The sequence below is a fragment of the Quercus lobata genome, chromosome 5, assembly GCF_001633185.2.
Source record: "Quercus lobata isolate SW786 chromosome 5, ValleyOak3.0 Primary Assembly, whole genome shotgun sequence".
Classification (NCBI taxonomy): domain Eukaryota; kingdom Viridiplantae; phylum Streptophyta; class Magnoliopsida; order Fagales; family Fagaceae; genus Quercus; species Quercus lobata.
In genome coordinates, this window is record NC_044908.1 from 42,252,377 (window position 1) to 42,324,465 (window position 72,089).

General features: G+C 35.5%; 3 protein-coding genes across 4 annotated transcripts; 1 reads left to right on the forward strand and 2 right to left on the reverse strand.

Annotated features, from left to right (window-relative positions):
• Window positions 1-5,129: 5,129 nt before the first annotated feature.
• On the forward strand, window positions 5,130-10,015 carry LOC115989790 (dnaJ homolog subfamily B member 13-like). Its single transcript, XM_031113660.1, has 3 exons — window positions 5,130-5,606; window positions 6,042-6,463; window positions 9,284-10,015. Exons 1-3 carry the CDS (start codon window positions 5,442-5,444, stop codon window positions 9,720-9,722), a joined length of 1,026 nt encoding a protein of 341 aa, XP_030969520.1. The 5' UTR covers window positions 5,130-5,441; the 3' UTR covers window positions 9,723-10,015.
• A 6,087-nt stretch (window positions 10,016-16,102) lies between these two features.
• Window positions 16,103-31,104, reverse strand: LOC115989789 (homeobox-DDT domain protein RLT1). 2 transcript variants are annotated; one of them, XM_031113659.1, is made up of 18 exons: window positions 30,603-31,104; window positions 30,013-30,483; window positions 28,834-28,913; window positions 27,595-28,005; window positions 27,418-27,507; window positions 27,144-27,308; window positions 26,795-27,017; window positions 25,670-25,770; window positions 24,988-25,074; window positions 24,742-24,894; window positions 24,485-24,640; window positions 22,174-22,383; window positions 21,246-22,004; window positions 20,587-21,144; window positions 19,282-19,914; window positions 18,962-19,066; window positions 17,778-18,041; window positions 16,103-17,427 (listed from the first exon to the last, which is right to left on the reverse strand). In XM_031113659.1, the coding sequence occupies exons 1-18, from the start codon at window positions 30,790-30,792 to the stop codon at window positions 16,693-16,695; spliced, it is 5,391 nt and encodes a 1,796-aa protein (XP_030969519.1). In that variant the 5' UTR covers window positions 30,793-31,104; the 3' UTR covers window positions 16,103-16,692. The 2 variants fall into 2 exon arrangements, with proteins under 2 accessions (XP_030969519.1, XP_030969518.1); XM_031113658.1 differs by having other exon boundaries at window positions 16,103-17,430.
• A 4,048-nt stretch (window positions 31,105-35,152) lies between these two features.
• Window positions 35,153-43,983, reverse strand: LOC115991567 (triose phosphate/phosphate translocator TPT, chloroplastic-like). The gene is made up of 12 exons (XM_031115365.1): window positions 43,358-43,983; window positions 43,150-43,218; window positions 42,503-42,568; window positions 42,246-42,324; window positions 37,937-38,057; window positions 37,719-37,814; window positions 37,321-37,433; window positions 37,112-37,189; window positions 36,878-36,994; window positions 36,518-36,617; window positions 36,312-36,412; window positions 35,153-35,495 (listed from the first exon to the last, which is right to left on the reverse strand). The coding sequence occupies exons 1-12, from the start codon at window positions 43,621-43,623 to the stop codon at window positions 35,478-35,480; spliced, it is 1,224 nt and encodes a 407-aa protein (XP_030971225.1). The 5' UTR covers window positions 43,624-43,983; the 3' UTR covers window positions 35,153-35,477.
• Window positions 43,984-72,089: the final 28,106 nt, after the last annotated feature.

Below are 72,089 nucleotides of genomic sequence, written 5' to 3' on the forward strand. Positions count from 1 at the left end.
AATCAATTTCTAAGGAAGATAGTTAATTTGTGATAGTGTTAAATTCATTCAGATATTGTGCTACTGATCCATTCTCTGCCATCTTCAAATTGAATAGTTTTTTCATCAGATGCACCTTGTTATTTGCTAATGGCTTTTCATACATACTAGACAAAGCCTTCATCAGATCTGATGTGATCTTCTGCTTCACAACATTGTGTGCAATAGACCTTGACATTGTGTGGTCTTCTGCTTCAAGAAGAGTCCATTCATCATGTTTCATCGTTGCAAGTTTCTCCCCCAAGAGCGGTAGATGCAACTTCTTCCCAGAGAGGTAGTCCATGATCTGCATCTTCCAGAATCCAAAGTCTGTGCCATCGAATTTTTCTATTCCAGACGCCTTTCCTATTTCTTCTACCATTGCTTCCACTCAAACCTAACCCTAGGCTCTGATACCAGTTGAAGTGAATATACACGAAATTCCCAAATCTGTGAGATGTAAAAATAAAGAAAAAAATATATATGCCAAAGAAAACAATCACACAAGACAATATTTACGTGTTTCGACAATTTGCTTATGTCCACGAAGTTACAGAGATTTCACTATTCTTAAAGAAAAACACAAGATGCAGCAGTACAATTTTCTCTCTAGAAAACAGCATCAAACCCTAATCTCCAAACAACGGTTTTTTCTATCTTGCGCATAGGATTCATAATGGGCTACCAAATGGGCCAATGGTATGCAAGATTGTGGAAATGTTTGAGGCTGTGGATAGAAGTTCTTATTTTACAACTCAATGGTATTACAGAGCTAAGTATACGGTAAGTATCATTTTAACACTATCTCTTAATTGATTTTTTTCCTCAATATTTAGCTTGCTAATGCCTTGTTCTAATTAAAAGTTTTTTCCACATGTCATACAGAAATGTCATAATCTTATCGAGAGCAAGCGCGTATTCTATTTAGAAATCTGACTTGATAACCCATTCAATTGTTTGATTGAAAAATTAACAATTATTAGGATTCCTTTGAATGTTTGATTTCTAGTTCTTATATACGTTCTTTGATTTTTATATAATGTAATAGTAATTAAAGTTTGTTTTTCAGGTTGATCCAGCAAAGAGAAAGTCAATTCCCAATTGTGATTATTACTGTAACATGCTCTATTTATTGCCATATTCTACATTTGTTAAGTTACCAGCATGTTGGAATTTTGTGTTATTCACATCAAATTGTATTTGTGTTTACAAATTCCAACCCACTGGTAACTTAACAAATGTATAATCTGGCAATAAATTGATCATGTCACAGTAATAATCACAATTGGGAATCGACTTCTCTTTGCTGTATCAACCTAAAAAACAAACTTTAATTACTATCACATTATATAAAAATCAAAGAATGTATATAAGAACTTGAAATTATACATTCAAAAGAATCCTAGCAATTGTTAATTTTTCAACTAAACAATCCAATGGGTTATCATCTCGGATTTCTGAATAGAATACACGTTTGCTCTTGATAAGATTATTACATTTCTATATGACATGTGGAAAATTTTTTTAATTAGAACTAGGCATTAGCATGCTAAATATTGAGGACCAAAATAAATTAAGAGATGGAGTTAAGATGATACTTACCGTATCCTCAACTCTATAATACCATTGAGCTGTAAAATAAGAACTTCCATCCACAACCTCAAACATCTCCACAATCTTGCAAATATAACTAGGCTTTCCTTTAGCAACCTAAACACAACAAACAAACAAACAAAAATACAAGTTAGACTATCAAAATAAAATATACAATAAATAGCATAACACTTCAAATTAAAACTTACCATAACGTGAGCATCATCATAATGATTATAAAGAATTCGACTATCAACCTCTTCTTGAGTTTAATGGCGTCGAGCTTGAATAATTTGATCAAAATCATCATTACTTTTTATGACCTAACATCATCATCACATCACTTATGAAGAAAATTTATAATATTTCATTACATAATAGTAGGTCTAACCATATAAGAAATATCTCATTACCTTACAAGCCTACATCTATAATTAAAATATATTACATTGCTCATCAATGAAACAAAAATGAACAAATTAAAACAACATAATTTTAGTTTAACTTACAAAATTACTCTTCATTAACTTTAATTTGAAATAGAGCTTGATGGCAATCTTCCATCTTTGTTCATAAAAAGTCAATATCCATAAGTACTTTTTTAGGTTTTAGGGGTATTTCTACCATTTTTTAAGTTTTGGGGTCTTTTGGTCATTTTGTTCTAGGTTTCAAGGGTATTTCAATCAATTTTTAGCTTTATGGTGTATTTTTATCATCTTATATGTTTTCGGGGCATTTTTGCCATTTTATAGGTTTTGAGGGTATTTTAGTCATTTTCATAAGTTTCAGGGGGTATTTTAGTCATTTTCATAAGTTTCAGGGGGTATTTTAGTCATTTTTAGGGTTAGGGGGTATTTTTTATTTTTAGGTTTCGGGGGTATTTCAGTCATTTTTTAGGTTTTAGGGGTATTTTAGTTTGGTAATTCTTAGGTTTTGAAGGTATCTTAGTCATTTTTAGGTTTATGGGGTATTTTGGTAATTTTTTGTTTTCGAGAGGTATTTTAGTTTTTTTTTGGGTTTAGGAGGTATTTTGGTAATTTTTAGGTTTCAGGGGGTAGTTTGGTCATTTTTTAGGTATAAGAGATATTTTGGTAATTTTTAGATTTCGAGGGTATTTTAATCATGTTTTAGGTTACGGGAGTATTTCAGTCATTTTAAGGTTTAGGGTATTTTGGTAATTTTAATGTTTCAGGGGTATTTCGGTAATTTTTAGGTTTCGGGGATATTTTGATAATTTTAGAGGATTTTAGGAGTACTTTGGTCATTTTGAAGTTTTAGGGGAAATTTGGTAATTTTGATTATTGGATAATTGGGTGGGTTAGGGTTTAACCATAATAATTAGGTTGAGTTGGGTTTGATTTAGAAGTAATTAGTTAAATGGGTAAATGGGTAATATTCAAACCTTACCCAATTACCTTCTATCCATTAAGAATCGAGTATTACCCAAAACATTTAGATCGGATAGGGTTGGATATCCATTACCATAAGGGTATGGTCATCCTAGTATAAGTAACAGTAACGCTCTTTTAAACTCTAATTATTAAATATCATATCATGTATCGTAATATATACAAATACTTAATAAAATTTATAAAAAATTATAGATACACATGTATAAAAAGTATATTCATTATAAATTTTGAATATATTTAACTAATGACTAATTTATTCATCATTTATGTAACAATATTTAAAAAGCTAACTAAAAAAAATTAGATTAGCATGTATTTATAGCATACACATTCAAATTGATTAAACTCAAGAGTGATAATACATAACAAATGATCCAAAATAATAATTCATTTTTATCATATTCATAATCAACTTCATCTAAGTTAATGTTATCATCATGTTCATCATTTTGCATTCGTATTTCTTCATCATCATTAATATTTACTATCTCTTATTGTTCTTTTATTTTAATAATTTTAAAAAAATAAAAATAAATCTTCTTAGCATTTTAGTTTTTTAAACTTATAACAATAATGACAAAAATAAAAAATAATTATGTTGTTAATTAATACCTTATTCACAGTATAGAAAAAAAAAATTGTAAATATGAAAGTGAAGTGTAAGTGTGTATTCCAAATTTTGTAAGATAAAGAAAAAAAAAAATTCTGGACATGTTATTTTATTAGGCTAAATTAACTAACCTAATAATTTTGTGTTAAAGTACAAATTTTAGCCAAAAATACTCATCTTAAAGCATAGGTCTATGTATTATACGATACCTACAATTCAACGATACGATACGCACATTGTATGATATAATTTACACTGGTGACTCTACTTGTATGTGAGGGTGGTGTCAAAAAAAAAAAAATTATACATGCAAAAAAAATTTATATAAATAATTATTTTAAATTAATATGTTTCGTGACTACCCTGACTTGAAAAAAAAAATGTATGTATATACTTTAAAAAAAATATTATATACTATGTTAATCTATTCTAACCACTCTAATAAAAATGCTAAACACCTTTATTTGATAATCATAAGAATTTGAGTTCAATAAATATAAAAGTAATGTTACATCCACAATATTTTCACAATAAATTTTATGTAGTAAGCTATTACTAATTCTAATTCGAGTTCAATATTGACATGTTTTACTACCAATAATAAGCCAACAACATGTTGCATAAGAGTTGTTATGAAATTGTTGTGGTTACTTTCCCTCACAATACATTCTCAATGTACTCGAGTTGGTTTCTTTTTTAATAATATTTTTCGTTACCTATTAAAAAAAAAAAAATGTTGTGGTCTCTTTATTACTCTCATTCAACATTTTCAATTTGCACTTTATCTTTTATTAGTATATTTTTTTCCTTATTCCCTTTTTTAGTATAAAAAAACTGTAATATTTCATGTATTTGCGTGTTTTTTTTTTGTGATGTTGATATGTTCAAATTTTTTTATTTATTAAATTTTAAATAATTTAAGTTTCTTAGTGACCACTATAAAAAAAATTCCTAAAGCCATCATTGACGATTTATGAATACTTCTAATATACTTTTATGATATTGAACTCTTTATACTCAATACAATACATATCATACAATATATATCGCATATCGTACTATATTGATAACTATTACTCTCAAATTCCACATTTGTAAAAATAAATAAATAAACAACAACAACTATAAAGAACATCCCAAACCACCTATTCAGATGGACTCTAAAACGAGTCTGTGCTTATCGTTTGGTTTTTTTTTAAAAAGAGCCGAGCCTGAGCAAGCAAAAAGGAACTTAAATAATTGACACACAGCCCAACCTACGGCCACGACCAGTCTTCCAAATTGCTTACTCCAACCTACCTAACACTGCTTGACACTTGGATTACACGTGTCTTTTTGCATGTGCCAGTGCTGCTATATACCTACTCGCAGTGTAGTACATGACTCTTTTGATAATTGACGACATGTCGTATAAGCTTCATTTCCAATCCTCTCCAAACTCCAGACCCCGTAGCCGTAGATATTATCTTAAGTACAGTAGTACTGTTACTGTACTTAGTACTTACAAAATTACCAAACCAGAGACTGTTTCCACCTAATTTGACACAGTCTCTCTAGAAGGTTCCAGTTCCACACACTTCTCCTTCCTTTTTTTTTGTAGACTGCAACATTCCAGACAATTCTTTTTCTCTTCTTTTCTCCTCATCTCCCTCAAAATTCCACAATCTGAGCCAACAACAACACCAAGTTTTAACAGCCGAAGCTCCACCAAACCCAATACCAAAATAGCAAGTTTTTTATTATTTATATATATATAGTTTCTCATCTAAGACTTGCAAGTTTAGTCAACTAGCTGAAAGAAAAAAGAGATGGGTGTGGATTACTATAAGATATTGCAGGTAAACAAGAACGCCAATGATGAGGATTTAAAGAAAGCTTACAGAAAGCTTGCCATGAAATGGCACCCTGATAAGAACCCCAATAACAAGAAAGAAGCTGAGGCCAAGTTCAAAGAGATCTCTGAGGCGTATGAGGTATGCGTTATCTTCTTAATTGTTCACTTTCTCTCTCTCTTTTTGAATTATGCATTCCCTCTTTGCTCTTTGACCTTCTCTATATAATGTTATTCATCATTAGACTATGGTGTATAGTTTTGTTAATTATATTGTGATGAATTATGCACTTGTACTAAATGCATAGGCTGACAGGAAGTGGAAAATTAATCATTTTGATCCTGCATGACACTGTTTCTATATGTAATTTCTTGACAACTAATAAAAATGAGTGTTTTAATTAACTTGCTCTTTTTTTGGTGACCCTGAAATGAAAATCACATTTTGTCATCTGGGTATTCAAGATTTTAAACATTTTCCTAGGCTTTATAAGATTGCCCTGTTGTGTTATGTCCCTTTTCTAAGGAACCCCAATTTTTAATCTCATCTTATTAATTATGTGTTGGTTTAAGATAGGTTCTAAGTGATCCCCAGAAGAGAGCAATCTATGATCAGTATGGTGAAGAAGGGCTTAAAGGCCAAGTGCCACCCCCTGATGCAGGGGGACATGGTGGGGCCTCCTTCTTCCAAACTGGGGATGGCCCAACAATGTTCAGGTTCAACCCCAGAAATGCTAATGACATTTTCGCTGAGTTTTTCGGCTATTCAAGCCCATTTGGAGGAATGGGAAGCAGTGGCAGTGGCATGAGGAGTTCAAGGCCTTTTGGTGGAATGTTTGGGGATGATATATTTAGCTCATTTGGAGAGGGCCGACCAATGAGTCAAGGTCCGCGTAAGCCTCCTCCGATTGAGAAGACACTGCCGTGTACCCTCGAGGAGCTATATAAGGGAACTACCAAAAAGATGAGGATCTCAAGGGAAATTATGGATGCGAGTGGGTAAGTGTTTCTTGGTATTTCTATCTGTAGAATTGCCACATATGTTTGTTGTGTGTGTGAATTGTTCATTTTCTGATAGCTAATAGTTGCCTTCCATGCATCTGCTTTACTACTACTTTATTGAGAAGTTGTTTCTTCTTCTATGTGGATTGTTAGTTGTTGAAAGGAATGAATTTGTTTCTTTTACTCCCACCATCACATACTATTCGTTTGTCTCTATATCAAGATGTCCAAAAATGGATGCCAACTTTATAAATGAGTTTATGCAGCTTTTTTTATTCTTTCAAAATACCCTGACATGTTTTTCTCCCTATTGAGTTTGCATAGATGGATCAAGTGTGTAATTGGTTTGAATATGAATGGTATGTGTTATAAATGTGTTGTTGTATTCATTTGAAAGTGTATTGATGTGATTGTAATGCAATGTGTTTGTGGCAGTGGAAGATTTTTATTTTGTTAGGAGTTAGATCTCTATAATATGCTGCTTTTTTTTTTTTTTTTTTTAAATATATTTCTCTCCTGAAAACCCTTGCATATTCACAAGTTTCTAGGCCCACACAAGCACACAAGCACTTGAACATACAAACAAACATCGGTTCAACATATTGAGTTGAAGCAATGTTTCTACAATTGGCGGAGCTTATCTAAGTTCCTGAGTAGAATCAATCGATCATCATCCTTGGTGGTGGCAGCATCTGTTAGTGTTATGACTTATGTGGTAGGAGCAGGATGGAGATACTATTAGGAAAGGTGCCATGATAGTGGCAGAAGTGGCGGTGGTCATGGTAGATTGCCATTATAGTTTCCAAAATGTTGTCACCATCATTGCCAGCACTTGGATTGTTATTGATGCTGGTGCTGTAACTGTTCACTTCACAGTCGGCTCAGGCATCGCTAGTTGGATTAAAGAGATGGACCATTTGCTCATTATCCTTAAGCAATAGGCAGTGAGATGACCACCTTAAAATCCATTCCACTTTAAGTTGTAAGCAGCATCATTACTGTGAGATGAATTGGGTTCTACTACTAGATTGTCTTGTATGTTTCACATTATAACTACTGGAAGAGATTGCAATACTCATATTCTTTATCTGTTGATTGCTTCATTGGTAAGTTGGTATGAACATTGGGAATATTAATTCGTATGGCATGGCTTGCTTCTTCAGATTCACACTCTTATATTTGTTTTTCCAGGAAATTATAATAATTAATTTTGAGCATCTAGAGTGCCATTTACACTAATTATCCACACTGCTGAGAAGACAAGGGTTAGTAAACTAGTTGCCTATCTTGTAAAAATTACACTCAGCAGTGGAGTTTAGATTTAGCAGTCTCTTTGAGCTGGTTGAATACTATTAGGATTTAAGCTGGTCTTTCTCAGTTTTTTGTTCTTGAAGTTCTGAGTTTGTTTTCTCTTCATGAAGTTTCATCCTCATACTGCAGTTGTGTTATTTGCACGGCTAATTAGGCTTAACTCATGTCATATTCTCTTTCCAGAAAATGAAACCATCCTGATGTGTTTATGGTTTACTAACAGGGGCGGCACTACGTTGAAGGCAGGGGGTTCAATGAACCCCCTGACCTGTAAAAAAGAAAAAATTTATATATAATTTTTTTTTTTTAATTTTTTACCCCTACAATAAAAATTTTCCTGACCTTAAAAGCCTGGCTGAATTTAGCTTCTAAACAATTCCAACAGAAAATTTGTTGGTCTTAAATCTTCAGGAAAAAAAGAAAGAAAGCCCATAATCAATCAAATTAAAAACAAAAAGCCAAACCAAACCTAAGAGAGCAAAACGTACTCTTCCCCCACTTCACTCTCCAAACCCAAAGATCTCAAAGACTTAAAAATCCAACCTTGTCACTGCATCACCCATATTCTGCTGCCGCGTTTCCTGATCTAACCTAGTAAGGTTGCATCGCCTATCACTGGTGTGTCCCTGATCTACCACTCCGTTGCTTGATCTCTCACGCGATCTCAATTCTCAGCTGATTTATTATTTTAATTTCATCTCTCTTTCTCTCACTCTTTCACCGTGTGTGTTTATTAGTTTATAGTGTTTTGATAAACTATCTTTTACCGTGTGTACTTGTGTAATTATTTGGTTATAGTGTTTTGATAAAAAGCTTTGAAGTTTTGAGTTTTTATCTTTTTCACTTTTGAGTTTGTGACCATCAGTTTCTATGCTTGTGTTTACTGTTTGATTGTCTGAGTGTTTTGATATAAAGTTTTTGAGTGGATCAGTCAGGGGGAGCATTAACACTAAAAAGAAAATGAAAGTATGAAACGATTAAACAATTTAGTCACTTACTCAGTGGAGACATAAATTAATAAATTAAATTAAAGAATTGTATAAATATACAAAAGAACTGCTCAAAAATGTCTTGTGAATTCAATAAAAGAATTGCAAAGAGTAAAAGATATAAATTAATAAATTAAGGTATTCTAAGCAATAATAATTAATACAGTTTATTTAGAAACACTAGATGACTTTTAAGATTTAATTTTAGTAACAATAATTAGTGTGTTCATTGTATTAGGAAAAAATATGTCAAATGAACTTTATAGTTTATCTTTTATTCTTTTGCTAGTACTATTGATAAACTTGTGATAACAAATGGGAGATCAATGGGATGAATGATTATTTGGCTGTGTATATTGAAAAATATGTAACTAATGATTACTTGGTGATGTTGTTAAATTCAAGTTCTCTTTTGTTTTAGATTTTATATAGTTTATATTTCTTATTGATCTAATAACCCCCTTAGAAAAAATCCTAAAGCCGACACTGTTTACTAACTTCATATTATGTTATACAGGAAGACCTTACCTGTGGAGGAAATCTTAACCATAGAAATTAAGCCTGGCTGGAAAAAGGGAACAAAAATTACTTTTCCAGAGAAAGGGAATGAGCAGCTAAATGTTCTTCCTGCAGATCTTGTATTCATAATTGACGAGAAGCCCCACAGCACATTTACAAGGGATGGCAATGACCTTGTTTTCACACAGACGATTCCGCTTGTAGAAGCTTTAACAGGCTACACAGTCCGTCTTACAACACTCGACGGAAGGAGCTTGACCATCCCCATCAACAATGTGATTCATCCAGACTATGAGGAGGTTGTTCCAAAGGAAGGCATGCCAATACCAAAAGACCCCTCCAAGAGAGGTAACTTGAGAATCAAGTTTAAAATCAAATTCCCGACAAGGTTGACTGATGAACAGAAGTCTGGAATCAAGAAACCTCTGGCACCATAAATAGGATCCTGGCCAGTAGCTCTGTGAATATTTTTTGAGATGGATTTGATTTGTGTCACTAGTTGTGTTGTAAGGTTTCACACATTTGGGCCGGCAAAGAAAAGAAAGCACCAAATAAAGTCTGTTTTTGTTAGCTATTCTGTTCAGCGGTTGTAGTGTCATAGCCATGTAACAAAATCAGTGAACAAGCCAAGTCTTAATGTGATCCTATTTTGTATTTATTGGTTACATTTTACTTGAAAATATCATGTCAAAATATGACGACGTGCGATAGCATTGATACATTACGAACTTATCAACTTCTTAATGCGTGATGCTTTTGAATTTGTTGTCTAAAAAAGGTTGTTGACAAGGCGTGTCAGCAGGGACGGAGAAAAAAAAATCATGAAAACATTGCACTATATCAAAGGGAATCTTTAAAATATATATATACTATTTATTTCATGTTAAGGGATGTTTGGTATCAATGTGTGTAATGTTGTCTGCAATGTATAAAATTCAAACTAGCGTCGGACTGATTAAAGGTTTTGTTATTGGCGTTGTTTTATCTGTGTTTGTCTAAATTTTTATCTTTCATTAAAAGATCAACTAGAAGACAAAACCACAGTTTCACACCACAGACCACTACTGTCAACTTTTTTTTTTATTTAGGAAAAGCCATTCTATATTTCTATTACCATGTTTATCAAACACATGCCCTCGTCAATTAATTTTCTGACAGGCATAATTGTCTTCACCACACTAATTAGCAAAAGGTTTCTGATATGCTAGGCATAATTGGCTTCAAAACATAACCTAATGCGTAATAGACAAGCGTGTACACCTTAAGCGACTTCAAGATCCTATATCTAGAGCATGCTCATTAATAACTCAACCATAGTCGCCTTCAACACCGTCTACAATGCTAGAACCAAGAGCCAAAATCATCATCCCAAAAGCAAAAATCATCTTCAGTTGCCATTCGGTTTTTATAGTAACATCTGCCTTCATCGTCCCATACATCATCATCATCATCAATATCGACTTCTTCATCGAAAAAGGCTATACTTAAAACCATACGCCAGTAACGCTTTTCAACACCATCTAGAAGTACCTGATACCCATAATGGTCAACACTTGGATCATGCATAGGTATGCTACGCTTAACTTTTCTCTTTCGACGAAGAAAAGCTGGACCAAGACTCTCTTGACAGATTCGCTTTTGAGGCCAATTCTTCCCACGGTTAGCTTTCATCACATCGGTGATTTTTTCAATAAAAGCAAAGTCATAACTTTTATCATTATAGTGGATAAACCTTAAAACGATGTTTGAAGAAAACTCAGGTGGAGTTAGCTTAGCAAAATCCTGAGAAACCTTTTCTAGATCAAGCGAAAAACCCTTTATCTGATCCATAAGAGCTTCCTCGGACGTCCACAAAGGATAAGGGATAAAAACCTTTTCAATCCCTCTCTGAAAATGTTTTGAGGTTGTAGATGAATCTGATGATGGTTTATGTGATGATTGTTGTATGCTCAAATCACATTTTGACTTCAAAATGGCCTCTGATGATTCTGTGACGGGCTCCATTGTAGATAGCTTGTGAAGCGGACCTAGTTGATCCTCCAATTCCAATGATTTCGCCAATCTCTAGCTTCATCCCAAACCCTAGATTTGCCATGGTCTCTCTCTCTCTCTCTCACCGCCTCTGTCTCTCTCTTTCAGCAAAACAAAACTGCGGTTTGTAGAGGTTGAGAGGGCTAGTATTAATGGCGTGTCACTACTGTCAACTTACATTACATAATACTCGACCATTAAATTAACCAATCAAATGCCCACACTTTACTATTTCTACTGCTAAAATAAAAGGCAATAGCTTTACCTGTTGTAAAGTCAAAAGACTCAAAACATGTGGAGAGATTTCAGACGGAAATAGAAAAGAGACGAGGAAGATGAAATACCAAAAGAATGAGAGCAGATTGGGCTAGGCACGGCGAGATGATGCTCGTGGTGGCGCCGGCGTGGCACCACTTTCCACAGCAAAAGAGGCGCAACTTGTGGGACACTCGGTCACAGTCTCACTTGCTATTTGACTGGTATTTTAGGGGTTTTTTTTTTTTTTTTTTGGGTAAATTTGAAGAGATTTTACGGACTGGAATCTGGTTTTTATTTTTATATTTATAATTGTTTCTGAAAGGCTTAAACCATGGGTTTATTGATAAATTTTTTGTTGTTGTTTAGGCTATTTGAATTAATTTTTGTAGTTATTATTTGGGCTCTTTTTTGGTTTTAGAAACTGTAGGGGGGCAAGTTTTATTTTTGTTGGCTTCAAATTCTAAATACACCTTAATTATACCTACTATTTTGGAAAAAAAATGAAAAAGAAATTACTTTTTAAGAAATTACTCTTTTTCATTTTTGGAAAAAATGAAAAACTGGCTCCGTCCATGCATGTCAGTACTTACTTTTAAAGAATTACATCCTTAAAATGTGCTTAAAATCAGTACTTACTTGAAATAAGGCACTACCGGAGCACTATCTAAGTTTTTATTTACCGTATTTGAGGGAAAGTATTCTTGGGCAGAAGAAAATATGTACGACTCCAAAAATTGCCTTAGAGCACCCACAGCAGATGTGGGATATGTGTCAAATGCTAAATATTTGATACATATCCCACACCAAACACCATTTAATCGATTTATCAGATGTGCCATATCTCATATTTTTTGCAACATGCTACAGTAAAGTCACAAATTTGCCATAGTACGGAACGCGTGGCATATGAAATATTCTTTGTTTATTCCTCTTTCTCTCTCATCTCTCCATCAGTCTCACCTCTCTCACCCGAATCCTCACTGCTCTTCCACACCCACGCCAACGCCAACGCCGACGATCACTTCCACGCCAACACCGACGCCGATCTCTCTCTAGCAATGGGTTTTTTTTTTTTTTTGCTGTGGTTTGATGGGTTCGGTTCCGACGGAGGTGGGTGGGTTCGGATGGGCTAGGCTATGGGTTGGCGATGTCGATGTGGGTCTGTTGTGTGGGTTGACGATGACGATGACGACGATGAAGATGGTGGGTTTGGAGTCTGGGTTATGAAGGTTTTGGGTTTGGAAGTGGGTGTGGGTGAGGGTGTGGAGGCGGTAGGTTTGTCGGGGTTTGTGGTTGAGGTGGTGGTGGTGGTGGGGCTTCCGATTTGGTGTTGGTGGGCTATGGGTTGTGGGTTAAGGTTTTGGGTCGGCGGCATTGTGGGTCAAGGTTGGTTGCGGTAGCGTTGTGGGTTTTGGTCTGGTGGTTACTTGAGTTTGTTTGTTGATGGGTTGGTTAGGTTGGGGTTTTGGGTCGGTGATTGGTTGAGACAGTTGATGGGTGGTGGAGGATTTGGCTGGGGTTTGGCTGGATTTGTTTGGGTTAGGGTTTGGTTGGAATTTGTTTGGGTCGTGAAGGATTTGGTTAGGATTTGATGGGTTGTTTGGGTTGGGGTTATGGTTGTTTGTTGTGGAATTTGGCTGGATTTGCTTGGGTTTGCTTTGAGTTGTGTTTTTGGTTGTGGAGGATGTGGTGGTTGTGTGGTGGTGGTTGTTGGTTGTTGGCATATGGCTGTTGATTGTGTTGATGAGTAGTAAATATTATTTTAATATGTAGTAAATATTATTTTAATGTATAGAATTGAATTATAAAATATCTAATAAATAGGATGTTGTAAAATAATATGGTAAAATAATAAAGTAGGCCTTTGGTGTGGTAAAATTGCATAATTTTTGCAACATCTGCTACGGATGCTCTTATATAAAATATAGTTTTTTTTTTTTTTTTATAGGATATAAAATATGGATTTTGCTAATATGTACCAAAGGCACATAATAATTAATCATTTTTGAAAATATTTTTTTGAAAATTAAAAAAAGTATTGACAGTTTTTTTAATTCTCAAGAAAATGTTTTCAAAAATGGACTGTCCCCATAAAATATAGGTCAAAAGTACAAATTATCCAAAATTCAATATTTTCCTCTTGTTCACTTTTCTCATAATTGATTCCTAAAACTTGACATTTTTGAATTTCCAAAACAGCGTCGTTTCTAAGACAATGTGGCACGATGTGCCAAAATTTGATAAAAAGAAAGTAAAGGTTATTGATGGGAATGACGAGATCACATTACCCTGACGAGATCAACACTAGTGACGAGGTAAACCTTGACGACAAATGAGTCATCACCGACGAGGAAAAGAAAATCATTCAATGGCGCCAGCAGATAACCTAGGCAATTACGAAACCAGTAAAGCAGACCGTTGGAGCCTAATAAAAGCCCCATAATTGGGCTGAAGGCATTACAAGAGAGAGGCATTAACACCCCAACGGCTAGTAGTCAAGCTCACATATATAAAGTCCTCACATTGACAGCATAAGGTACACATATACTAAGATTCTCTAAAAAATACTTATTACTTTCTAGTTCTGTGAATTGCTGTATTGTTCTAACTTTGGCATCGGAGGCGCTGTGACAGGCACCACACCGGTGACCCCTTTCTTGAAGATAATCAGGTGCTGACAGGGAGTTCCATCTGCCTACTGTGACTGACGAGTTTGCACCTTATCAGTTATAAGTCACAGGCGAAAACCATGTTCCCATAAGCTAGCTAGGGAAGGTTCTAGAGGCCTCAAAGCTTGCCAGTAATAATACCGAGGTATTTATATATTCTCAACATCAACTGTATCCTCCACGGTTAACACCATCAGGCCTGACACACCTCCTGACAACCCATGAGGTGAGGCTAGCCCAATACCATCCTCTCCAATTGCTAACATCCGAGATAGCCCATGCACCAACATGTAGATGGCTTCGTTCATGCCACATTGACACGATCTAATATTACACTGACAAGGCCCAACAGTACACCCTGTGCCTCAGCAGTCAGCACCATGCTACTAGCCATGTCCAACATGCTCGGCGCCCTTAAGTAATCTCGTAGCCACATTTGCACCATGACACCTAGGCACATGCGTATCCTGTATGACATTAGAAAACACTGATTTGGAGAAAGCATGAAGCCATCTGACTCGCCCCATGTGGCCTCACATGCCATTATAACCTCCTCTCAAGCAGCATGAGGCCCCAACCAAGCCCACCAATCTGAGTCATCATAACCTCCTAACACACTGTTAGCAGTAGCCAAAGCACAGGAATTGGGAATCAAGTATGTCATTTGCTCTTAAGTTGATTATCCCACTACGTACAGAAATCCACGTCCTCACCTCATTGGGCGACAAAACATATCGTTGAGGAAACCAATTTGTTTTTGTAACTCTCACTCTAAAATGTTTTGTTAATCACATTTGTGGGAAGGCTAATGTTGTTGCCCATAACCTAGCTAAATGGATTTTATTGTGTAACCTTAAGTATTCCCATTTCAAATGGAGAGGATCTGATTCCTTATCTTTGTAATTGCGTTTTATTTTAAATTTGATGAAATCTTCACTCACTTAAAAAATAAAATCTAAAAAATAAGGCATTATGTGAGCACTTCCCAATCAGATTAGTCAACACAAGTAACACAACAGAAATAACATTTTGAGCACTGGAAGGAGGATCATCAAGTTCATCTGATCTGGGCAAGTTTACTGAGTAGCACATTGGCCAACAGCAAACCATCTCAGTTTATTGATCAGCATTATGTACCACACCACCACTTGACAGTGCACCATCTCATTGAGCGGGGGTAGTAATGGGCCTGAACCTTCACTTTTTCATTTTTATGAATAAACAATGAAGTTTATTACTCATTTACTTGGATCTTATTGGGTTTGGACAAATATAGAGGTTTACTTCATTAAGAGGTCCATGAATGTACCTTGTTTACTACCAAAGAGTGCTAAGCATCTGAAATACAGTATCACCATTCTAGAAGAACAAGATTTCTCTCCAAACTCATTTCAAGAGAGATTCTTCAAACTTCTCGTATATCGTTTTATTGAATGTAAATTTTAAAAAACTAACAATTAGATTACATGTTCTTTATGTTCTTTCTCTCCAAACTCATTTCAAGAGAGATTCTTCAAACTTCTCGTATATCGTTTTATTGAATGTAAATTTTAAAAAACTAACAATTAGATTACATGTTTTTTATGTTCTTAATATACATGCAAATTTCATTCAAATTGGATTTTATTTACTATTTGATCAATAAACTTATTTTTAATGCATAATTTTGAACCACGAAAACTTAAAGTTTAAACCTTTATTGATGACATAACAATTAATCTTTGATATTTTTGAAATTTTGCAAACATGAAAAATATAATAAGAACATATGATCAAATGGTTAAATTTTCAAAACATACACCCAATAAAATATATATATATATATAGGAGTTCCGAACTGTTGAGATTATTGAGAATAATTTTTGAGGTAAAAACGATAGAATTTTATTGATGAAGACCAGTAACAAAATTTACAACAATTCCCTAAGGACTGGAGGGATTTTCATTCTCCCATAGTTGCTCATTATCAATACAAAAAGCCTAACTTGCTAATAGACGCCTTCAACTCTCTTCTAAGCAAAGCTCCATTCCAGCACAGAAGACATCCTGCAGTACCTTCTACTCTCTTCTAACAAATGCACATATCGCTGAAAACATGGAGACTATTGATAATTTTTAATGTAGATCATATCTATAAAAAGTATTGTCAACAAGCTTACATTAGACAGCCTAATTTCCATCAATGAATTACATATAATCAACACATCTTTTAACTCTTCCAAATCATTATCCCCCCCATCACTGAAACCAATTAATAAATTCAAAAATAAAGAGAAAGGAGGGGGCGGAAGGGGGGGGGGACAATGCTGTCTTTTTCTTTCCCCTGTACACAGGTCCCGCCGCAAAATGAAGCTGCAACACCAAAAATTTTATGCAGCTCATGTATGTCTGCTGCTAATGCATCAGCAATCTGTTGAACATCAGAATTTAATCACTTGAACATGGAAACTTAATCACTATAATCGTCAGACTCTGCTGATTCCGTGCCTTCATCATTGCCGACCCTGTTTGCTATTCCATCCGAGCCATCACTCATATCTACATCTGCCTCCGAATCTTCATCTCCAGCCTCTTCAATGACATTATCATCTTCAGAAGCATCCGCATCTTCATCACTCGCTTCATTTAGATCCTCTCTCCACCCATTGGAGGCACTAGCGAACCCAATCTCCCAATTTCCATGCTCATATTCCACTGCCTGGGCATTATCATCAGAATCCACTGCTTCTGCATCGTTAAAATTAGGATCCTCCATAGGGTGCATGCTGATTCTTTCATCATCCCACTCCTCACCCAAGTTTCTTGGTGATTCATCAATGCTCTTGGACCTATATGTATCAGCCCTATGGCTCGGCAACCTCTCATCAACAGCCCTCTTCTCCACTCTCCTCCTCCTAACTGTTCGACGACCCCGTCCACTCCCTTGTCCATATGTTCTTTGTCCTTGTTGTCTTAGTCCTTGAATTAAATTTTCATTGCTCTTTACATTTCGCCTGCCAACATCAGAATAGGAAACACGGGCTTTCTTCTGCCACTTTTTACCTCGCCCTTGCTCACGACCCCCTCGCCCACGTTTATAGCTGTTTCGGTTGCTTTTCAGCTCAGTAAAGTTCTTTTCATCATGGTTAAGTTCTGTTAGTTCAACCTCCTTAACATTATCAAAAGGGGCGTATCTTGAAGGTAGCTTCTGTGGATAAGGAAAAGAGGAATCAGGTGGTAATATCTTTTACAACATAGTGAAAGATTTAGCCAAAGATGACATCAATTTAAAAAGCATCTAAGAATTCACAAATTTGAAATTTCAGAAACAGCAGGCAGCAGATATGATCAATTATTTATCTTTCATGATAGGCCAACATTGAACTCTACATCTATGAAGAAGCAGGCTGCTAGGACATTCAACTCTTTAGCTTTCTGCAATAGAGTTGCATGCATTTGTGATGGGAACTTCTTCACCAACTTTCTTAAAAAGACATAACCAAAAAGAAGGAAAGCAATGATAGGAATTCATTAAAAAAAAAAAAAAAAACTCACTATATATTCTTTGACTTCCTTGTCCTCAAAAGGCTCAGGTTTTTCCTGCTTCAAATAAATTATAGATGCATCGAGCTCAAAAAGTCTCAAAGCAACAGCTGTCAGGGTTTGCGGTATCCATGGAAGTACAGGTATTGATCTAGGATCAGAAAAATCATGCAATGAACTTCCTGACTGAGTACAGGAGCCCAACAGTTCCTCAGTCGTTGCAAAATTTGATGATAGAAAGTCTCGCTTCAACACTCTCTCAAACAGAGTCAATATCTGCAACAAAGTTTGTTCAATTGAGCAAATGATCACACGAAAAAAAAATAAAAATAACTAAAATAAGCACACACACACACACTCATATATATAAATCAAGACTATGCAATATGGAAGTAGTGAACTGACAATACCACTTGTCATATGAGCAGAGTAATACACAATAGTCCATAAAAAATATCAAAAGGAAAATAAAAAGAAAAAAGCAAAATAAGATAAAGTAAAATTGATTTCATGTTTTCCCTATATAATTTGCTAGCAATTCATGCTTGAACATGGCCATTTCTAAGCATGTCTACTGCTTTTTCATCCAAGTCTTAGCTGTGTATTTATACCATGTGTGTATAATTAGTAACAGACTAGCACACAAATGTCTCTGTAAATTGAATTTTGGCACTCTTAAGTCCATGCCACTTGAATATTGATATTGATATTGAATTATATTCTGCATGAGATGCAACAACAAATATACCTCTATGCTAACTTATTTTTATTTTGGTGGGTGGAGCAGGGGGAGACAAAAGATCAGACTTGCATCTGCCCAACTCTAAATCTATAATCAAATACCAATTCAACAAAAAAGTGTGGGACGCCGGGGGGGGGGGGGGGGGGGTGCAAAGTGTTAGAGAAAAGAAAAGAATAAAATTTCATCTGACAAGAATAACCTTCTATCCTCAGCACAATAAGTTCAGAAGACAATTAAACATGCTTCCACTACCATAAATTAAGCACAGTATTACAATCCCTTGATGGTAGTTAGAATATAAATCAAACTGTGACTCCGGGTTAAATACCAAATGATACTAATCATCATGAGTAGATTAGATAGTGAAAGTGGACAGGAGAAATTTGGATAAACAGTATATTTAGCAGATGAAGCTATACAGAATTCCATCAAAAGTATTAAGTAAAATGAAGACCTGTAGAAGGTCCTCAACTGATGATGATGCATTCAACTTCACTCCCCAAGTCTTTCGATGGTCTCCCATCCAATATGATTGAAGAGCTTCTGGTGGGACAGATACCTATAAAATAATGTAAATGGCTAATTACTGATACATAAATAAACAATTCACACTAAAACAGGTTTGAACCCATGGCACAACTCCCCTAACGAAAGGGAAGCTGAACATTATCTATCAGTACATAAGATGCCAGGTGCAATAAATATTTAACAATGTTGGGAATTAACTCCTAATTATCTCAGCACAAAAGTTCTTCAAGGCAATCATGATCTTACCTCAATGAAAGCTAATAGAGACTTAAGCAATCTGGTTCCCAGCGGAAGAGAAGAATCTAATATTTGGAAACTTCCCATATGTATTTTCCTTTTCTCTTCACATTGAATTGCATGTTCCGAAAAATTAAAATCATTATTACTGGTACCAAAATTACGGTGGCAAGAAAGGCAGTGAGAGTCTTCAGAGAGATAAGAATTGAGACAGAAATCACAAACACCCAATAGCTGTGCACACCTCTTTTTCCCATACTTCATTGCACATAATGTCACTGAATTAAAACACTCTTTCCACGTCCACTTTTGAAAATCTTGATACCTATTAAGGGCAGCCTTCTTCTCAGTTTCATTTCTCCCAAGCTCAATTCGGAAAGAAGATGAGGTCTCCAACATATCTGAATTTAAACCACAAACAGTACTGCTAGGACTGTCAAAACCAGCCAGGCAGTCTGGACTAGAATTCATTTCATCAGCCTCATTTTTAACCATGGTTCCACTTCGACCCACAACATTAGCACTTGGCATATTCCTTTGAACATTTTCTTTGAAGGATGACTCAATCTTTTGCAACATTAAACGCAAATGGGACTCCCTTATCCCACGTGCATCCAAAGATATCAAAAGAGCATCAAAGGCCTACACAGAAAGAGAATTAAAAGAACTATAACAGTTAAGAGAAATATTACCATAAATGGTAACAAAGGCATCAATCATAAGCAGCAACAAAGAATTTGACTAAAAATATCTTTTTTATATATATAATACCAGCAACACAAAAATAGGACACATACAAGAACCTCATATCTTATGGGAAGTTTCTTGGATCGCCTGCCAAGATCAGGCTTCAAGAGAAGACTATGACACTATAAGTTCTCCTAGAGAAAATCAAGATTAATCTTAGTAAAAAACTTCTAATATTTATTCAAATAAGATGACATCTTCAGTAAAAGCAAACAAAACCCTAGATAATATATCATATAATTTAACATATGGTAAGATGCAATGCATAAATTCTCAAGAACCTCGGACAGTCTCATTAGCACGACAACCAACTGGCCATCATAAGTACAAACATTGTTTTCAGAAGCAGAGACGAGACCATTTTGGTTTGGATCCCCATTATCTTAGAATGGCTGAGGGGTCAATGACAATCATGTCAAAAGTATGAATAAAAATTATGAACTAGATATACCATCAATAATATAACATTTCCATGACATTATAGAAGTCACATAGTCAAACATGGCCCAATTTTCCAGGGGGGGGGGGGGGGGGGCATCAAACAGAAAAAATAAAGAGTCTATTTACCTCTTCAGAATCAATGAGCCTCCAATTGCCATCATGCAATTCAATAAAGATCCTGCCAGAACCAGGGTCATTGCTAGAAGCAGATGCAACAAACTGCCAGTATCGATTTCTCCTACGATCTTGTCCAAGAGGCAAGGACCTGTATACATACATCTCTTCGGCTCTGTGCGCAATATAAGATTTCAATTGTGACCGTGACCTTTTTGAAGCATATCCAAGTTGCTGAATAAGGTAATTATCAGGACCTGTGGGAAAATCTTGACCAGGGGTCCTTTCGGTAGGCACATTGTTGAGGTGATCCTGGATGCCTTGTGAAACAAGTGGGTTTTGGTTTTCAGCGGTGCTAGGGGATGCCTCAATAAGTTGATTATCAACATTAGGAAAGGGGCTTTGGCTGCCCTCCACTGCAGAACTCAAAAATTGCATATCAGCTCTGCTCCCCGTAATAGATGACGGAAAATCTGCTTTACTTATAATCTCTTCTTTCAAGCGACTTTTATCTAGCTGTGCTTCTGCCCACATTTGTTTCTTGAGAGCATTTGCTGATTCCATGCGATCCTGTAAAGCTCTTACCGTCAAATTCAAGACAGAAACAACAAGCATATAGTTTTTAGAATATAAAATAGATCAGTACGCTACAATTGGCAAGAGATGTTTACCTCAAGAACACCACGAATAGAGTTTCCCTCATTTGCAACACCAATTAAGGTAACAAGGGCATTAATACGCTCTTCTACACTGAGATCAGAATAATCTCCTTCTGTAAGTCCTTGAATCCATGATTCACCTGACTTACTTTCATCAATCTCCATATTTTCTTGATTGACAGCACTGATGCCTCCACCAACAACACATAGCTCAGTGGCAGTGCTTGGACAATTTTCATCTTTGGGTCCACCCAAAGGGATGGATGAAAAATCCTTCTCCAACTCAGTCTGCAGATTCAGTGCAACATCGTTGCAAAGATCGTCTTTTCCACTTCCTGAGCAAGTTTTCACTTCACCATAGGGACTGGAGATTTTGTTCCCAGTTGACAGAGTTGCAAAATCATCCACTTCAGGATCCTCGTCGACATCATCAGATTCAGAGTCTTCATCTCTTTCAACATCCTCAGCATCATCTCTTAAAACATCCTCAGCATCATCTCTTAAAACATCCTCATCTCTTAAAACATCCTCAGCATCATCTCTTTCAACATACTCAGCATCTTCAGCTAAAAACCCATTTTCAAATATCTGAATTTTCTTTCTGGCTGCTGAAAGTATTGCCTCAGCATCGGCAGGATCTTTCCGGAAAGCAGCACGCACACGATAGGTTGAAGGGGCTATCCTTTCAAAAAGCTTGGCATCCCTTGTCAAAGCAACAGAAATCGAAGCTTCTGGTGTCTTGCTCGTTGTCAGGTCCCGAAGTCCAGATTTCTAACAGCATACAATTATATCAGGAAAAATCAGAAAATTGAAAAAATTAACTCTCTCCACCATTCCCTGAACCATGGACCTGGGGATTAATCAATCACGCACAAGGCCAACAGACCATGGGGAAGGCCAGTAACCAAAAGGTCTTTAGTTAAGAACAATATAAACTCACCTGAATCTTGTCTGCAAGTTCTAATACAGTTAATCCCTTGCCTCCCTCAAGTGAAAGAACATGAAAAGCAGCAAATTTGACGGTTCCAGGAGTCAGCCGATGCCTAGATCTTCGGGGAAGTAATAACCCTTTTTCTTGCATTATTGCAAATGCATTTTCAGCTGCTGAACCATTACGAAGAGTAGAAACTATATCTTCACAACCTTTACCCTGCAATTACATATAACCTGTCTTATTTAATAAAAGCAATATAATAATATTAAAATGAGGTCCTGAACTTCAACATCAGAACACACCAAATTGCTCTAGCAAATACTAAACAGTAACAGAAAGTTTTACACTAGTTCAACATTATATAAATAAAAAACCACTATATTTAGCAAGTGTCCACAATAATAAGCCACAAACTTTAATCAGAGTATTACTATGGTAGGCAATATCTTAATTCATATTTTTCCCTACAACAATATTGATGTTAGTTAATATAATAATATGTTCCAAATAACTATTAATTATTGAATGAAGATCACTGCTTGACCATTCTCCACCCCACCCCACCCCACCTGTACACCCCAAAAAAAAATCAAAAGAAGAATATCTTTTCCACTCTGAATTACCTAAAAGTAAACTCAGATCACTAACTCTTTTCCACCATATCTATCAAACTTATAGTATAAGTAGCCATCTTCTGAAACACAGCCAATCAGATTACAAATCTTTTTTCTGAAAAGTAAAGTTCTAGAACCCAGGTATCAAGGTAGTCAAAGGCTAAAGGCAACCCTAGGAGCCAGGGCCTTATATTGCCCAAGGAATGAGGCTACAAAAGGCACTTGCCCAATTAAATCAAGGCGCCAAATTCTAAATACAGTTATTATACATGTACCTAATGTATTGACATATTATAATCAAGTGTTTTTGAAATGTGTTGCATGAAGAAATTACGTTTATTAATTGATTTGAAAATAGACTTAACATGGTTTAGGCTCCATCAATTATTCTAATAATAGGTTTTACAACAAGCTTCTATGACTATAAGTTTACAATACGTTTCTGTAAATTAATTAATTAATCTAACAATAGGTTTTGTAACAAGCTTCTGTAAATTAATACCTCCTGTGTACGTGATGTTCTTTAATATCTAATAAAACTTATTACTTATCATAAAATAATAATAATATTAATCTATTAATTGGTTTTACAAGCTTCTATAAAAAAAATAAATAAAAATAAATAAATACGTTAAAAAAATATATATATTGAGGCTCTTGCCTTAGCCACTTTTTCATGGCTTAAGCTAGTCACCTGGGCTCTAAAGGCAAGCGCCTCACCCTAGAGCCTAAGACAAAGCATAAAATAAAAATAAATAAAAAATAGCAATAAGACCTTTTTTTTTTTTTTTTTTTTGCTTACAAGTGGGGGAGTGGAATTCAAACCCAGGTTCTTCACATGGGAAAAAACTAGGCAATGCCACTAAGCCACAGGAATGCAATACAACAAAGCTAAGAAATCAATTTTTTAGAGGGGGTTGGAAAAATCAATTGATTTTGGCATGATCAAGCGAAGGGGGGTTCCACTAAAAAGGGTTGGAAAACTTAATTGATTTTGGCATGATCAAGCGAAGGGAGGTTCCACTAAAACATTAACTCCATGAGCTTTTTATATTGCAGTGGATAGATTAACTCCAGTTAATCTTCATCGTTTTTGAAATATCTACACCTTTAGAACTTTAGATTACTTTTAAAAATATCCCTTGTATAAACCCTGTAAAATAAGGTGTGCCCTTTTCTTTCAATAATTATTTAATTTATCATTTAAAAATAATAATATCAGGAATGAATTGGAAAAGGAAAAAAAAATACCCTGGTAGAGAAAAATTATGACAAATCTGATATATCCTTCTGAAAAATAAATTTAGCCATCCAAAAAGTAGACATATTCCACAAATTGCTAAATGGGTCAAAACACAGGTGAGTTCCTTGAACAAGAATCTATTTTTAGGACACCTCTTAGCTTTATTTCATTTTTCTGTATTTACAGAGCATAATAAAAATATACCAAGGTTTATGACTAAAACATAATGGGAAATAGAAAGCACTTATAGCACTTATTTTGATAAGGAAAGCACTTATAGCACTTATTCTTTTCTTTTCCTTCATTTTTTTTATTTTATAAATTCACACAAACACATGAAGGTATACTATGTCCTAAAGCAAGGTGTAATTCATCAAAATATACTGCTAATACAGAACAACAGTTTTATGCAATGCATAAGGGTATAAATGCCAAAAGCAGAGTATAGAAAAGCAGTAACCTCATCATTCTCATGTGAGTATGACCATCTGATACTCCTTTTCTTCAACTGTGGCCCGAATCCTGCAGATAGGGCCAATTGCCGAAATATTTCAGGCCACGTCAATGGATTTAAGTGCCGCTGCCAGTTGCGTATGTCAAAGCCCCATGCATAAGCCTAATACAGAAATGAAATCAAAAATGATTCTGCAACAAACAGAGAGAAGTAGTATGGCAAGCAAATAAACTAAATTCAAGTGTGCATAGAGCAGAGGTTACCCCTTCAACAATCTGTGGATGTCCACCTCCAGGATTAGCAGCACCATTTTGATTAACTACTAATCCTGTAGATGGTGTCCTAGCAACATCTTCTATATCTTTTATTATCAACTTAAGAAGAGCAACATGTATCTCGCCCAACAACCTTGAATCCTGGGATAAAAATGGTATGAATACCAAGCAAAAAGCAGTGCACAACATTTAATGAGTGGGAAATTTGAAAGCAAACACCTATCAATGACTCACATAGTCATGAAAAGCTTGAACAAACTCATCAAGAGTAAATGGCCATAACTTGAGAACATCAGCAAAAGTAATCAAAAATCTCCACACCTGAAAAGAAAAAAAATTCAGATAAAAAATCAGAGGCATTACTAGATTCCGTTAGCTAACATTATCACTCAAGAAAAGCAAAACACATTTAATAAATGCAGTTAAAAGCAGCACATTCATATCTGTTATTCAGTTCCTTTTATCAAAAGAAATATCTATCATTCAGTATGAAATAACCATATAAGAAAAATGCTATCCAAAAATCACTATCTTCACAAAATGACATAAACATAAATTAAAAAAATTTTTTTTTTTGATAAGTAACGAAAATTTTATTAAACAAAAGAAAACAGCCAACCCGAGTACATTGGGGATGTACTATGGGGGCATAAATCAATAACCAAGGTTACAACATAAATTAAAAAAAATTATCATTCAGTATTCATTTATTCTTAAAGAAGCAAAATTGCAATATTCAATGTAGAACAGAGGTGTATGTATAACCTTTAGTCTCAATTAGTTACAAACTGTATAGTGCGAACATGGAAAATAGCATTAACCTCTTGCACAAAGGTAAAATGTGTGCTTTATGTGATTATAATTATTCATTTTCCACTACGCATATAAAATGGATTGAAAAGCACCACTGACATACCATCAGAAGGTTGCCAATATTCTCCTCCGAATTGATCCAGGGTTGAACCGCAAATGGTTTTTTCAATTTCACCGACTTAGGTGGGAATGCACTCAGAAGATCTACAACAAAAATGGAATCAGATCTGATCAGAAAAATTAAAACAGACTAACCACAGCAGATAAAAACACAATGCAAACCAAATTGTGGGAAAAAGACCATCTCTTCAGCAAAAGACTTTGTATCTGTTTAAATAGAATCAACACCAAAGATGGGTTTCAAATTCATAGACTCCAGATTCTTTGCTCAAACACATAATTAAAAGTAATATGGTACAAACGCAGTATACATGTGGAATTGAGTTAAAGTAAAACATGAGCCCCAACCTTTACTTTCCAGCCAACTAAAAAGAGTTGAGAAGACAATAAAATTATGCTACTACCAACACAAATTTTTTAGTTAAGTACCACTGCCACCACCAAATCCAACACCAGCACTTTATCTCTTAGATGACAATTATTGTCCGTTCCTCCTCAGGCACCATCATCACAACGAACAAAGTCAATCCCATATAATATAACACACCCAACAAAAAGCAGACCTTGATTTAGGATTCAATTTAGTTGAAACAAGTATAAGCATTCTCTCTTCATTCCTAATAGAATGCAATATCACATTCAAAACCATCAGAGAAGGGACACTGATTAAATCTAAAACCTTATTGAAACAACATGAAAAAACAGGACATAACACTATGAGTGGTTTGAATTTTTGGGTGTTCCCCAGCTAAGAAGGGTATTTGCAGAAACTGGGGCATTAAAAGGAAATGTTTGAATCTTCCTTTTGCCATGGTTTAGGAGGATTAGAGGGTGGTAATTATCAATTTCATGAGGAAAGAGTTATATTTTTATTCTGGTAGCCAGAATCCAGTACTGCTGTTCAATTGAGAGAGAGAGAGAGAGAGAGAGAGAGTTATTTTTAACATGAGATTTTCATATTCTGGGAACCAAAACAATGTGAATAAGAAGTTAATATTTAAATCATTTTTATTTCCTCAAAACTATAGAAGACCAGATTAGGGCTTAATGAGAAGCAGTCATGTAAATGCATGAAGACTGAACCAAAAGTTCTCAACGGAATGCCCACCTCTGAATGATTCAATATTTTGCAGTGTGTCATGGTCAAGATGGATCATTGAGGACAAGCCCTTGCTTGCAACAGCTAATTCCATCAGTTCCAGCTGCTCATCCTCAATAAGCTCCATAGATTCTCTAGCTATTCTACGTGCAGTAGCCTTCTCAATGGCAGCTTTGCGTCTTACTGCCTCTCTCTCTTTCCGGAGCTCTTCTTTTTGCCTCCTTTTCTCAGCCTTTAGTATAACCAGAGAAGGGGGGAAAGGAAAGATAGAAGGTGGAGACAGGTGGAATTTGGTCATTTACTCCAGAAAAAAAGGTTACCTCTAAATAACTTACAGTAAGTCATTAACAAAACTTACTCTTAAATTTTCTTTCTGTAAAAATTTTTCCCTTCGTTCCATTTCCCGTTTTTGCTCACGCTTAGATCTCTCCTCCTCTCGCTGCCTTTCACGCATCAGCCTCTCTTCTTCCTTCTTTCTTTCACGGTCCTGTTTTTCCATTTCTTTCTTCATTCGTTCTTCATTCTACAAGAAAAAGGTTCATAATATCAGTATACAAAGACGCTTACACCTTCTAGGAAGGGCAAAAAGGTTAACTTCAGAGAACAAAGACTCATGACTGAGAAGTTAGAACCTTTCGTCTCAATATATCTTGTTTCTCAAGCTCTTTCCTAATCCGAATCTCATGGGCTTCAACTTCTTTTGCAATTCTAGCTTCTTCACTCTACAGAAGGCAAAAAACTATATATAAAATAATCCTTTGTAAAGAGAAAAAATACTCTCTCAATTAGTTTGGACTGGTTGAGGATACCTTGCGTTTCTTTTCCATCCGCAAAATAGCATCACTATGAGATATTTGCCCATCAGACAATACATACGAATCTTCTGGTCCAATAATAGGATGATCACCAAACTGAGAACTCACTCTAACATTTGTCAAGGACTCCCTTTGTGGGACACGTTCATCATCCCTAGGAGGTGATGATAAGGCAAGTGCCTGCTTTTCTTGCTGGGGAAAAATACGAACACGAGGTCCATGACCTTGGACACCATGCCCCCTGGGCAATTGTTCATTTCCAAGCATAACTGATGAAGTTCTGGCAGTGGGGGCATCAACCATTGAGTCATGAAAATGAGATTGGGAAACTTGTCCAAACGCATCAGGTCTTGCACCAGGTTGGTCATGAAGAAATGGATATTCATGGAGAGCCCTCTGGGAAGCCTGGAATGAATTTCATTCAACTCCAAGATGTTAACCCAGAAGAATAGGTAGTAAAGAAATATTTCCTTCTAGCAAAGACAATGTTCAGTCAAAATCACAAACATTTGATAAAGACAAGGTCCAACATTGTAAAATTTTTATATATACATTTTTTATATAAGTATAAAATTTAAAATTATGTATGCATTAAGAGCAAGAATTCCTATTTCATGAAGGGAAAAAGAAATGACAAGGAGAAAAATTTATAATGAAGACCAAGTTGGTCATAAGAGCCAGATACTCAGCACTTGGTCTTCTTTAATTGGTATGTAACACACACCTGGTAGGTCTTGACCCACAACCTCAACCTCAACCTCCACCTTGCACTTACAAGGAGAGAAAGTGCTATTTGAGCTAGAGATGATTGGCCATGCTCTTGGTGCTAGTACTAGGAAGTAAATATACGTGCATTTTTTAGTAAATATACGTGCATTTTTTATTTCAAGCTGCCACATTCTTTAAATGGATACTTCGCTAGTTTTGAATTTCTAAGCAGAAGCAAACTGGACAAAGAACCAGACACCATAAGAATAGATTCTTCATATAAAGAAACTTGAAAACAAAATTAAAATGGAGGTACAATACTAAGATGAAGACCAAAACCCTTACATAAAGGAATCATCAAGCATCTGAACCATAAGCAGATTTATAACAGAGAAGGAAACATCAAACATTCCAACCATCACTGTGCATGCCAAACTAATGATGATTGCTGCATTAATCACCAACAAAAAAAAAAAAAAAAAAAAAAAAAAAAAAAAAATCGCAATGAAGAATTAAGAGACCAACTTTATAAGATTTGACATCGCGCTGCTCATATAATTTTCCTTCATAAGGATGCCCCAACCGCTTCGGCTGCTCTGAAACAGCTGTTTCACATGCAATACCAAAGGTTTACATTAGTTTTCACCATCAAAATGGTTACAGGACTTAACTCATTATAAAAATAAAAAAATAAAATTTCAAGCTTCACAAACCATTTAATGAACCACTATCAAAACTATAAGGTCATTATCATGTGAAAATACAACTCAGCTAAACTCAACCCAACTAAGCCCTAAATCCAATTAAATTGGGGTGGGTATCATGGGAGCATAAGTTAACACTTCCAATAAACTATAGATCATATTTAAATAAATAAAAGTACTCCATTTACTGACTAAACAAGATGGGTAAAAGCAAACAGATTCAGAATAACTCTTTTTTTTTTAATAAGCTGACTCAAAATAACTCTTTTTTAGATAGTTAAAAAGGAAAAGTAATAAATTGCAGGTCCTATCACATTCTTTTCATTTTAAAGAAATTATATTGGGTAGAATTTAATCTTTTCAAAATATTTCCATCACTAATGAGAAAAAACATTCTAGAGAACTCATATTTCTCACACAATCAGCATCTATATAAAATCTTAAAAGGAACTAAACAAGTGTATGGACCAACTCAACACTCAACTCCATGAAAAAGGCCAACGCATGTTTTAATTTTGTACATTTAGGTCTTATATATATTCTTGCACTTTATCAAAGCTTAGAGAAAATAACAACAACAAACCTTAGTTCCAAATTTTTGGGTCACCAATGGACGCTCGAGAAATTAGTCAGGGTTGATCACATGTATTCTTTTCCTTCATTCTTCTATTCTATCCAAAGTCTCTATTACTTCCATATTGACATATCCTTTTTAACTACTTCTACTAAAGAATACGAAAAACAAACATAGTTGAAATTCCCTACCACATAGATATATAGATTAACTAAACATCTTTGAGTACCAAGTTACTTGCTTAAACATGATTGAAATTCAACATATTATCAATAACATGAATAAAAGTTTCCACGTTAAGCATATAAAATAATAGGAGTATCTAATACTAATACTCCATATTAATTCAGGCATTCACCAGTTGAGTAGTATACAACGATATCCAATAAACACATCAAATCCAATAACAAAACCCATTAGCCATACCTATAGGTGCCCCAAATGCATCAGGCGGCAATGAATCAAACTCAACTCCGAGAATTGGCCCGTCTTCCCTCAATGGCTCTCCTAACTGTGCCTCCACACAGGCAATAGCTCTAAGCTCCAATATCGATTGAGGCGACTCGTAATACCTCCTCATAATTGGTACATCATCAAGCACACTCCTTGACACTGCATTTCTAAACTCCGAGCGACCTAACGGGCTCGAACCCGACCCAGACCCCGAACCAGACCCGTAATCACTCCCAGGCTCACCTCCACCCCTCAATTCATCCACAGGAGACTCCGGCATCGCCGCCACCACCGCCGTTGACGCGGATTTACGCGGCTTTTTCGTCGAACCTTCCTTCTTGTCCTTCAACCTCCTGTGACAGAACCACATCTGCAATTGCCGATCGGAAAGCCCCAATTTTTCCGACAGGTCGGCCCTCGTCGCCTCCGATGGATAAGTCTCCACTGAATCAAACAAAAATCCCCAAAAAAAAAAAAAATTCAACAAATTTATCAAAATTTCACAAATCGAAAACCACAAAAAAAAAAAAAAAAAAAAACGTAAATTCACAATTTGTACGCACTGGAATAAGCTTTCTCGAGAGTTTCGAGCTGAAACGGAGTCTTCATCTGACGCTTCGGCTTGCTCAGTCCTTCACTGGAATTGTTGTTGTTGTTGATTTTCCCGTTACTATTGCTGTTGTTATTGTTGTTGTTGTTGTTGTTTTCTTCATTGTTCTGGTTCTGGTTCTCTTCTTCTGAAGCGGCCTCCATTGATGATGAACACAACAACGATCGAGAAAATCGAGATCGATCACAACCAACCAGCCCACAGCGCTTTTCAAAACCCTAGAAATCCCTAAGGATCCAAAACCAACAACAACAACAAAAAAGAGAGCCTCGAAAAACAACAATAGAATACGATTTGTGGATTTGTGTAATTTATTCTTTTACCTTTTTAACAAAACTTAAATACGTAAAAGTCAAGGAAGGAAGAGAAAACTGAGAAAGAGGGAGGAGGCGAATTATCATCATCGAATAACAAAATAAAAATAAATATCTCTCTCTCAAATGAATTAATGAGAAAGAATAATAATAATAATAATAGGAATATAAGAAGATGAAGAAGAATAAAAATATTAAAACAAATGAGATAATAGGTAAAGGCAAAATCAGTGGCATGATAAAACCAACAGTATTTCCTGACTCTAATTCCACCTTCCATAATTCCTTTTTTTTAAATTTTAAAAAAAAAAATTTTTCTCTTTCTTTTTAATGAACGGTGTGTTTGTGTTTGTGTGTCAAACAAGGACTTGATGTGGGCTAGACAGCCAAAAAAACATGGGATTGTTTTTGTTTTTTTTGTTTTTGGTTTTTTTGTTTATTTAATGCGTAAAAAGTTTTAAAGAGCTCACGAGCGATTTTTAAGTTTGATGAACTTTTTTTTTTTTAATTTTTTTTTTTATATTAAATTTGAGTGCTTTTGTTAGTGAGTTAGAAACTGTGTATTCGGTTCTAATAAAAGTTTATGAATTGAAAGGCCTTTTTTTGGTTTTTTTTTTTTTTTTTTTTGGTTTTGGTTTGTGGTTTGGGTTCGTTGGTAATCTTTGGGGTGTGACGATCGATTTGGTGTTTGCGGTTTGTGTTTTTGTGGGCCCCGATGTGTGTTTTTCGTCTTGCCCAAATTAAGGAGTGGGCTTGTGGAGTGGGCTATTTGGGTCAACAAGGTTAACCTTGAGAAACAACCCCAACAACGTGTTTTACGTATTATTATCCTTTTATAGTTTTATATTTTATGACAAATACTTTTTGACTAAAAAACCAAATACTTTTTGACTAAAAAACCAGAAATAAAAAGAAAGAAGGAAAGAAAAATGAAAGATTTTGACTGGGTATTGGGCAAATCGTGTGGAAAAGGTCGGTTGATTATAGATCACTTGCCCTTAGAGCAAGCTTTTGACTGCTTATATGTGGCAAATTATGTTGAAAAAGTTGGGTGTTCATATGGTTACCTTTGCACTTTGCTTATTATGAGCCAGGTTAAAAAGGAATTAGATGCTACAGGAATGAGGAATCAACCTCCGTTACTAGAAACGTGTAAAGCTAATTTACCAAAAGAAACGTGTCAGCCTAAACAAGAATATACTTTACTTAAGGAATGGCTCTCCTAGCTCAAGCAAAAGGAGGAGAAAATATCAACTTTGAGTCATATTGAGGTAGAATTTGCAAACTTCGCCCATGATCTGTTTAAAAAAGAAACGGTAAGTTCTAGTTAGCTTAATTGATATTGTTTATTATCATAGAATAAGAGATTTGAAATTCGATCCCTACCTACACCATAAATCAATTGGTGTCTTAGTCTGATGACACTGGCGGCTCTACATGCAAGCCAGGGTGGTCACACAAGACCACCCTGACTTGCAAAAAATGGTATATATACACTTGCTAATATATATATATATATGTGTGTGTGTGTGTGTGTGTGTGTGTGTGTGTGTGTGTGTGTTAAACTAACCTATTGTGACCACCTAATAAAAATGTTGAACACCCTAACTTGAGAATTACAAAAAGTTGGGTTTAACAAAAATAAGAATAATGTTACATTCACAACATTTTTACAATAATTTTACAACAAATCCAATGTGGTAAGCTGTTACTAATTCTAATTTGGGCTCAATACTGATATTATTTTTTTACCCACTAATAATAGTTTTTCCATAAGATTTATTGTAAAAATAATGTGGATGTAGTATTACCCTAAAATTAATTCTCCCCCCCTCCCCCCCACCCAAACATAATCCTTAATCCCTTTTATAAAATTAAAAAAAAAAAAACAATTAAATAACAACAATAAATATTAGCCCAAATAACAACAAACATAAACCAAACAAAAATAAAATAAGACCAAACAATAACAAGTGATCTAATTATTCAACAAAAAGCCTACTATAAAACAAAAAGATAAAAATCGCTAAATATTCAAATTTGTAGTTCGTTCAACCTATTTAATAAAAATAGTCTCTAATTTCATTTTTTCCTAAAAAATTGTACCAAGAAAAATATTGTGGTTGTTAGTTCTCCTTAATAATGATGACAATTATATTCTTTTTATTTTTGAAGTCACAACAATTTTACTCTCCGTAGTGAGTCAACTCACAATTGTAGCAAATATTCAAATTATCGCTTTATTAGATTTTGTATAATTTAAATTTCTTAGTAGCCACTTAAAAAAAAATCCTTGAGCCGCCACTGTCTGATGATAAAGAGTAATCATCAAGAACAAACGCTATGAAGCTCTCTAAAAGAAAATAATTTAAATTACAACCCAATTAGAGACCAAACTCCTGATTCTATTTGTAAAATGTTTTGTTTTATTTAATTGTTTACGTATTTTGTTTTTCAATTTTACCTTTTAATGTTAACTTTAACATTCAGGAAATCATATTGTGCTTCTCCTAGAATCAAAGGCAAGGTCCTTTGACTCCTTCCCCTCTTGAAAATTTGGGTAAACCTTAAATTTGATGAGAAAATTATACTTTACCACTTTAAACTATATTCTAAATTACACTTTGCACTCTAAACAATAAGAATGCACAGCTCGCATCCTAAACTATAATTTATGTTACATTTTGCATCCCACCATCAATTTTGTCGTTATTTTGGATAGCATCATATGAAAAGACTCAATTTCCCCTCTTCTAAATCCTTTAAAAATAGGAGAGAAATTACATTTTATCACCTTAAGCTATACTACCAATGATACTTTGTACCCTAAACTTTGGTTTTTCATCTAATATAACGATAGAATTAACGATGAAGTACAAAGTATAACACAGGTAATAATTTAGGGTGTTAACCATGCATTCTAAAAAGTTTGTGGTACAAAATGTAATTTGAAATATACTTAAGATGGTAAAATGTAATTATTCCCAAATTTTATATTGCAATAATGAAGTGAAACACCACTAAACTACAATACATTGAGTTTAATTGAAGAGGGAAGGTTGAAGTCCATAGACATGCCTAAAAACATAGATAGCAGAATAACCATACTACCATAGTGATTAACTGGAGCATTGATCAAGGTTTTCTTTTTCTTATTTTTAATTAAAATTTGATAGTTGAGAGAGAGGAAACCTCGAAACATCTCAATTGAAAACACCAAGTTATGTTAGTTAAATTACAAGACATTTGACCCTCCATTCTATTTTTGATGTTATTACTAACTTCATATCAAATATCTATCATCCACATGTAGTTGTAGTCTTGTACTATCAAATCAAACTTTGCCACAATCAAGACAATTAAGATAAGTACCATCAAAGCTAGACTGACCAACCCAACAATGGGCATTGGAATAGTGTTTGCTTTGGAAAGTCCTTCACCTTTCTAGTTACAATCTTAGTTATTCTTTATTTTTATTTTTATATTTTTTTTGAGAAGAAATCTTAGTTATTCTTTGATGAAGTGAAATTTATAACTCATGGTTCCATAATGAATCAAATTTATTGTATAGTTTCCAAGTAGGTGTCTAACCGGTTGTCAAAATCAGGATCCTACATAGGATCGTAGGAGGTAGTGAGATCGTAGATCATAGGATTAGATTGTGGATCGTAAGATCCTACATTATTTGAGAAAAAAACAAAAAATACACATTGGTATATTAAATAATCACATAAATTATACATTCATTGATATAATTACCATATATCACTACATTCATTTGTAAACATTATTTAAAAATGCCAAAAATCTCAAAATGTGACACTCTATTGGGATATTTTTTATTTGGGTCCAACTGACACTCTCTCTACATTAGAGTGAAAAAACTTGGTCTATTAGGATTTTATTTTTCATTTATGTCATACTGAGCCTTCTGTCAAGTTAAAGAAAATTACAAGAAACCAAGGTCGTTTGAGATGGTTAGAATCGTATGATTCTACTATCCTGAACGATTGCTAAGATCCTTGAAAGATATGGATCGTTTTAGGTAGGTAGGATCGTAAAATTGTAGGATTGTAAAATCTAGATTGGGAGTGTATTTTCTCATCTTCCTGTGCATTACCTTACATTAAAATGCAAGAAAATGTTAGAGAAATGGATGCAGAATTAATGAGCAGTACCAGACATGATCTACCTCTGGTAAATTACTATTATTTCATAAATCACGCATTCCATCATCTCTGTTTAAAGCCTGTTATAACTTGTGGCAGACAAGGCGATTCATTATTTTCAGTCAACATGAGATGATTGCAAATGAGCAATTGCCAGTACTTGAATGAAAGAAAATTTATTAAGATAACAAATAAGCCAAAGAACTACCACAAGGATATTAAACACCAATTTTTTATTTTTTTTTTTGGGAGTAAGGATAGGTTACGAATTTTGTCAACTCTCTTCGGAAGGAAATATTTAAAATTTAAAACACATGATTGCCCCTTGTCCGCACTTCTTTCCTTTTATGCTGCCTTCGCTTGCTGCCAAAAGAAAAGGGAAATCAAATTTAATGAAATTCAGCTTAAGTGTTATTTATGTATTAAATGTCCAAAATTGATGGGCATACACGCGTTAAAGAAGACCAATATGGAAAAAAAGTAAAGAAGTTGAGGAATTAATACATAATTGGACCTAAACTTGTAGATTCGGAACAACATAAAATAGACCAAGTGCCATGCTGAACAAAATTTGTGGATATTTCTGATAGTTGGGAACCCCTCTCTTACTGAAATGATCCTACTCAAATGGTAATCAGAAGCCATGCACAGCACAGATCAACATAATAGGGAGGACTAAGAGGCGAGCAACATTCAATAGCATAAGGCTATGGTGTAGGACTAGATTTTAACTCGTTATCATGAATGCATAATTTTAATGGCAGTTATTCTTTGAAGCATAAATGCTGCTCATTGTTGGTGAATCCAACAGCTGTTGGGTTTGGGATGTGTATGGTACGGGTTTTATGTAAAATTTAGGCCTATCCATCTAGAATAATTTTACAGTTACAAATTATTTTACAACATTTTTACAAACTGTTGATATGGTCAACTTCTTACTGATTTTTATTTAGACCCATCATTAGCATTAATTTTTCATTTACCAATAATCACTCATCACATCAGCAGTTTGTAAAATTTTTTGTAAAAATGTTTGTATCTCTTGCATTACTCATCCATCTATTAGTTTAAGCACTGGGGTTGGATGCTTTAACACTCATAACCCAAAACTGAAGTATAGTTTGGTCCTCTATGACTGTCCTTTAGGGGGGATAAAAAGAGTTGAAGCTAAAAACTCACTCGTTTCTCTTCTTCCATCTTGGCCTTGATGTAAGAGTAGATTGCTACTCCAGCAATTGCAATAGCAGTTCCAATACCAGTTTGTGTTGAAATCTTGTTACCTGATGCCAGGAAAAATATGTTAGATAACATTTAGGTTTAAAGTTTTTTAGGCCAAAACACGCAGAAGAAAGAAAAAGGGAGAGAAAATAAGGATGAAGATTTACCGAAGACTATGATTGAGAATCCAATGACGAATACACGTTTCAATACGTTGCCAACTGCGTGTGTAAGAGGTGCCACCCTCTCCAGGGTGTTGGTGGCCAACTATTTCCAAACAGCCAATATAAAAAACATTTTACCAGCACAAAACATGACAGTGTGTTAGAAATTATCAACAAGGATATCAAAGGTGAAAGGAGGAACTAATTTAGCAGTTGGCTAAATAAGCTTAGTCTTGCATATTTAAAGCTAATCAACAGGAGGGAGAAGAAATAACGAGTGTGTATAATTGCAAGAACAGAAAACTTACTGTATAAGTCAACCACGAATTTGTTACCAAAGAAGATGTAGAAAACAAAATGTACCTGATTGTAAAGGTGGTAAAACATTCCCACCCAAAAAAGGTCTGTGATGAACTTGGTTAGACCCACTTTTGTGATTGCATCACCGAAGCCATGCTTCATCAGTTTAGGTCCCTCCAACTGTTAAAAATATATGAAATGGAAATGAGGAGTCACTTTAAAACATAAAATTTTCCCATGTAATCTTGGGGTTACAAACATTAAAATTCTAGGTGTCGCAAGGGAAGTATCACTTACAATGATGGCAGGTGGAATACAGACAAACAGAGCAATGATGGAAATGTAAGCATAGAGATTAGTACTATCCATGTCAGTCTGCAAACAAGAATTAAACATATAAAAATAAAAAGATCATTAGAGGGCGAAACTTTAAATAACAATTGTGAACTTTCTAACTTCATTAAGTTCAAGGTGAAAGGGTTAAAAAGAGTTGCATAGAAGATAACCATGGCTTTCTTTGAATAGATACTCCTGTAAGTAAAGGAAATGTTGGAAATCATAGCACTAATGAAGCCAACCCAGTTGAATGACAGCTCAGTCAATGATGCCATTGACACTCCTGTATTTCAAATCAAAGGCAAAGATACCATTAGAAATGTACTAAGAACGCAGGGACTGGATCTTCATGAGTTGAAATCCCATAATTCCAAAATTAAAGGCTTTTTTTTTTTTTTCCAAGTATATTTGTGATGTAACAATTATTAGTTTCATAAATCAGTCATCTAGTTAATAGTAGCGCCGTAAATTAATAGGTAAGTATGAACTGCCATCAAGCTAGATTAAGGATATTTCCACCTTCATGATATGACTGAAATAACCATATAAAAGAAGGAAGAGAGCTTACCAAGAACAACAGGAGCCAGAGACAACCATAAAGTGATAGGTATTGATTGCCCAAGTATGAATTGAGACGCAGCAGCATTGAAGAAGGGCTCAAGAGCTGAAAAAAAAAACACATAATTTCAATAGAAAATACTTTGGACCTAATTGATGCAAGTATTAAGTATATAATTTCAAAAACACAAAGGCAAAATCCTGTAAGAGCAATTATCTCATTATCACCTTTGATTGTATGTGTGAATGAGACAGCAACTGCTGCAAATGAGACATTGCTGGTCACATGGCCAAGTGCATGACACACGGCAACAGGGAAGAGCAGCTTCAAGAGGTTCGAGTCCATAGGCTACACAGAGAAACCCCAGTTATACAGCATTTACAGATCAGTGCAGAGACAAGGTTTTCAAATGTATCATAACAAATGGGACCGACCATATAGAAATTCCGCATTAAGAAATATGATCTTGCAACTTTAACCCCCTAGGGGAACTTCTCCCCTTTATATGTCGAAGTTTGGCGTTCTACAACCCATTATGGTACAAAAAATTCGAGCTAACTGGCCCGTTTGGATGAAGGGGAAAGAGGAAGTAGAGTAAACTTGGCCAAAAAACTACCCATACATGTTTTTGCTTTTGGATGGATTGATAAGTATTAAAGCTCTTTTAGCTGATCTTTAAAGGTGAAAATGCTTTTATAAGGATAAAGTTAAAATTTGGAACTTTCAACAATTCACTGATTTTGCTTTATTAACCAAGAACTTTAAAGCACAATTTTTTGTAACTTACCAAGCACTTAAAACGTTCTCCTTCCTAAAATAATGTCAAATAGACGCTAAAGTCACAATACAATAAATATTGTACATGTTAGTATACCATAGGAAATATATTGATGTTGAACCCTGACTATGGTATTCTAACTTCTTCATTTTCGAGTTCTTTTGACTAATTTGTTTTATGTACAATTTTTCGAAACTTCATTTAAAAAAATTATACTTTTCTATCATAAATTTTCACCTCGTCCTCCAAAATATCGATTTGTTCAATTGATATCGTAATTTAAAAAAATTGTATTAACGTGTTTCCAAATGTCTACATCAACGTCAAATGAAATGAAATTGGGTATAATAATGAAATTAATAAAAAAAAAAAAAACCCTCAATCTTCATGTAATTTAACTCTTAATCATATATATATATATATATATATAAATTAAAGTTAAGATAAATTAAAGTTAAGAGAAAATCCAATTAGATATCGAAGTGAATTCTACTTTGAATAATTTCATGGCATGTGTCTCATCTAGTTTTCTTAATTTTGGTTCAACTATTTACTACACTACTCCAATTTAATTTTCTTATAATCAAAATTGGGTGCGAAAACCACAGTATCAAAATTAATAAGTGCAACCATTGAATCAAAAATTATTATTATTATATAAATAGTGATTGAACAACTAAAATTGAGTATTTCATGGATAACAATTTAAATGATTTTTTTTTTGTTTCAAATAAAATTATATTTATTTTATTAGTTATTTTATATTTTCAAATATACAAACATTATATATTTATGTATGAATTTGGTGAAATCTTAATACGAATTTAGTTATACTTATTTGTAAACCTATCTCATGCATATACATAGAGTTTCAAGCTAGTTTAGATTGTAGGGAGTGTATTGATACAATTCTCTTAAATTAAGAAGTCAATCAAGCAAATTAATACTTTGGAAGGGACATTGTCAATGTAGCGAATGTTTAAACAAGAAAGGTGTAATTTATCCAAAATATAATAGTGATTTTTCCCATTTTAAATAAATGGTAAATAAACACATCCAAAATCAACACATTCAAGGGCGTTTCCACTTTCCAATGAAAATGCTACTATTCTGGTTTTTTTAAATGCTAATGAACGTTATATTATACGTTGTATTTTTTGCCGAGGCAATTATAATATTTTAGATTTTTTTTCTCTTTCCCCACAACATTTCTTGCCAGAGGGCCAGAGTTCTTTAACCTATTCAAGCGATAGATGACCATGGTAGTGGCCCACAAAAAAGATTATATATATATATATATATATAGGGCACAAATTAACCATTTTTGAAAATTTTTTTATGGAGAATTAAAAAAAACTATCAAAACAGTTAATTACTTTTTTATTTTTTCATAAAAAATTTTCTAAAATAGTTTATGTAAGGACACAATTCTCTGGCGGCCCAATAAGGATGTTGGGCTCGCGCATGAAAGATCCCTCACAATATGATTTGTAGAGAGTGGGCTTGAAAAGCTAGCCGTTGGTCGCAGGGCGGTGCCCGGTCCTAGTTTTAGAGGAATTCGTGTAGAAAAAGGATTTGGGCTTGAACGTTTAAGCCCTACGGCATCGCACCCTATGGGATGGGCCTCCTCGGACTTGATCCGAGGACCATTAGGGTCTTACCCCGGTTACCCGACGATGGGTTTTTTCTGTAATCTCAGGTGTTGTCGAAATGTTCTCACCCAGATCGTCTCCCTTTTTTGGAGGTGGAATAGGAGTCCTCTTTCGATTTACTTACTTTCTTCTTTTATACTCGTCTGCGTTAACTGTCCTTCGTCCACGTGTAGGGTCAATCTTTACAAGACTGATATTTGTCCCATCAGTCTAATCCCAGAATTGTTGGGGATGGTTGATAAGGCTGCAGAGTACGGCTCTGTCAGGTGCAGAGTCTTATCTGGAAGGATAGTAAGGATAACTTCCCCCAAGATATTTTGGATCTCCTTACAAATTCGTTCCTATACCAGTTTTACCCCTTTATTCCGGTGGGATTCTGGATCTGCCGAGGACTGAACTGTCCTCGGCTGCCTCCTAAAACTGTTTTGTCCTCTGTATTGTAGAGCTTGGGTCACAGCTCTCCTCGGCTTGGGCCTTCGGATTTTCTAAGAGCAACTGGGTCTGGCCCTTAAATTATTTGGCCCCACAGTTTACTAGTGTATATTCTAAAGGTACATGTTAGTAAATCCCTATATATATATATATATATATATCTTTATTTTTGTATAAAAAGGGGAGCTGCTGCGACACATATCTCACATCCAGGTTTACAGGAGTTTAAAAAAATAAGTGGTTGTTTAGTATCCGTGTTTAAACAACAGTTTTCTATGTTTAAACAACAATAACATTTCTGATACGTATTTCTATAATATTCAAACACATATTTTCACAACATTGAAAACTGAACAACAATACTAAAAATCTCCAACTGAACCCACTTTAATTATCACGCAAATTTATCAGGTGGCCGGTGATCACAATTCACAAGTCTCAAAAAGAATATTAATAATAATAAAAAAAAAAAAAATTCGGATGACACAAATCCCGTGACAACCTCACATTTGGGCAGTACGTGACATGCGACCAATTAGTAATTATCAAGTTTTCTAGTTACAATAGTTCCAATTAACTCTACTGATAAAGTCTCTTATATGAAAAATCTGTGGTTCAATCTCGCCTATACCAAAAATTGATTAGTATCTTGGTTACGTTTCTAAAAAAAAAAAAAAAAAAAAATTTGGTAATATCAATCTCAGTTATCAACACATCAACAAATTTAGCAATCTACAACCTCACATTTGGACACGTGACATGGGACCAATTAGTAATTACCAAGTTTTTAGGTAATATCAATCTCAATTCTCAACACATCAATAAATTAGCAGTTTAAGGGTCCGTTTGGATACCGCTTATTTTGCTGAAAACTGAAAAAAAGAAACTAATAATAAAAAAGTTACTGTTAACGCGTTTGGCACTGTTCATAAGCCTAAAATCACTGTTCATGGACAATGAATAGTGCCAGACACGCGTCCAGGAAGAAAAAAAAAAAAAAACGCAGAAAATGCAACGCAATAAATGCAATACTCAAACACCACCTAAATAGTCAATCAAAAATGTTAAGGAATGCTCAAAATAAATTACTTTAAAAATTACTTTTAAAAATTTTTATGAGAAAAATAATAAAATAATTAATTTTATTGACAGCTTTTTATATTTCTCATCAAAATAATGTTAAAATTTTTCTAATATAATTTATTAATAATTACTTTAAGAACATCTATTAAATTGACCAATCTAAATACATCAATTGACAACATTTTTTGTTTTCCTCACAAGTTTTTTGATGTAGTCTGTTTTGATAAGTATATATAATAAACAAAAAATGGTAAAATTATATATTGCAAATTTTACTATATAAAATTTAAAAATTAATATAATAATAAATATAATTGGTAATGTTTCAATTACCAGACAAATAATTAATGATACATTAGTTTATAAACTCAATGTACTAAGATTTATATTATCTGTAACAATATTTATAATAAAAATAATGTTAATAATGGATACATATTAAAAATGATATTGCTTTAATAGAAACTTTTGTTAAAGAAAAAACTGTTGTGAAAATTTTAACGAGAATAACATTGCTCAGACCACATAGTAACAAAAAAACAAAATTAGTAATACAGAGTAAGTGAGGGTTGAAGGGATTGTTTCACTTACAGCGCGCTTAGGAAGGCCCACAGCCCAGCTGACCAAACAGTACACCACCCCGACAAACAAGTGCACAACCGAGACAAAGCTGCACACGCAAGGAAGGCAACTTTCGTCAAAGACTACGCTACTTTACAATATCCTACGCACTTCAAAGTGAACATTTTTTTTTTCCTTGATGAGTTTTTTTTTTTTTTTTTTTTGAAGCATTTCCTTGATGAGTTTCAAAGCACACATGACTTTCGATAAAATGTCATACTACTCACTAGGGATACGGAAAATAATTGTAGATCTTCTTGTTCAGGATGTTGAAAATCACGTTCAGGAAATACCTGCACATTGCACAATCACAAATAATTAATATTTAAGATCTTCAAGTCCTTTGCTTTGATTTTTTTTTTCCCCCTCAAAGAAAAGGTTATATATATAAATTGAACTAGAAGAGATGAAAATAGGCCATAATGCCTAGAGTCCACGACAAGAGAAATTATTAGGTCACCTATTGATGTGATCCAATGAGATAATATCATTTATGTGTAAGTAAACTTCTTAATTTGCATAAGGAATAAAAATAAAAATTATCAGATGATGTCATATTTATATAAATAAAAATATTTTATTAGTTAGAAGATCGAAGACAACCACATCAACAACAGTCTCCTATGAACCTAATAATTTCTATCCCATCACATACAGTTAAGAACAGTCTACAGTATTAACAAAATTTATGTTTGATTTTATTTTTATATCAGCATGTTATATATGTTTTGGTCATAAAGAGTCATTTTCAAGATCTAACTCCACAAATTACAAATATCTCTAAAAAAATAGAGTAAATATATATATATATATATATAATTATCTCTCAAAAAAAGAAAAATAGTCTTTATCTAACGTTAGACTTAGTACATACCACATGAAGAAGAAGAAGCCAGTAACGAGAGCCGGGTACTTCTCGATGAAACCGACAGGCTTCGCTTCCCTGTAACAACAAACAACAACAACGGAGTCAGAGAGAAAGAGACAAAGAAAAACCATTAGTGTCGAGGCTGACTAACACGGGCGAGTTATTCTGAACCCCCACCACCGAGTCAGAACGTACGGAGGGAAACGGACCTCACCCGGCGGAATCGCTCCCTGGAGACGATGAAGCCGCCGCCAAACAAGGCTTCACACTCTCTCTCTGCTTCCCAGCCAATGAGCTCTCAAGCAACAGAGCTGGTCGGAGCTGCCTCCCCCATATCAAGTTCCCTCCTTCTCCCACAGCTCCAATCGGCCTCACCGAGACAAAGCTTACGCTATTGTTGTTGTTGTTCTCTCTTGGTGGCTTTCGGAGCTGAGAGAGTGAAGCGAAGGTGCTAGCGCGTGACAACACTCGCGACTCCATGGTTTTCTAAGAGATAGAGAGAGAGAAATCCAAAATGTACTTGTGGTTGCTAAACACAGCTCTTATTCACACCAACAGAGAAGAGTGGTAGCGATGTTAAAACGGTTTTAATCCAGTGCCTCGCGAGTTCACGTTAAAAAATTTGATCCACCAGTGTGACGAGGATCAGGGATTAGTGAATGATTCGATGAACGGTGGGAGAGCGCTGGGGGGGAGTATGTGAATTGTGACAATGTGTGTGTGTAAGTGTTTGTGGTTCAACCGGAGAGAAGGAAAGGTTTGAGGGAGGAGATATGAGATAAATAATTTATTATTATTATTAATAATTGTGGCTATGGAGGACCTGTGGATATCTGATATCATATGTGGAAGGGTGTGGTGGGACCCGTCTTATCCCCAGTGAAAGGCTTGAGAGGGAGGGCAATTTTTGTCCAATCGAGGTGGTGAGCCTCCATTTTATCGTCTCTATATCTTTAATTTGGACCTTTTCCGCGCGCGAGAGAGAGAGAGAGAGAGGGAAAAAAAAAACCTTTCAATTTTTAGTATCAAATTGAAAATATTGAGAATCCATTTCACTATAACTATTGGTGTATAATCATACGTATCCACCATAAAAAATAATCCCAATTATATATATATATATATATATGAGTTCAAATTAGAGATAGTGGAAGAAAATTTTTAAGTCATAAATATGTAAATGAGTTTAACAAAATTTTTTTTTTTTAGATATACATATGAGTTTACTTTTTTTTTTTTAAATTAGATTTTTGATGATTTATTTATATTAAACTTTTCATCTTTTACATAAAATTAACTCACTTAGAATCAGAGACGGACTTAGGTGGAGGCCCAAGGGGGGCCGGTCCCCTTGGATCCAATTTTTTTTTAAGTTATTATATATTTAATTTTTGTAGTTGAGTCCCTTTCCAAAACCTTAGGCTCCCCTTCTCCTCAATAAACCTAACTAGTCTCACTCAAATAGCAACTATTAAACCTAAAAACCTAATAAAAATAATAAAACATTCACAATGGTGATATTGTATTTTTGCCAAAAAAAACTATTTTACCACCAAAGAACCAAAAATCATGTGTTATTGGAGAAACTAAAACTAAATTTTTTCAACTACAGTAAACTGGTATAAATACCAGTTGATTGTAATAAGTTGTTAAAAATAAAATAAAATATTTTATTAAGATTATATATCTTCCTTCAATTAATAAACTCAAATTTTCTCTCTTCTTTTATTATTTTACTGAGTTATTTATATTATTTTAAATAAAGTTATAAAAAAAAATAGAACATTTGATATCAGGTGTATTGTAAATTGGGGTAGTAAAATAAATAAAATAGTTTTTTGATGTACTAAAAGCTAAAATTGTTAGCACCACCATTGTGAATGCTCTAACTTCAACCAAAAAAAAAAAAAAAAATTCTAGCCAACCTAGTATTAAAAAAAAAAAAACATTATTTTGTTTTTGTATTTGTTGGTAATTAATTACATCTTAATGTATTTAGAAACAACGATTTTATATTTATAATTTTTTAATACTATAGAGATGCCTAGTTTGGAGGGTTTTTTTTTTTTTTTTTTCGACCCTCGCTAGCTTAAAATCTTGGGTTCGTTCCTGTCTAGAACAAAAATTAAAAAAACTTAGATGAAAGTATGAGACATATGGTGCAAAATTATACAAAAATTGGAATTCAATTTAGAATCTAATTGAATTTTCTCTCTATTTTGGTTTTAATTATATACTAGTGTATAATCCCGTGCAAATATACAAGTACATTTATAAACAATCACAATCACAATCACACACACACACACACACACACACACACACATATATATATATGATTTAGAATCTAATTGGATTTAGACTCTTCAGTTTTTGCACTCAATAATTCACTTGCCACAAAAAAATTAAAAATTTAGATGGGATACCTGGCGCAAAATTGAATTTCAATTAAAATTCAATTTAAAATCTAATTGAATTTGGAGTCTTTGATTTTGCACCTAATAATTCACTTGACACACAAATTTAAAAATTAGATGAGATACGTGGTGCAAAATTAGACTTCAATTTAGAATTTAATTTGATTTTTTCTCAGTATTGGCTATTAATATATACTAGCTTGTAATCTCATGCATATGCATGGAAATACTTAAAGATATACAATAAGATGTATAATATAATTCATATATATATATAATTAGTATTATGCCCGTGCGATGCACGGCTTAGTAAAAAAACTTGTATATAAATTAATTTTTTTTTGATAATATAATCAAATTTAATAACAAATAAAATGGTAAAAATATTTTTAAATTAAGTACATGGAAAATGTATATTATGTAAGTATTTTTTTTTTGCAAAAAAAGATATTATAAAATATTTTTAAAAAATTATGGCAAGTTTTAAATTTCTAAAAGATTGTAGTATTAAAATTGTAATTTGATTATGTGTGTGTGTGTGTGGCACTTAAAAATCTTTCCATTATAATTATAGATAAATTTCTTGCATATATGGCCAAAAAAAATTCCATTAACTACCAAAAAAAAAATCCATAAATTACAAAAAATGTAAGTATTTAGACTACAATATAAATGTAAAATTTTATCTATAAATTACCAATCATAACCACTTTAATGTTTCCATAAGGGAGGAGATAATCTGTATAATCAATTAAGAACACCAAATAAAAAAATAGTATCAATAATTAAGATAAATTGCATTATCTAATTTTTTTTTTAAATCATATAATTTAAGCAATAATTGAACTACTTTAATAGAAAAATAGAAACTAAAAAAAAAATGAAGATAGCTCTTCTCACATAAATCTCATAATTTCATATTGTAGATGAGCTCCATCCCAAATAGATTCAGTGATAATATTTTGACTAAAACAAATATTCCATAAATTACAAAAAAAAAATATAAGTATCTAGACCTTCTAGAGTATCACAATCAAAATAATTTAAAAAATAGATAAATGAAAGTACATAAAGAAAAAAGAAAAATTGTATTGCAATGTAAATGTGTAAAAGTTTACATATAAATTACCCGTGTCTAACTATTTTGATGTTGTCATTTGTATCTAGCCATCTTGATATTGCTATAAGTGAGGAAATAATCTGCACAATCAATTAAGAACACTAAATCAAAAAAATACATCAATAATTAAGATGAATTGCATTATGTAAAATATTTTTAAAAAAGCATAGAATTTAAGCAATAATTGAACTACATTAATAGAAAAATGCAAAAAGTAAAAAGTAAAAAGAAGATAGCTATTCTCATTGAAGAAGCCAAATCCTTCATTTAGTAGTTCTTCACTTAATTAATTTTGGTTTTTTATGTATTGATTTTAGCATTCTTAAATAGTAGAGTGGAGTAGGTTTAGTAGAGTTTTAGTTCAACTCAATTTCTCTTGAATTCAAACTTAATTGGTAGAGCTATTTTCTTTTTACGTGTATTATTATATATTTTTTTATTAGCTGTTTTCTTTTTAAGTGTAGCTATATCGATTTTTTTTTTTTAAATCATAAAAATGTGCTCTATGTTGCTATTTTTTTTTTTAATTAAGATTTGTTTTTCAACTTTTTTTTTTTAATAAGATTTTTTTTTTCAACTCAAACGTGTGCTATGTTGCAGGTTTTTTTTAAGTAAATTTTTATTTTAATTTTTATAAAGGATTAGATAAAGAATTTAGATTGAAATCAAATAAAGATAAAATTTTGATTGTAATTAAATTATGATTTTTATCAACTTAAATTTTACCTTTTTTTTAATTAAGAATTTTTTTATAAAGGATTAGATGAAGAATTTGGATTGTAATCAAATTAAGATAGAACTTGGATTGTAATCAAATTATGATAGAATTTGGATTGTAATCAAATTATGATTTTTATCAACTTAGAAATTATAGGAGAAGTTAAAATCATATAAATGTGTACTATGTTGTTGGTTTTTGTTTTTATAAAAAATAAGGTTCTTTTTACGTGTAGTATTATTATTATTATGTTTTTTTTTTTTTTGCTATTTTCTTTTTAAGTGTAGTTATATCTGTTTTTTTATTTTTATATATATATATATATATATATCATAGAAACATGTACTATGTTGTTGGTTTTTTTTTTTTCATTAAGATTATTTTTTCAAACTTTAACATGTAATATGTTGCTAGTTTTTTTTAATTAAGATTTTTTTATAAAATAGAATTTAGATTTTAATCAAATTATGATTTTTATCAACTTAGAAATTATAGTAGAAATTAAAATCATATAAACGTGTACTGTGTTGCTGGTTTTTTTAAAAAAATTATGATTTTTATCAACTTAGAAATTATAGGAGAAAAAAAATTATATCTATTTTTAAGAAAAATCTAAAAGAAAATTCTACAATTTGGTGAAGTCACTTGGCGTAACTATGGCTTCTAAGCTCAACTTTTATTATATAGTATATGATGTACTACCTTGCTGATATTTTAAAGTGTACAACGTTGCTTCTTTTTTTTTTTTTTTTTTTTTTTTTTTTACGCGTAGTAATATAATTTAAATTAAAAAATAAGGATAAGTTGAAGATTTTGGATTGTAATCAAATTGATATTACTTGATTTGTCATATTTATCCAAAAAATATGTATATATCTATTCTTAAAATCTAAAAATTTATTAAAATTTCTTCAATTTGGTGAAGCCACTTGGCGCAACCACGGCGTCTAAGCCTAACTTTTATTATATATAATATGATATGATTTAAATACTATTGATAGTCATTTTTATATTGTGTTAAATCTTTAAAAAATTTTGTTAGGATATTATTAGGAATAAAATGTAAATTGTCCATGTTTTTAAAAACAAAAATTTTATTGTGAAGCACTTTTTTTTTATTTTTTTAAGATTCATTTATTCCAGACTCTTTGGTTTTTGTACTTAATAACTCACATGGATGAATATTTATGATGTGGTCCCATATTTGATTCTAAAATTAAAAAATAAAACTCTTGAAGAATAAATAATTTAGGACACATGGTGCAAAATTGGAACTCTAATTTGGAATTCTAATTTGTGTTTCTCTCGGCTTCATCTATTATTATATATATAGACTAGCATGTAACCCATGCTTACGCATGGGATTGGTCAATAGTATTGGTGCTATTGATGTTAGACCTATTTAGAGGTACTAAAATGGTTTTTCCTTGCAATTTTCACGATATTGGTCACATAAAATCATCATTGGATACTACATATACAATATCAATTTACAATCACAGTTCATAAAATTCTACTAAATACAACACAAAATAAAAGAATAGATTGGTCAAATTGTATCTTTTAAATTGAATGGAGATAGGCGTATGAAATTGTTTAACTCAATTATATTTTTTTATGTCCTAAATCTTCCTATACAAAATAAGACTGTTTAATTGGTGGCAATAATGCTTTACTTAAGTTTGTTGCAAAGATCAGATTATGCTAGTCCTTCTTCTTTGTCAGATCATCTCATTAAGCACAAGCTTGGTTCCTCTTCTCATTTTGTCAATGTTGTTAGTAGCATGCCTAGAATTTGGCACTTTAGGTTAGGTCATCCTTCCTTAAATAAGCTAGTATCTTTACAAGATAGTCTATTTGTTTCCTTTGACACTTGTACTGATATTTGCAATATATGCCCAATGGCAAAACAGAAAAGGTTATCCCTTTCCTTTTAATAACAATTTCTCTGATTCACCTTTTAATCTTGTTCATGTTGATATATGGGGGCCTTACTCAATGCCTACTCATGATGGTTTCAAATATTTTCTTTCTATTGTTGATGATGCAACTAGATGTACTTGGATATACCTATTGAGAGCTAAATCTAATGCTAGAGCTCATTTAATTTCTTTTCACAAAATGGTACAGACTCAATTTAAGGCAAATATCAAGTCTATAAGATCTGATAATGGCCAAGAGTTTGCTATGACTGAATTTTATTCTAACCATGGTATTATTCATTAGAGAAGTTGTGTTTACACTCCGCAGCAGAATTTTGTTGTGGAGAGAAAACACCAACATCTCTTATTTGTTACTAGGGTATTGAGAATTCAGTCCTATGTTCCTTTGTGCTATTAGGGGGACTGCATTCTCACTACCACTTACATCATTAATAGGTTGCCATCTCCCATTTTACAAAACAAGTTTCCTTTTGAACTTCTTTTTCATATTCAGCCTTCTTATGCTCATTTAAGGGTGTTTGGGTGCTTGTGTTATGAGTCCACTATTTCTATCCATAGAGACAAATTTCAACCTAGAGCTTAGCCTTGTGTCTTACCAAGTTATCCACTTGCTACTAAAGGCTATAAACTTTTGAATCTTGTTTCTAAACAAGTGTTTCTATCTAGGGATGTTGTGTTTTATGAACATATCTTTCCTTTTCACTCACTTGATTCTGTCTACTCCACTCCTTCCCATGTTCTTGCTACATTTCCTTCCATAGTTGAGTCCATTTCCACTCTCACTAGTCTACCTATGGATTCTACACTTGTGTACCATGATTCTTATTTCCATTATCAATATTTTGCACTTGATGTTGATTCTGATTCTGAAATTGAAGATGATGTTACTGATCCTAGTCAAGTCAATCCAACACAGGATACCTTATCAGCTTCTACACCTTCTATTGAGTCAACTCCTCCCTCAATGATTTCAATGCAGTTCAAAATGACATTCCACCTTCCCTAAGTCACCCTTCCTCATCTGAGTCACCTTCCACTGCTTCATCTCAGCCTACACTTCCTTCACAAACCCTTTAGAAGATCCACTAGAGTGTCTACTAAACCTTTTTATTTGCAGTCTTATCATTGCAATCAAGTGAGTTCTTCCTTCATCAATCCAGTCACTCCAAAGAAAGGTACATCTCACCCTATTCAGAATTTCTTTTCCTATTCACATTTATCTACTTCCTATAAGCATTTTTGCAATTCAATCTCTTCAATTGTGGAACCTAGTACTTATGCCCAAGCTGTTAAGGATCTCAAGTGGAGAGAGGCTATGGCAACTGAGATTGTTGCTCTTGAGGCTAATTAGACTTGGTCCCTCACATCTTTGCCTCCTCATAAGAAACCAATAGGATGTAAGTGGGTTTACAAAGTTAAGTATAAGGCTGATGGTACTGTTAAAAGATACAAAGCAAGGTTAGTTGCAAAAGGTTTTACACAAAGGGAGGGGTTGGATTATATAGAAACCTTCTCTCCAGTAGCCAAAATGGTTTCCATTAAAGCCTTACTTGCAGTAGCTGCTGTGAAAGGGTGGCACTTATCTCAATGTCAACAATGCATTTTTGCATGGTGACCTTGATGAAGAGGTTTACATGGTCTTGTCCCTAGGCTTTCACAGCAAGGGAGAGGTTTTTTGTAAGCTTAACAAATCATTGTATGGCCTCAAGCAGGCATCTAGGTAATGGTTTTTCAATTTTTCTCATGTCTTGATTTAACTAGGCTTTCATCAGTCTTAAAGCTTATTACTCTTTGTTCATGATAATGCCTTCAAATGTATACTTGTAATATATTTATGTGGGCATTATCTCCTTACTACTATGCTTAATTTGTATAATTAAGCCATGATTTGCATTAGTCCCTATTATTTATCTTTACATAATTTCTTGAATAAGATGTCATTCATTGCGTGTAATTTTCTACTTTCAAGAAATCATGTGAAAAAGATGAGTTTACAGGAGTTTGTGAGAGAATGGAGGCCAAACTAGAATTAAAGAGGAGCTAAAGGACCATACTTAAATATCTAAGGAGTTGCAGCTGAAGTGCTTGGGTCCTCTACTATGTTTGGAAGCTTCAAATAAGGAAAGAAATCAAAGAGGCAGAATCTGAAAAGGAAAAATTAGATTTGAGCACTAATCAGTATTTTGGATGTATCTCTCTTCTCAAAAATCCAATTGACACAAGACTAGATGGGTTGGAACCATGACTTAAATATCTACAACTTTCCAGTTTTGAATTTTTCAAAATTCACAATTTTTGAAGGCATAAATTAACTCACAAGTTACTGTTGTAAATATGGACGAAAATTAAAATAGTAAAAGTTTTATTTTCTTTGGACACTTTGATGTTAGGATTTTGAATGGAGGCTAAGCAGAACGAATTTTGGAGAAAAAAAGATTGTATTTTCCTTTCTCTAATGGTAGCCTAAACTCTTTGCTAGGGCTAGGGGTTATGTTTCTTTTATACAGTATGAATATTCAATGCGATTCTTTCTAGGATTTTATTAGCAACATATTTGATTGTTCAATTAGATTTCTTTTGATGTATTAGTTATTCCATACTTTCAATAAGTTCAATCATGTTTTTCTTATTATTTAGATGAATTTCTAATAGTTTCAAATAGAAATCAAGTTTTAAAGTGAATGGGTTTTTCAAAAAACTTTTCTAATTGCATTATTAATTTAGGTTATCATACGTTCTTGAATTGTCTCAGTTCAACCGAATCATAAGTATTTAATTGTATAAGAATAATCAATTATGAAATATATAATTTCTTTGGTCACAAAAAATTTCATATCGATATAGGGAAACACCCCGATGCCTTAGTATTTACATTATTGACTTAAATCAGTTATCATTGTTATTCCTGGCACAAAAATTGTCCACTTTGAGAGAATGGGTCTAGATGGCTTATCCTCAAATTCCTTAATCCTCACTAAAGAGCAGGCTTTTAGAAGGAGAGAAAGGAATAGCCTATTGGTATATGCCCACTATCACACTCTTGCTCACTTTCTATTTTTCCTTTCTGATTCCTTTTTCTTTTCTAAGTTTCTTTTTTTCCCTCTTATCCTTCACTCCTTTTCTTACTTCTTTTTCTCTTGTTTTTATCTCTCCTATTCTCTGTTCTACCCCTTTTTTTCTACCGTGCACAACTAAGGCCCTTTTTATATTGCTTGTCGTGACGGTTTTTTTTACTGTTTTACCCCTTAATTGCTTTTTTCCTAGTATAGGTGTCTTGCCCAGACCACTCACTAGTTTGTCAACTGCCCAGCCATCACCACTTACCTGTGCTGGCCATGCCACACTCCATTCCTAGACAAAAGGGTTTTGTTTTGTTTTCTTGCTCTTTGTGGCATTCCCATACGGATAAGGGTGGGCATTCTCTCTTACTATCCCCTACGACATGCACCTAATGATTCCAACTCATCTTTCCCTTTTTAAGATGGTATGTCATCCCAGCAGGACATTTCCCCCAAAAGAGCTAGAGCGGGAATCCCAGAATAGGCTTTCCCCTTCTCCCCACCACTAGACCATACCCTCTCTTACCTCTGACCCATGGCTCACCACTCCTGTATTGGCTGGGTACAAGTGGGTGGTGCCTAAGCCTTGTGCGTGCTCCATTTCCATGTGTGTCCATGGCTTACCTACTGTTTATGTGTTCGCCATGACCTGGCGGCTTGTTTGGTCTTTATTGCACGTTCTGCTACTCATTCTTGACCTCTTGTGGCATGGATGAGTCACTGGGCTTTCATTCTTTATGTCTTGCTTCCTCCCTAGGTTGGGTTTTGCTTGGGCATGGGCCTTTCTTTCTTCAATCCAACCCTTACCCTCTTTGTGGTTCGGTTGACACTTCTGCTGTGCCATCTCGTTGTTTTCGCCGTGTTATTATTTGACTTGTGCTTGTTGGGCCTCATTTGGGCCTGTTGTACACTTTCCTTATGCTCAATTATAGTAGCCTAGTACTATCGTTGGGCTTGTACTCACGTTGTTTTGGGCTTCCTTGGCCCATTTTATTCTTTTGGGCATCCTCGGCCCGTTTTATTTCCTCGGGAATCCTTGGCCCATTCTAATCCTTCATCCTCATAGGCTTTTGCTAAGTCTTTCGGGCTTTTCCGGCCCAAAGTACCATATCCTTTACTTTCGGGGTTTATAGGCTTTCCCACCAACCCCATTTGCTTATTTTCTTCCTTTGGGCTCCTTCGACCCATTTTTGCTTACTTTCCATTTCTCATAATGCCCATGAGTTTACTAGTTCTTTCTTTGGGATCCTTTAAGCCCGCTTGCTTTCTTTGAGACCCTTTTGCTATTTTACAGGCCTATGGACCATTATTTTTGCCAATTGGGCTCAATGGTTTTTTTCTCAACTTGCTAATTATTCTTCTTTATTCCCTCCCACATTATTGGGCTTCTTCTTATTATTGGGCCTCCTTGCCAAAGTAGGCATCAACATTCAGCCCCCTGACCATATGAAATGCTCCTGCGGTTCATATGCGAATAACATGTCTCTTCTCCTTCTCTTTTTTTTTTTTTTTTGGTGGGCTTTTTTGAATAATGGGCCCTGCTTTATATTCTTTCTTGCCGTGAATAATGTTGTCTCTTCGAATTTCCTAGTTTAGTAGTTATTTTGAAACACAGCTTCCACTTCATTAATACTACGCCTTATCTGATGGATGACTCATTGCATCCTTTCACATCAGCATTAATGTTATCAGTACTTAAACTTATTCCCTTCACGTCATTGACACAAAATGTTTTTCCATTTCTCTTTTTCTTCACCGCATCTTCTTCCTTAAACACCTTCACCCATCCACTCAAATCAATCATCCCACCATGACACCGGCGAAAGGCAAGAGTTCTTCCCACCATAAAGGAAAGGAAATCACTTTCGACGATCCTGCCACCAAAATCGTGGGCGAAAATGCTCCTCTCTTTAAATCGAAGCACTCTGAGGAGGAAGAAGGAGGTCGCAACCTAGACAGCGAGTGTGCTCCTCTCATCGATCCTTGGTATGACACCCACGCTCATTTTCCGAAGGTGTCCGACAAGTATTTTCCTTCGCCGTCGGGTCGCGTATGGCTCTCTATTTGCTGTCGTAACACAGAGGTATCTTGGGCTCCCTTGGCTTCTTCAATCCCTGATCTCGTCATACGCCAAGGTACTTCACTCCTTGTGCCCATTCACTTTGAATTTGGGTAAGGTACTTCTATGGGTTGGAAGGAATGGGTAGACGAAGAGTTGTCCAACATGGGTTTCATGGCAGTGTTACAGTGGGCTGGTGTGTTGAAGGCCATTGTTTCATCGCGGTGCTTGGCCAACTATAGGGACTTTTTTAATCTTCGCCATTTGGTCCGCCGGTGGTGTACCGCTACTTATACCTTCTTTCTATCCTACAGCGAGATCACTGTGACTTTGGAAGATGAGGCAAATAAACTGCTATTGCCCATTCTTGGTGATGTTGACCCAAGTGTTATGGAACTCTCTCCGGAGGAGGAGGCCGTGGAGGCCAAGTTGAAGAAAGGAATGAGCAGCAATGAGAAATTGTCACATTGGGTTAGGGCTTTTTCCAAGGCTTCTGACGTGGTCTGCTGCGCAGCCTTTGTTGCATTCTGACTCTATAAGTTTATCTTTGGCTCTCATACCCATTATGCTGTAAAACCTCTTTATTTCCAATTAGTTATAAAGATATCTGCCAAGGTGAGTCTACCATTGGGCCCTATGTTTCTGGTTCATCTATATGTGCAGTTAGACATCTTGCAGAGTGATGAGAAGTAATCAGGTTCTTGCCATATAGTCATCACTTTTGCTCATAGCACTATCTTGCAGCATTTGCTATAGGAGCGTTGTGCTAGGCATTTGGCAAAGTGTAGGTGTGTTTGTTTTGCCATGGTGAAGTCCTGTTCATGTCCAAAGGTCATCACTGATTTTTGTGATAGTTTTATGTCTGATTTTCCGTCGACTTATTACTGGGTTGGGTTGAAGACGTTTGGTGTGGAGTTTTTTGATAAAGGAGTTGGTTTTTGTTGGAGGGCATATAGAAATCTGGGCCCTGGATATACATATGCTGATTCAGTTATAGGTTCTTTTGTTGATGTTGTTGGGACCACCACCTTGTTGATTGCTTTTGATGAAAGGGGGATTACATACTTGGCGGCCACTATGCTGGGTGGTTGCCTTATCTCGCCGATGAGGGGGTTTGGTTGTGCACTATTTTGTCGATAGAGTGAGGAGGCAGTTTGGGTTAGATCAGGATAGTCTTGATGAATTTTCTGCTATCATGGAGTCTGCTACTTCTGTTCAGCCATTCTTACGACACAGTGCTGTAAAATTTTGGAGTAAGCGTTTTACAACAATCACCATTCCAGGTTCATAGATGGACGACATTTGTACTACAGCCATGCATGGGTACTGGCAGGCCGTGATGACTTCGTTTGAGCAGGAGTTGTTGGGTAGCCGTGAGTTTTCTCTTATTCCTCCTGATAGTCTCCATGCAATCATTTTTGCCAACCCTTGGTTACTTCTTCCCACTAAGTCTGTGGTGGCGTATGCTAGGAAGTAGAGTCGGTCTGCTATGTTTATGTGGTAGACAAAGAAGAAGGGGTGGTACTTGTATGCTGGTGAGTACCCCACGGGTTGGGAGAAGAAAGTGAAGGTGGTGAACCTTCTCGTGCGTGCGAAGAAGGGCTTTGTGTCTTGGTCCGCCAAGCCTAAGCTTGCTAAGAAAGGTGATGATTCCTCTAAGACTATTCTTATATTGTTCCTTTTGAGGGTAGCCTTCCTCCCATAGGTAATATAGTCTTGGAAGGTTCTCCTCCCCTTTCTGCTTGTACCCGTTCTAGTAGGTGCCCTACTGCAGGCAAGTCTAGGCTCACTACTCTACGGTCATTCGCATATGCTCCCCCTTCTAGTAGGACTTAAGGCAGCAAAAGGAAGACGTCTCCACCTTCTTCGTTTGCCACCACCGAGAGAAAAGTATGTTATCTCTAATTTTTCTTCTTCTTTATTTTTTCTTATTCGTAGGGCCTTCTTACGGCTAATCCCATATGCATACTTACTTCTTTTTTTTTTTTTTTTTTTTTTTTGCAGTCTAAGCATAAGAAGGATACTTCTGCCACTTACCCCATCTTGCTTGATGAGCCAGTTGGAGGTATGTCCTTTCCTTTTGCATGCATTCCCATTGTCATGTGTCACTTTGTGCCTCGTTTCTCCCTCTCCCCCTTTTTTTATACATATATATACACGTCACCACTTATCTTATGCTTTTCTCTTCTTCCCCCCTCTCTTTTTTTTTTTTTTTTTTTTTTTTTTGTGTTTTCAAGTTGACCTCATGCCTTTTTCTGTGTATCACCCTACAATTGAGGAGATCTCCACTGCCATGGGCACACCTATGGAGGGCTTCTTTGATGGAGCAAACGTAGTGGCTGAGGCTATGGCCTCTACTTCTACTACTGCGCAGGGAGCTCTTACCAAGGTCCTCATCCATTCTGCCAAGCTTGGCCTTATTGAGGAGAGTGCCCAGACCGAGAGGGTTAGTGAATTTGCTTCCATTCCTACCGAAACCCCTAGTCCTTAAAAGGGAGTTACTCCTGCGATTGTTTCTTAGACTAGGAGCACTTCCCTTGCTACCCCTCCTATTATTTCGGCCAGCGATCCTTTTGTGATTTTGTCTTAAGTTGTGAAAGATAGTTCTTCTCTGGTGGTCACTCCCTCATCCATTCCTAGCTCTGCCACTTGTGGGTTTGACGCGAATTTGTCTTCTAATGAGGGATCCGAGGTGGTCCTCGAGAATTCTGAGGATGAGCCTGTATGAAAAAAAGTGCCTTTGATTCCAACGAGGAGGATAGTGGTGAGCACGAGCTGAGGCCATGGGTATGTATCTCTTGCCCCTATTAGGCATTCTTTTCCTTCCCATCCTTTATTGTTGTCATTTCTCTTCTTTATTTTTTTTAAATTTTTTATTTATATAACTTCTTGATGCAATCTTTGATTACTTTGCACGTTCATTCCTTTAACCATAGATATTCCTGAGAAGCTTGAAGCTGCAGTAGACATCGTGATGCCTACAGCCCCCATTTCTGCCACACCTACAACCCCCACTTCTACAGGTCTTGGTATTTTTTCTTTTCTCCCATATCTTTTCTTATCTTTGTTATGAATTCATTTCCTTTATTTCATTCATCCTTTATGCTGCACTTCGTGTTTCCCTTCAGGTCCAATTCCTACTGATATGGCTCCACCCTCTCAGTTTGAGGTAGGCAGCAACTCTGCCATAGTTCCCAATCCCATGAGTGAGGTTACTGCTTTCTTCATCTGATTTGACCAGCCTGAGGTCAACGATCTAGAGCTTGTAGACTTTTGGGGTGCTGGGGCTCCTTATGTTGATTTTCACGACTTCTAGGTTCTTGGGGAATGCATTCCCCTTTTGGAGGCAGTTTATAACAGCGGTGGAGACTTCATGCAGGGGTTTCTTCTCGGCTATTCTGCGAGGGAGCATTTCCTTAAGTTGTTGGGGAGCGTGATGAATGATATCGAGCACAACTTTATTGATACCGTTTCTGCCGAGAGGATTTTGTAATAGAGGGTCGTGGTTCTAAAGCTGATTAAAGTGGGCTTTACAGTGGAGTTCATGATGGACCATCTGCGAGAGATTGCTTGAGCCTTCTTCATGAAGAAGGTTCGGCCTGCTGTGGATGCTATAGATACATGTATTGAGGCTTTGAAGAAGGAGGTGGTAGACTTGGAGGCACGTCTCGAGCGCCTTCTTTTTGGTGTTGCTGGCCCTAGCCACTTTGGAGATCATAACCTCATTTCTTGACTTCACTAAGATTGTGTAGTTTTCCCTTTTGTTTCCTTTCCCCTTTTCCCCTATCTAGCACACTTTTTATTTCCTACAATACCTATTTGGCAAGTCTGACATGACTTCTATATTTTGGGTTTGTAAACTATGATACTACATTTGCTACTACTTTTACTACAAGTATTGCTATGACTATGATACAGTATATTTTCTTTTGCTAATATTTCATAGTTTTTCATTGCTTTCTGAATAGAAGCATGCTACAATATTTTCTTGTGACATCATCCCTTGCACGGGTAGTCACTTGGAGGAAAGGAAAAAAAAGAAAAAAGGAACTAATTAAACAAGGAAAGGGGACAACTACACGATGTCTCTCAAGCATTATATCGTTTTAACCATTTGCCATTGATGGGGTCCATTAGATCTTTGCCATCCATCTAGACCAAACGATAATACCCACTTGCGAATGCTTCCTTTATCACAAGGGGTCCCTCCCATTTTGGTGAGAACTTAGATGGTCTTGCCATACCTCGCCTGACGTGGACTATTGCTTTTAGTATAAGTTGCCCTTTTGAAAACACTCTCTCTCGAGTCATCCTACCATAAGCTTCAGTCATTCTTTGTCTGTATTTGTGACTGTGTTCTTGAGCCTCTTCCTTTTTCTCATCCTATCCCTCTAGGTCTTTACACCTTTCTGCCATGAAAATTTCCTTCTCCTTTTCTTTCTTCTACGCTTGCATGACTCTTAAAGAGGGGGTCATTACTTCAACTGGGCTTATCACCTCCGTTCCATAGATTAAAGAGAAGGCTGAAAACTCTATGGCTGACTTTGGTGAGTTTTGCTAGGCCCAAAGGGCGTCTGGCAAGTGCGTTGCCCACCTCTCGGTATATTCTTGGTTCATCTTACTGATAATCTTTATGAGAGTCTTATTTGTCGCCTCTGCCTGCCCATTCTCTTGAGGGTAATAGGGTGATAACCGGTGGTGTTTGATTTGGTAGAGCTCTTACCTCACTATTGACAAAGAGTGTGCCATTGTCACTGATGATTCTGTGAGGCACTCCGAACTTGACAATTATATTTTCTTTAATAAAATTTGTCACTGCCCCTCCTGTGGCTTTACGGAGTGGTATTTCTTCTGCCCACTTGGTAAAGTACTCCGTAGCCATTAGGATCCATATGTATCCACGTGATGGTGGATTAACCAGTCCCACTAAATCAAGCCCCCAGGTGTGGAAGGGCCACGGGGGGACCATGCTATGCAAGTTTTATAGGCAAGTATGGATCAGGTTGGCCTGTACTTGGCAGCTGTGGCATTTCTTCACAAATTCTGCTGTGTCTCTTTTCATAGTAGGCCAGTAATAACCTATTTGTAGCAGGCATCTGTACAACTTTTTCTTTCCTTGTTGCTCCTCGCATTTTTCAGCATGTACCTCCTTTATTATTTCCCCTGCTTCTTCGGGACCTAAATATCGTAACGGGTCTCCATCATATCCTTTCTTGAAAAGGACTCCTTCGTGCAAGAAGTAGCGTGCTGCCAACCTTTTAAACTTATATCTTTCACTATGTTTTTGCGGCAGAATACCCTTTACCAGGTATTGCACAAATAGGTTCCTCCAATCTTCGCTGGTGAAGACAGCATAGCTTTTCTCCCTGTTTGCTGCAAGCTGACAGGCCTCGCATTGGGTTTGGACTTGGTTTGCGTCCTTATCCATGCTCGGCTAATGCCCTCTGAAGTTTGCGGTAGAGGTTGACTTCTCTACAGAACCTGCAGGTTTTGTCGTGTACTTCCCTCATTTATTTGGGCCTCCTCTTGCCCTACACATCTTGACAGGATTCCTATCTTGCGGTACAATTCTCCTTTTACCAAGGCATAGTCTTTCAACGGTTTCAATTCTTCCATATCTTCTTCCTTCATCAAGGCTTCCTTTATGAGAATCCTCCAATCTTCTTCACATCTTTCTTTTTGGAATCTCTCCTTTAGCGTTTCAATGATGGACTCCTTTCGCTTGCTAACTTCTACTTTGGTGTTGCTTCCTTCAAATGCTATTTGTGATCCCAATGCAGCCAACGCGTCTGCATACTAATTTTCACTCCTCATAGTACTCTATCTCAAATGTTGAGAATTTTTCCTCCATCTTTTGGGCCATTGTCCTGTACGGGGCTAAGCTGGGTTCCTTCAAAGAGAAACTTCATTTGGCCTGGCAGACCACTAGGTTGGAGCCACCTATCACCTTTAAATGTTTGACCACCATTTCGAAGGCCATAGCTAACTCGGTAAGGTAAGCCTCGTATTTTGCGGTATTGTTTGAGCAAGGAAATTCCAACTTGAATGAAAGTGCCACGGCTTCGTCCCCTTCATGATATAGGACTATTCCTGCGCCTCCTAAGTGGGTAGTCGAAGATCCGTCAAACTTCATTACCCAATGCTTTTCGATTACTTCTACCATGGCTACCTCCCTTGGAACTTCATCGTCCAGCAAGAATTCCTCTTCTCTTGAGAATTGCGCCAATAAGTCTACTATACCCTGATTCTTTACTACTTTGGGCATTCCTGCCATCAAATCATACTGTGACAACTGTAACAAACACTGGGATATCCTTCCAGAGAGGATTGGCTGCCACAACAGAGCCTTGATTGCGTGAGACTTCGTCATCAGCCATAACTCTAGGCTAGGAAGTAATGGCGTAACCTCAGTGATGCATATACTATTGCCAGGCATGCTTTTTCTACCCTGGGATAGCGAGTCTTTGCATCTTTTAGAGAGCGGCTAATGTAATAGACTGTTGCTCAACACCATTCCCATCTTCTTAGGCGATTAATGCGCCTATGGCATATGAGTTGATGGCTAAGTAGAGCAGTAGCGGCCTTTTGCGGATTGGGGCTTGTATAGTAGGAAGGTTCGTCATAATCTACTATAACCTTCTAAAGGCTGTCTACTGTGCCTTTCCCCACTCGATACTTTGTCCCTTTTTGAGTAACTTTGCGAAAGTCAAAGTGATTGACGCTAAATCTTGGATGAATCTTTGAATGTATAAGACTTTCCCCACAAAACTCTTCAATTCCTTCACCGTTGCAAGTGGCTTCATGGTTGCTATGGTTGTGGCTTTGGCTGGATCCACATCTATTCCTCTGCTGTGGACCAGGAACCCAAAAATTTTCCCAGAAGACACTCCAAAAGCACACTTGAGGGGATTCATTCTTAGCTTAAAGGTCTGGCATCTTTTAAACACCTTTCTCAATGTTTTGACATGATCTTCTCGCCTTATTAACTTGACAACTATGTCATCCACATAGTCTTCCAGCTCACGATGCATCATGTCATGGACTATGACCATCATGGTATGTTGGTAAGTTGCACCCATGTTCTTCAACCAAAAATGGTGTAATAGAAATTGCCTATGGGAGTCTTGAAAGTAGTTTTCTCTTCATCCTTTGGCGCCATTCGAATCTGATTGTATCCGCTGAACACATCCATGAAGGAAAACATGGCGTTTCTTGATGCAGAGTCTATTAACAAGTCCATGTTTGGCAGTGGAAATTCGTCTTTCAGGCAGGCCCGGTTGAGATTTTTGAAGTTTACACAGCACCTTATTTACTCATTCTTCTTTATTATTGGTACAATATTGGACAACTATCGTGGGTGCTAGATGGGCTTAATAAAACCAGCGGCCAGCAGCTTTTGCACCTCCTTTACTATCTGTTCTTCTATTTCAGTAAGGAACACTTTGGCAGGCTGAGCCACTGGCTTAGCCTCAGGATCCACGTTGAGCGTAAGTACCACCAGTTCGAGGTCCAACTCGGGCATTTCGTTGTAGTCCCATGCGAGGACATCCTTGAATTCTTTCAGCAATAGTACTAATTTTGACTTTTCTTCCTCTGATAGTTTTAAACTAATTGAGATGGGTTTTGGCTCCTATGGATTAGTTCCCAGGTCAACTTCTTTTAATCTTTCTTCTGCTGCTACCTGTGTATCCTTTTCTGCTGTAATTCCCTCCTCTTTCTCTGTATTACTTTTTTCTTCCGAATTTTCTTAAGCCACGCAACACACTAAGCTTTTATGCTACAGTCCTTGTCTGGGGCCCTCTTGTGTATCGCATGCGGGTCGTGCGCACGTTCATAACTTGTAGAGGATTCTGCCATCAGGGGTTCGAACCCTGATGCATTGTGGTGCATCGTCTAACTCCAAAGCAACGCTTCTTTCCTTTTCTTTTTCTACATTAATAGTCTCCTTAGATTGGGCTCTGGGTCATCTTGAACGTCTTCCCACCTAGGAACAAAGGTATCTTATGGTTTTGACATTGAGCTTTCCTCAGATGGTGCCCACTTATCGTAGAACATAGTTTCCGCTAGATGAGCATCCGCTTGTTTGAAGGGTGATGGGTTTGCCGCTATTCGTATCATCCTACTGTTCAACCTTCCTTTTACGCACTGATTCTAAGTGGATGGGACCAATCGGTGCTTATGCAACCACAATCTTCCCAATAGTATGTGGTATGAGACCTTTGTTTTTACCACGTGGAAGCGGGCCAAAGAGGTTACTGGCCCCACTTTTAACCACAATTGAATGTGGCCTGTGGTATACTCTTCTCTTTCCCCAAGTCCTGTTACTTCCATTGGGCATCCCTATATCTTTCTCTCTGAAATTCCTACTGCTTGCAATGTACTTAGCGAGATAAGGTTTATGGAAGCGCTCGTATCTACCAAGGCTCTCTTAATAAGGTTTGATTTATGGATGCCCCCAAGTAGAGAGGCCTTCTATGATCTGAATACCCCACTTCCATATCTTCATCACTGAAAGTGATCTCATTTGCCTCATGTAAGAGGGCTTTGTCATCTGTGGCTTCTGTTGTCAAGCACTCTATTCCTGACCCCGAGCCAATGCTCATCAAAGCCTTTTTGGCAATCCTTTGCTCACTTACTGTGAGCCCCAACTGATCAAACAAATTCTTGAACCTAGAACTTTTTTGCAATGTGGTAATCACTGTGGCAGGTAAGGCTGGCCTTTCCTCCTCGTCTTACCCTGGATCTACGCAATAACAAGTGTTGCTACTCCTTTCCCTTTATGGTTTGAGAGTGGGTTTCTTTGGACTTCCGGCTGAGATAACTCTAGAGTTTCATTCTTTGGTGCATCAGTCTGTGAAGTGCCCAACATTCTATGGTAGGATGTTGCACAAAATTTTGCAAGCAGCAGAAACACGGGTCTCTCTGCTCTTCTTTGGTGGGTACTCTAGAAACATTTGTTAGGCTTAAAGACTCCATCTACGATCCATTTATCTAGGAGCATGTCTAGCTTATTTGGGGTACATGGTAGTAGTGGAGCGGTTTTGTACTCCCTTCTGTCAGACTTCCTCTTTCTTTCGCCGATGGATGCTGCCATGGCTAGTGGAGTGTTTCTCCATTCTTTAGGCCTGTTAGAGCTTGGCCTTACTGATTGGGCAGTCTTTCTGGCTTTCTACAACAACTATGTGAATTGGGAGATATCTAGATTCTCCAGAACAGCTCTGTATTCCATGATCATGTTACCCATACACATTTCCACTAACGTCTTTTCTTCACAATGGTTATAGCAGTTAAGTGCTATGTCTCTGAACGTTTTGATGTATTCCATCAAATCTTCACCGTTTCTTTTCTTAGTTGCTTGCAAAGTTGCGAGTGTCATTGTCTCTTCTTCGTGAAAGTATTTAGTATAAAATACATCCATGTCATCCCACATTGGGATTGACCCTGGTTTTAAATTGGTGTACCAAGTGTATGCATGGTCACACAGTGATTTGAAAAATTCCTGAAGACAAAGGTCCTTGTCTGCCGCGTAAGGGCTGAAGGTATCAATAAACTTGCTCACATGTTCGATGGCACTTCCTTTTCTACCATCGTATTGCGTAAAAGGTCGTGGCTCATACCTCTCGGGGTATGGTTTGTTAAGTATTCTTAGTGGATAAGGAGGTCTTCGCACGTAAAACCTTTCCTTAGGCGCTTTGGCCCTTTCTTGCTCTAGGAGCGCTGCAACTTCAGCCATATTGATGAAACGCTGTTTCGTATTTTGCGGAGCACCTCTGACTAGGGTCTCCTCTTTGTCTGTTGCATGCTCTAGGTTGTGTTGGCCCTCTTTTTTCTTCGTCTTGTCCACCTTCATTTGGCAGATTTCTTCCATCATTTGCTACTGCGAATGTTGCAATGATTGCAACATCTCGATAAAAACATTGGCATTGTCAGTAGGGACCCTTTGCTGTTGTTGAGGTTCAGCTATTGCTCCATTGACACCTTCCGCTTGATTGGGCTGGTGTTGGTGGGGCATTGTTGGCCTTGACTTTGCCTGTGAAGGCACGATACTCATGTTTCACGTCGCCTTTGATCTTGGGGGCATAGCTTGCAAGGGCTTTTGTCTACTTTCCCTATCCTTTTCACAACTCCCTAGTGGAGTCGCCAATTTAAATGTGGTGGGCCTTTTTTGCAACTCTAGGCTGGGCTGTCTCCTGCCACGTTATGGCCCAATGGTTCTGGGGTAGGAGAATCAGGACTGGCTTGACTGTAACACACCCTAAGCTTGCTTGTGCATAAGCTAGAACCCCTTTACTAGGACCTTGGACATGTGCCCACGGTAGGGGATTCTATTACAAAAAAGTTATGGCAGACAGGTGTAATATGACAAAAATAAGAAGAATATGCTTACTGTTAACCAGAAAACGGAAAAGCTAAATCATGATTTTAATGAAGGAGGAAATAATGCAGTGATATAAATGCAACAGAAATGAGTTAATAACAATGATAAAAAGAAAAGGAAATAATATTAATGCTTGATCAATAACATAAAAGGAAGACAGATTAGTCTGTTGTGCTTGATTTCTCAATGGAGTCAAGTTCAGGAAGGGAACCACTCTTCAATGCGGGCAATCTCACAGGGAAGTCCTGCCATAGAAATTGCCCACTTTAAGAGAATAGGCCTAGATGACTTATTCTTAAATTCCTTAATCCTCACTAGAAAGCAGGCTTTTAGAGGGAGAGAAGGGAATAGTCTATTGGTACATGCCCATTATCACACTCTTGCTCACTCTCTATTTTTCCTTTTTGATTCATTTTTCTTTTCTAAGTTTCCTTTTTTCCCTCTTATCTTTTACTCCTTTTCTTACTTCTTTTTCTCTTGTTTTTATCTCTCCTGTTCTTTGTTCTCCCCCATTTTTTCTACTGTGCACAGCTAAGACCCTTTTTATACTGCCTGCTGTGACGAGTTTTTTTTACTATTTTACCCCTTAACTGCTTTTGTCCTAGTATAGGTGTCTTGCCCAGACCACCCACTGGTCTGTCTGCTGCCCAGCGATCACCACTTACCTGTGTTGGCCATGCCACACTCCATTCCTAGACAAAAGGGTTTTGTTTTGTTTTCTTGCTCTCTATGGCATTCCTATCCGAAAAAGGGTGGGCATTCTCTCTTACTATACCCTATGGCATGCACCTAATGATTCCAGCTCATCTTTCCCTCTTTTGGGTGGTATGTCATCCCAGTAGAACATTTCCCCCAAAAGAGTTTGAGTGGGAACCTCAGAATAGGCTTTCCCTTTCTCTCCATCGCCAGACCATACCCTCTCTTACCTCTTACTCATGGCCCACCACTCTTATATTGGCTGGGTATAAGTGGATGGTGCCTGAGCCTTGTGCATGCTCTACTTCCATGTGTGTCCATGGCTTGCCTACTATTCATGCGTTCACAATGACTTGGGTGCTTGTCTGGTCTTTGCTGCACATTCTGCTACTCATTCTTGACCTCTTGTGGCGTGGATGAGTTACTAGGCTTTCATTCCTTATATCTTACTTCCTCCCTGGGCTGGGTCTTGCTTGGGCATGAGCCTTTCCTTCTTCAATCCAACCCTTACCCTCTTTGTGGGTTGGTTGACACTTCTGTCATGCCACCCTGTTGTTTCTGCTATGTTATTATTTGACTTGTGCTTGTTGGGCCTCCTTTAGGCCTACTGTACACTTTCCTTCTGCTTAGTTCCAGTAGCCTAGTACTATCGTTGGGCTTGTACTCACGCTATTTTGAGCTTCCTTGGCCCATTTCATTGCTTTGGGGCTTCCTTGGCCCATTTTATTCTTTTGGGCATCCTCAACTCGTTTTATTTCCTCGGGCATCCCCGACCCATTCCAATCTTTCATTCCTATGAGCTTTTGCTAAGTCTTTCGGGTTTTCCTAACCCAAATTACCATATCTTTTACTTTCGGGATTTATAGGCTTTCCCACCAACCCCATTTGCTTAGTTTCTTCCTTTGGGCTCCTTCGGTCCATTTTTGCTTACTTTCCATTTCTCATAATGTCCATGGGTTTACTACTTTTTTCTTCAGGCTCTTTTGGGCCCACTTGCTTTCTTTGAGGCCATTTTACTATTTTACAGGCCTATGAACCGTTATTCCTGCTATTCAGGCTTAATAGTTTTCTTCTCAACTTGCTAATTATTCTTCTTTATTCCCTCCCATATTGTTGGGCTTCTTCCTATTATTGGGCCTCCTTGCCAAAGTGGGCATCAACAAAATATATATATGTATATATATATATATATATATTTTTTTTTTTTTTTAATACCAAAAATATAAGAGGGAAGAAGTACTTTTAAAAAGTCATGAATGGCCATGGTCTATCTCCTCCCTTGCCTTTACCCATTTGATATGTGATTAAACAACTATCGTTGGCTACGTAATTTGTATACCCGTTGCTAGTAGTAGACGACATTTGATGGCTAACAACTATACATGAGTAGCAATTGGGTTTGCGATGAGAGTTTTGTAACTCAAGTCAGTGCTGCAACTATATCACTGGGCATATTTTGCGCATAACATTCAAGTTGCAATGAAAAGATAGATGGGCAGATACAAAGAAAGACTTGGCCCTCTTGATATCCAATGAGGGACTCCCAGCTTAATTTGTAGTTTCATCCAATCGAATGTAACGACTAGTACGGACCCGGCACAAATTTCATCTCATCAAATGAGAAATTGTCCACAAGTAATTAAATGCAAATCCTTAGAGACAAGTAAAAACCAAGTTCCCATTTTTGACATTTAAAAAAAAAAAAAAAAATAAAAAAAAAAAAATAAAAAAAAAAAAAAACACACACACACACTAATACCAAAGAGTCTTAACTGTCTCTCTCAATAATTTTTTCATGGAATCATTAAGAAACTTAAATTATACAAAATTTAATAAAAAGAGAACTTGAATATATCGAATGTCACGTGTATTAAAAAGAGTATTAAAAAGAGACAAATCAAGTAATAGAGGCAACCATGAGAGAACACAATTGGTAAGTGCAAAAATGAGCTACACTAAAACACTTATTATTGAGTGACAAAATTTAAAAAAGAAAAGAAGAGATACATTTGTTAAGGAAACAAAAGCAATTACCAATTTCTAATGTCATCATCTCCATCTAACAAAACTAATGTCCTAGTAATGTGTTGTGAAAAATATTTTTTTGGGGTAAATTATCAATCGTAACTCACTTTGCACCCTCCGCTTCTAAACCATACTAGAGAAGTTTTGATTTCAAACCAAAATTCTCTTCCAATAGGAGTTGTTTGCCATTTTCAGAGAGTAATAGAGGTCTATATCATCAAACCCAGATATCAACACTAGACCCAGACTTCAAACTAAAGCACAACTTCCATTCAACACTTGCAAATAGGTCCTCCTCCTTTGATCCTTTGATCTTTGCCGGGCTAAATCGAGATATTAAATAGCATAAACTTCTCACTAAAAAGATTAAAAAATGAGAATGGAAATCTTCTATTTTGTTGAAAAGGCAGCCAAATCAGCCAATTTAATGTCAAATTCATGTTGATTGAGACCGAATCATAACTAAAACTAATTAATTCTCTTTCTTCTGATGGACAATCAATTTCCTCCCAAGTGTCAAATTTTAGGCTATACTTCATAATTTCCAATCGAGGATTCATTTTCTGAACCATATAGTTATCTTCAAGAAGGTAATAGCCAAATGCCAATCTGGTTGTCAAGGAATATTGTGCCTGTTCAGGTAAAATTGTTTTATACTTTTTGATATGGGATTAAAGATCACAACCTTTTCCGGAATAGCATCAAAGTGCATAATAAGACACAATAATTCATGGTAGGATGTGTTGCAATAAGCCCTAAATAGTACATGTAAAATGGGGGAGTAGTCTACTTTGGTAAATACATGTCTTGAGACACAAAGAAACCAACAGAGTAAATTTTGCCTTCGAGGTCTTTCATGAACAGCGTAATATATGTATTATTCTCGACTACTAACTTCAATTGTTGTTTGATGAAATGGGTGCTGCCTATCATCTTGTAGCATTGTTTTGAAAATCCACTAAAGCGAATGAGAATGAGAGAGTACCTCAACAATACTCTGTTAGTATACTTGTATATTTTCATCATTTTTAGGGCTTAAGGCAACAAATCTAAGGTGGGGAAGTAAATAATTATTAGTTTCCACCAATATCCTACTGGTAATACTCGCAGAACACTTCTTTGTAAAGAAGTTAATTTCATATTTATGTGTTTTTAACAACTTTAGCCTCAAATTGAATAAGTTTCTTTGTACTAATACCAAGATTGTCATGCCAAAATCATGAAATATTAACTATGGTATTGACATGTTAAATGTCTTTCATCCAAAATACGGCCTCACATTGGAATGAAGATTTTTTTATATGCATAGAGTATTTTAAATATAAAATAGAAAGTTTTATAAATTTGTAAATTCTGAATGGTTTCGTTTTTTGTTGAATACCTCAATTTAGTTTTAAACAGATTCGTTTCAAACCCCACTCACATTTATGGTATGAAATTATAGGGCACAATCTAAGCCTGTCTCAACACATTTTTGGGCATAAGGCAACAATTTATAGTGTGCATTCTCTTATTTTTAATTATTAACTAAATAATATTCATGTTTTGATATTTTTCATTTTAAAAATTCATCTTTCTTGCTTTTTGAGATGCAAGATTACTACTAATTATGTTTTGTGTTCAAGTTCCACTAAATTTTTTCTTTTCAATTGGTGATATCGTTAATCCACTTAAATTTTTTTTTGGTGACATAGTAAATTTTAAATAGGATTTTATTATTTTTAATTTTGGATAACTATTTTTTGTGTAGATGCAAATGTAAAATGTATTGTTAGTTAATATTTTATAAGCAATATATGCATTAGAAATAAAACCTAGCACTTTTATATTATTTAATATGTTAATTGAACTACTCTCATCTACTTATATACAGCATATTTTAAAAAATTTACTTCTAAAAATAAAAATAATACGTTAATTGTTTTTTCATGTGAAGTCATGGTATGTGTGTGTGTGTGAGTGAATATGATTTCTTTGCAAGGATAAATATATGATGGATAGATGGCATGAGTTTGGACGTGGATCTTTTTTTTTTCATGTGAAGTCACTGTGTTGACATTTTCATATATTTCGGGTTAATTTGAGTAGAAAAAGTGAAAGCACCCTTATGCAATTAAATTTACAAACAACATTAATTAACAATAACATTAGTGGTTTAGGTGACACATCAAAAAAGATGAGTGAGCGTAACTCAAACGTATGGAGAGTGCAAATGGAGATAAGGAAGTAAATCCAAGATATTTGAAGCCCAGGACTCAAGTGACGCATTAGGAAGATGAGTGACCCTTGATCTCAAACACTTTGCGATATTTTGTTCCACTTTAGTCTACTTACCAAATGAGATAATAAATTCTCTATTCATAGGCATGGGAACAGATCTTATAATAGATCAATGTGATATGTGTTGACAGTGTTGGGTTAGAAAATCTTGGTGATACCGATACGTGTTAGTCATGATTTGCATATAGTTAAGGCGCTGGGCGCAAGCCAAGCCAAGATACTCATTTAACTTTCAAATATATTCTATCAATTTTTTTTTTTCAAATATATTATTCAATTTCTCATTTTTTAAAAGGATATTACCATGATAATTAAAACTTATCACAAAATTTCAAATGATATAACTCAAATAGTTGACAAACACATCTAAATACATAGCAAGATTGTATTTTGATATAAATTCAACTTCTCATTTTAAAATAACTAAGTATTATGTCAAATAAAAATCAAACAAAAGTTATAAGAAGGAGATAGAAAACTTGTGATGGAGCACTCAAAAAAATACTACCAAATCATATTAACTCAAAATAGTGTTATAAAAAAATACAAAGATTCATTAACCTAAGGTAAAGTCGCAAGAATTGTAATTGAGAGAGAGAGAGAGAGAGAGAGAGAGATCACATTTTTTAGAAAAGGCCTAGATTAGATAAATTTGTAAATAATAAGATGAGAAGAAGAATAGTCAAAACAAAAGATATAGTCACACCAAATTATCCAAGTCATGTTATGTAATAGAATAACATTATATTCTTATATGCTATTTTTATACTGCAATAGGATAACTGTAGGGGCCTCGTTTTAGTGCCTGGGCCCAACAGTTATGGGGTTCTGGCTCAAAGAGCCCTGAACAATGAATTTGTAGAGAGTGGGTTACAGAACTAGGCCCTAACGAAGTGTGTGCTAGTTTACTTTGGGCCTTACAATAATCAAAAATAAGAAAATCCCCTTCATGTCCATTAGGTATACGGTCCGAGGAGACATATGGGGTGTATCCTTGTATCTGTTCAAAGGCTATGGTCTTTCTCTTCTTCTTTCATTCTAAGTTTCCTCCAATTTCTGGTCCCCTTCTTCATGGGGACTCCCCTCTCTTATATAGTCTCCTTGAAGTCATCAGAACCCTACACTTGTTGGTCATCTGGACCTTCACTTAAGTGCCCGTCCTATCGGACATCTCCCCCATCTTTCTGTGAGTTGTAATAGTCAAGGTAACACTGTTTGCCAGTCCTCTCCACATTAATGCAGTCAGAAAAGTAGTCGTCATGCATTTAATGTGGCAGCTGTAGTCTCTCCCTTAACATCCTATACTCTCTTCCTTCTCATAGGCTTGTGGGACTCATCCTTGCTACTAATACTCGTCGGAGTGATTCTTTATTGCTGGTAGGGTGCATGTTTGAGCCATACTTGGTACGTCCGAGGAGACACTTCTCCTCGGACCGCCTTTTAAACGAGTTTGGGCCATAAGAATTGGGCCGGGAGTCCTTTTGGCGCCCACACCTTCTCCTCGGACATGGTTGAATCCTATATAGGGCCTAAGGCCCACTGTTTGATTTAAGGACTTTACCCCTACAATAACATTTAACCAAAAAAAAAAAGCTAACAACTTAAAAATACAAAACCAAATTGCATTAGCCTAAAGAAAAGTTCCAAAGAATACAAAAATTCATCAACATAAGATAGAGAATCTAGAGATACAAAAAATAAAAAATCACCAAAAAAAGAAAAAAAGAAAAAAAAAGAGAGACAGTGAGAGTAACGACCTTTTTTGTGTGGGAAATTATGTCTAGAAAGAGAGAGAGAGTAGGAAATTTAGAGTAAGAGGATGAATGATAAGAAGAGCCAAAATAAAAGGAAGATGAAGGGATTAAGGAAGAGTAACATTAAGGTTGAGAGTAGTGGAGAGATAAGAAGGTAAAAAGGAAGGGAAAAAGTTGGAGGAAATGTAACAGTAAATTACAAAATTAATAAGAAAAAGAAGAGTAAAAAAAGTAAGAGAGAAATTGTTGGAAATAAGTGGGTGATGTAATTGCTGATGTGGCTCAATAAAAGTGTAGCAACAATAAATCAGCTTTATATGTATATAGATGGTAGGTTAGTTGTGATTTATGGGGGATTCCATGTTCAAAATTCATCCCCCCACCCCCCTCTGGATGGTAGTGGCTTTTTTCTTACCCTTATCCAAAATGAGGTTAATTGGCATCTTACTCAAAAAAGAGTGGAAGGTGGTGTAATTGGTATGTTGCTGATATGCTCT

What these genes read in the sequence shown, in the direction of transcription:
- LOC115989790 (XM_031113660.1), top strand. Translation starts at nt 5,442, where the DNA reads ATGGGTGTGGATTACTATAAGATATTGCAGGTAAACAAGAACGCCAAT. An exon ending in AGATCTCTGAGGCGTATGAG is followed by an intron (nt 5,607 to 6,041) that starts GTATGCGTTATC and finishes GGTTTAAGATAG; the next exon opens with GTTCTAAGTGATCCCCAGAA. An exon ending in GAAATTATGGATGCGAGTGG is followed by an intron (nt 6,464 to 9,283) that starts GTAAGTGTTTCT and finishes TATGTTATACAG; the next exon opens with GAAGACCTTACCTGTGGAGG.
- LOC115989789 (XM_031113658.1), bottom strand. Translation starts at nt 30,792, where the DNA reads ATGGAGGCCGCTTCAGAAGAAGAGAACCAGAACCAGAACAATGAAGAA. An exon ending in AAATATTGAATCATTCAGAG is followed by an intron (nt 25,771 to 26,794) that starts GTGGGCATTCCG and finishes TTTTTGTTGTAG; the next exon opens with ATCTTCTGAGTGCATTCCCA. An exon ending in TTCAAGCTTTTCATGACTAT is followed by an intron (nt 24,895 to 24,987) that starts GTGAGTCATTGA and finishes TTTTTATCCCAG; the next exon opens with GATTCAAGGTTGTTGGGCGA.
- LOC115991567 (XM_031115365.1), bottom strand. Translation starts at nt 43,623, where the DNA reads ATGGAGTCGCGAGTGTTGTCACGCGCTAGCACCTTCGCTTCACTCTCT. An exon ending in TCTATTCAAAGAAAGCCATG is followed by an intron (nt 37,190 to 37,320) that starts GTTATCTTCTAT and finishes TCTTGTTTGCAG; the next exon opens with ACTGACATGGATAGTACTAA. An exon ending in ATTCTCAATCATAGTCTTCG is followed by an intron (nt 36,413 to 36,517) that starts GTAAATCTTCAT and finishes TCCTGGCATCAG; the next exon opens with GTAACAAGATTTCAACACAA.